We start from the raw sequence: 72,089 nt of genomic DNA on the forward strand, positions 1-72,089 counted from the left end.
CCGAAACGGTAACCTTTGCCTTATGCCTTGGCATGTGCTTGCCCCCTTTGCACCGAAGGGGAAACAAGGACACTCGCAGGCCGGCGCCCGCCTGGCGCCTTCCTGGTCTCGATCGTCATGGCTTGCGTCACGGGTTCCTCGCGAGGTACCCTGCCTTGATCTCTCCGCCTCCTCACGAGCCTGTCTGATGAGGCTGCTCCTGAGGAAGGTTCTTGTCGTCCGCCCACGAGGCTTGGCCCCTCGCGAGGGTCTTGAGCTTGAGCTGATGAAGCTGGGCTGCACTGGGCCCCCACTTGAGCCACGCTGCAGGCCGCAGGCAGGCAAGTCTGGGGACCCCCGTTCCCAGAACGCCGACAGTAGCCCCCGGGACCAAGGCGCGCCCGGACTTCGCTTAGCAGAGAAGCGAAGGGGCAAGTGCGAAGCGCCACGGGCCCCAATAGCCTGCGGCCTTTGGCTCCACATGGTGATTGATTGGACATGGGCGTCTCTGCTTCCCCATGACGCCTCATTACACGCCCGGCTAGGCGGACCCGCGGTTGCACACAGCCATTCCCCTTTCGCCGCCCGTGTGCTTCCTGCCCTTCCTTCTTCCTCAGGCTCCAACCTCCGCCTCCAATCCAACTCGAACTCTCCCCCCTTCCCATTGCCATGGAGCCAACGAAGAAGGAAAGGGGGAAGAAGCACGCGCCTTCATCCTGCTTGCCTCCGGCGGTGGCCCGCGCCGTTGACCGGTCCATCATACTCAATCCAGAAGCCTTGAACAAGGTTCGCTCTGCCCTTGGCACCATCTTCAACGAATGCGGCAGGACCACGGTCTGGCCTGTGTCCCATGCCTCCTTTGATAGGGTCATCACGGAGGTCCAGTTCTTCATCGATGCCCTGTGGGCGGGTCTGGTTCCCCCCTTTTCCGCTTTCTTCAATGCGGTGCTCTCCCATTATCAGATCCACATGATGCACCTCGGGCCTGAGTCCATTACCCTCCTGGCTGTCTTTTGTTTGGGAGGCAATGGTGGGCCTTACTCCGTCCGTTGCCCTGCTGCGCCATTTCTTCTCTTTGCGCCTGAGCGACCCCACTCAATGCTCGGGGTGTGTGATCTTCCTCGTTGTGCCGGAGACGGATGCTTCAGGGATCAATTTCGGCCTTCCTCCTCCTGAGGCCAGGTTCAGAGAGCGGTGGCTGTACGTGGATGTCGGAGTACGCAGCCCCCTGCTCTCGAACCCAACCTTGCCCGCTGTTCCCAACTCAGGCTGGGATCATGAGACGCTCGTGAGCCCCCGGCTCGCCTTCGTTTGGCGCCGCTTCTAGAGTTTGAGGTCACTCGATGTGACGGCGCCCAAGGTGGTGAAGGAGTTCCTCCAACGCCACATTGCTCCTCTCCAGCGCCATTCCCGTTGGATTTGGAACTTTGCGGGGCACAAATACCGCATGCGTCTCCAGGAGGAGGATCTGGCGCCTGAAGTGCTAAAGATGGTACGCAGGGTCCTGACTGGCGATCCTTCCCCAGGCAGCCTTCAGCAAGATGCTGCCCTCTTGTATCTTTTCTCGGGCAGGGCCGATTTTGTGAGGCAGATGCCCAGCTTTGACGAGTGGGGGTTGCGCCCGGCTAGCCTCACGGGGCCCCGCGAGAACCCAGTCACCATGGTTGCTCTTCAGGTCGCTCAAAGCGGCTCTGTCTCAGGCAATGTAGCGGGGAGACGAGAACCGCCGGGAGCTGAAGGGGATGTTGTTGAGATGCTGACGCCGCACGGAACCCCGAAGGCGGCATTTCCCGAAGCCTGTCCTGGAGCAGTGGCAGGTGAGGAGTTGCGGCCTACGGCTCCCGAGGTTGGGGCTCCCGAGGCCCCGGCCGCTCCTCATGAGGCGGCGCCTGGCGGCGTCCCCCAGGCCGGTCCCCTTTGCGCTAATCACCTTGACGCCTCTTCCGTGCCACAGACCGACCCCTGCGCCGAACACTTAGGCTGGTTCCACGTAGACTTTGAGGCCCTCCGCAAGAGGAAGGAGGCCTTGGGCAGTGACGATCGCCCTTGCCGCATGTTGAAGCGTAGGAAGTACTTTTCCATGGACGAGTAAGTCCTCTCCTCTCTCTTCTCCTTTACCTTTCTATTCTTGCAGCTGACCGCGGCCTTTTAGGGCCCTTCCTGCCAAATTCGCGGAGATGGCCAAGGAGTCATTCCCCCAAGCTTTGTCCTCTCTGCTGACCCTAGGCGCGCCGAGCTCGAGCGGCGCCCCTGCCACTCGGCCGGTCGGAGGAGTGGTCCGTCCCGCTTGGCACCTCGAGCCTGCGCGCCTGTTGTCCTCCCTTCACGAGCTCTCCCGGGGCGCAGCTTGCTTGCCCTGTGCTCCTTCCCTGATCGTGGATGGTGACTGGCTGAAGTCAGTCTTGAGCTCCTCTTATAGGGACGGACCGACGCTAGGCCGATCTCCTAGCGAGGTCCGTCAGGCGATTGCTGGGGCACCAGCCCCGCGCCGGGAGGGAGCATGCCGCCTCAGGGCCCTCCGCATACGCCAGGAGTAGAGGGTGACGCGGAAGACGTGCTCAAGTGCGCTCGGGAGCGTTGCGCCCTTTTTCAAGAGTTCCTCTAGGGGGCGGCGGATGCGGTGAGCCGGATCGGGGCGGAGCTTGCTGGCGAGGATGCGAGCCGTGAGGCCGAGGGCCTGTGCCTCGCTGAGGAGAGGCGCAAGCTGAAGGTAGCCATCGCCCTTGTGCGTCACCAGCGTGACCTCGATAATGTGAAGGCTGAAGCATCGCTGGCGACCTCGCGAGAGGCCTGCTCCCAGGTCATCGAGGAGGCCCAGGAAGAAGAACGACAGCGCAAATATGTGGAGGAGCGCGCATGGGAGCTCCAAGCCTGGAGCAACTCTTTGGAGCAGCCAGTGGAACTGCGCCAGGCGTCCCTGGTGTCGCTGAAGGGGGCTTCCGTCGACCAGGCGGATCTCCAGAAGCGCGAGGAAGCGCTGACGCTGGAGGCCGCCGAGCGCAACCTCGACCTTGAGTGGTTGGAGATGAGGGAGCGCCTGGTGACCCAGGCGGAGGATGACGTCGCCGCGCGCGAAGCCCGAGTCCAAGAAGAGGTCGACCACCACGTGGTGGATGCTCACTCGGATCTTGAGCGCGGGTACGAGGTGAGGCTGGAACTGATCAGGGCCGAAGCTGAGGGTAGGACCACGGCCCTCGGGGCCAAGCTGGCTGAAGTGATGCGGAGTGTGGACTCCTCCACAGCCGCCCTTGGCACAGCACAGGCGGAGCTGGCCTCTTCCCGCGCCGAGCTGCTTCTTCTCCAACAGAGGGTTGATGGTGCCGAGGCCATCGCACGGTTGAATGAGGAGGAGATCCGTCAGCAGTGGATTCTGGAGCACGAGCATGCCCCCATGCTCCGAACGCTCAGGGAAAGGGCTAACACATCCTTGATCAACATTTGCGAGGCTGCCGCCAAGGAGCCGCATGAGACCAACTATGCCGACAAGCTCTAGTTTTTCACCGACGTGGTGACGCTTCTGGAGAACCACTCTGAGAGGTCTCGTTGGCTTGTGAGGAGAGGAGCCGAGCCTTGATCAGGCGTGCCTTCTCCCGTATCTTCAGCTAACTGCAGGACAGGGACCCCCACTTTGATTTCGATGCCGCCATCGCACCTGTGCCCATAGCCATCCGGGGCGACCTGACGCAATGGGTGGAGGACAACGTGGACGCCCTCGTCAGGGCCTTCGCTTATGATGATGATGGTGTGATCATGGCCGCCGATGAAGGCGGCATTGTGGATGAGCCTGGCACTGACGGAGGTGTTGGCAGTGGTGGTGATGATGTTAGTGACGCCAGCGATGCCTCTGGAGGCGCCCCAGAAGACGCGGTGAGTGATATGTCCGACTAATTGCATGTCGCCGCTGTTTACCCTGCATGAAGAAGGCTCGGGCTCGTCCCTGAAGATTGTAAGAGCATTTTGGGAGGGGAAGCCCCTCATGTAAAGGTTTGCGATCAGTACCCTGGTAAGTATAACGCTGTGTGTGAGCTTAGCTACTGGCCCGGTGATGGGTCAGCTGACTTGTTTTACCTTTTGACCCCGACGAGTCCCGAGCGGGCCTGCAGGGGGCCGCAGTGCCCTGAGTGTCTTCTGGATGAACCTTTTGATCCTGCGATGAGAGCCTCCGGAGAGGGTGCGGCGACAGCGGTCTGGATTGTAGACGTGCTTGGCCTGGCCCGGCTCGTGAGGGGCTCACGAGGGGAGGCAGCTGACGCTAACTTTGGGCGCAAAGCCGAAACCAGAACACGAGAGATTGCTCAAACGAGACTAAACACCCCTTCCCCAAACACACACAAGTCTCAAGCTCAAATCCGACTTAAATTTAAATTGAAGAACCTTATCAACAGAGGAAAAGGCAAAAAGCAAAACGTCGCGTTCGACACCTTGTCTAGTCTTCGACGTCTTCTCACCAGCGCGGAGCTAAGTGCTGCCACTAGGCATGGGCGGGAGCCCCCGAGGCCCGAGGGCGGCTCTCCGGAGACTCCGGGGCCTGTACAGCCCCACTCATTATTACGTGAGAGTGTCACAGGGCGGCGAGCTTCACAGGCACTGGGCCTTCTTCACAGGTACCGGCCTTGCTTCATATCGTCAGAGGAAGGCCCTGCCTTGCGCCACACTCTACTGCCATTGACGGCGGCCGAAGACCAAGGACGACGCCAATGGGGTAGAGCAGTCGCCAGCGGTTCCCCCGATGACCACGGGTCCTCTGCCAGGGGCAGGCCCTGAGGCACCTCCCCGGCAGAGGGCCTACCTCCTGAGAACGCCTTGCGCCGAGCGCTACGGGGACGAACCCGGATCTCGGCCCCTCTCCTGCAGCCCCCGGTGCCCTCCTCCCGAGGGGTAAGAGGCTGCAGCATTGGGGCATCCATCTACTGCGGTGACCTGTACCTCCTGCGACCCATGGTTAGCATAAGCTTGCTCCCGAGGAATTAGTGGTACCAATTAATTGCTGCCACCAGTGCGGTTGTCGAGGTTCTCTTGGGGTTCCTGAAAGAGCTCAGCTTCTGGCGCCTCCTCGCCCCAGCCTGGCCCGAGGGATGAGCCATGATCTTCTTCCGGCGCGCACTCTTGATCCACCATGCGGGGCACATAAGCTTCTGGGGCCACCGCCCCGTGAGTCTCGCCGTAGTTCCCCATATGCCAAGCAGTCCGGCCTGGAGCATTGTCTTGGGGGTGGTCGCGTGGAGGTCCGCCGAGGCCGAAGGTCGTGGCGTGCACTCCTTCACCGGCCGGGGACGGGGCGGGCACGACTTGTCGCCCGGTGCTGCCGGCCGGGTTGGCGTAGAGTAGGCCCTGGAGCCCGCTTGGAGTTGCATGGGCGCGTATGGGGCTGCCATATGGCCCGCTCTAGATCTGGGGCGGCAGCTGGACGCAGAAAGGAGGTGCTCCCGAGGCGGCGGCATCCAGGAGCTCGGCCACTCGCTCTAACAACACGTCGCGGCTGCCCTCCAGCAGCCGGCACCATAGCAGCTCTCGGGCCACCGTAAGCGCGGCCCTGGAGTTCGCCTGCTCCCGTCGGGTGTGCGGCGTTGTGGCCGCGGCGTGGCTTGAGGCTCTTTCTGCTGACCGCACCTACCGCGATGTGAGGACAGGCGGCATTTGGCCGCGTCGCCCACGCCCCGCAGCGCCCTGTGGAGCGCGAGCTGCCTGAGGCGCAAGGTTGAGGTCGCCCTGGGCCGGCGGCACGGCGTGGGCGGGGCACGCCGCCCAGTGGTCGGCGTTGGCAGTCGGGTCGCTTGACATCTAAACGGCGAGGCAACAGAACGCGAGGCGGCGGAAGAAGGATTCAGGCGCACCCCTACCTGGTGCGCCAAATGTTGGATTTCGGGTTACGGCAGACCCTTGAGGTTCGAACACTGGGGTGTGCACGAAGATCTTTCCCCCACTAGCTCACATTTCGAAGCTTGCAAGGAATCTAAGCTAGAAGGAAGAACACACAACGGACACGCGGTTTATACTGGTTCAGGCCACCATTGCGGTGTAATACCCTACTCCAGTGTGTGGTGTGGTGGATTGCCTCAGGGGCTGATGATGAACAATACAAAGGGGAACAACCTCGCGAGGGGCTGTTCTTGAGCTGGTGCGATGAACTGCTTGGGTGAGTTGATGTCTACTACACAACCTTCTTCTTGTAGACGTTGTTGGGCCTGCACGTGCATAGGTTTGTAGGACAGTAGCAAATTTCCCTCAAGTGGATGACCTAAGGTTTATCAATCCGTAGGAGGCGTAGGATGAAGATGGTCTCTCTCAAGCAACCCTACAACCAAATAACAAAGAGTCTCTTGTGTCCCCAACACACCCAATACAATGGTAAATTGTATAGGTGCACTAGTTCGGCGAAGAGATAGTGATACAAGTGCAATATGGATGGTAGATAAAGGTTTTTGTAATCTGAAAATAATAAAAACAACAAGGTAACTAAAGATAAAAGTGAACGTAAATAGTATTGCAATGATAGGAAACAAGGCCTAGGGTTCATACTTTCACTAGTGCAAGTTCTCTCAACAATAATAACATAGATAGATAATACAACAAGCCCTCAACATGCAACAAAGAGTCACTCCAAAGCCACTAATAGCGGAGAACAAACATAGAGATTATGGTAGGGTACAAAACCACCTCAAACTTATTCTTTCGGATCAATCTATAAAAGAGTTCATACTAGAATAACACCTTAAGATACAAATCAACCAAAACCCTAATGTCACCTAGATACTCCATTGTCACCTCAAGTTACTCTTTGAAGCACTATATGTGGAATAGAATGGTGGTTGTGGAGAAGACAAAAAAAGAGGGAAGATAGTCTCACATCAACTAGGCGTATCAACGGGCTATGGAGATGCCCATCGATAGATATCAATGTGAGTGAGTAGGGATTGCCATGCAACGGATGCACTAGAGCTATAAGTATATGAAAGCTCAACAAAAGAAACTAAGTGGGTGTGCATCCAACTCGCTTGCTCACGAAGACCTAGGGCATTTGAGGAAGCCCATCATTGGAATATACAAGCCAAGTTCTATAATGTAAAATTCCCACTAGTATATGAAAGTGACAACATAGGAGACTCTCTATCATGAAGGTCATGGTGCTACTTTGAAGCACAAGTGTGGTAAAAGGATAGTAGCATTGCCCCTTCTCTCTTTTTCTCTCATTTTTTTATTTTATTTTTTTGTTTGGGCCTTTTCTCTTTTTCTTTTTTTATGGCCTCTTTATTTTCTCTTTTTTTATTTTTCGTCCGGAGTCTCATCCCGACTTGTGGCGGAATCATAGTCTCCATCATCCTTTCCTCACTGGGACAATGCTCTAATAATGATGATCATCACACTTTTATTTACTTACAACTCAAGAATTACAACTCGATACTTAGAACAAAATATGACTCTATATGAATGCCTCCGGCGGTGTACCAGCATGTGCAATGATTCATGAGTGACATGTATGAAAGAATTATGAACGGTGGCTTTGCCACAAATACGATGTCAACTACATGATCATGCTAAGCAATATGACAATGATAAAGCGTGTCATAATAAATCGAACGGTGGTAAGTTGCATGGCAATATATCTCGGAATGGCTATGGAAATGCCATAATAGGTAGGTATGGTGGCTGTTTTGAGGAAGGTATATGGTGGGTGTATGATACCAGCGAAAGGTGTGTGGTATTAGAGAGGCTAGCAATGGTGGAAGGAAGAAGGGTGAGTATAATCCATGGACTCAACATTAGTCATAAAGAACTCATATACTTATTGCGAAAATCTACAAGTTATCAAAGCAAAGTATTATGCGCATGCTCCTAGGGGGATAGATTGGTAGGAAAAGACCATCGCTCGTCCCCGACCGCCACTCATAAGGAAGACAATCAATAAATAAATCATGCTCCGAGTTCATCACATAACGGTTCACCATACGTGCATGCTACGGGAATCACAAACTTCAACACAATTATTCTTTAAATTCACAACTAATCAACTAGCATGACTCTAATATCACCATCTCCATATCTCAAAATGATTATCAAGCATCAAACTTCTCATAGTATTCAACACACTCATAAGAAAGTTTCACATATCTTGAATACCAAGTATATTAACATTAAGCAAATCACCATGCTATTAACGAATCTCAAAATAATCTAAGTGAAGTATGAGAGTTCATCTATTTCTTAAAAAGAAAACTACCAGCATGCTCTAAAAGATATAAGTGATGCACTAGAGCAAATGACAAACTACCCCGAAAGATATAAGTGAAGATCAATGAGTAGTCGAATAATTATGCAACTATGTGAAGACTCTCCCATTTAATAATTTCAGATCTTGATACTTTATCCAAACAGCAAGCAAAGCTAAAGAAAACTACATTGCAAGGATAGCACAACTCATGTGAAGAAGCAAAAACTTAGGCTCAAACGATACTAACCGATAGTTGTTGAAGAAGAAGGGTGGGATGCCTACCGGGGCATCCCCAAGCTTAGATGCTTGAGACTTTTTGAAATATTATCTTGGGTTGCCTTGGGCATCCCCAAGCTTGAACTTTTGTGTCTCCTTAATTCCTCTCATATCATGGTTTCTCTTCTTTTTATCAAAAGCTTCATTCACAACAAACTCAACAAGAACTCGTGAGATAGGTTAGTATAAACCAATGCAAAACCTTATCATTTTCTACTGTAACAAATCACTAAAATTATTATTCAACATTGCATACTAAATTCCTCTGCATATTTAATACTCCTATCTTCAAATAGAATAATTAAACAAGCAAACATATGCAAACAACGCAAACATAACAACAATCTGCCAAAACAGTACAATCTGTAAAGAGTGCAAGAGTATCAATACTTCCCTAACTCCAAAAATTATGAACTAAAATTCCCACTGTAATAAATTTATCATATCTCATTATGCAAAAACTTTCAACATTATATCATTCTCTGACTTTTCTAGGGAATTTTTGCAACAGCGGTAAACTTTCTGTTTTCAAACAGCAACATGTATACTAGCAAAATAAGCATGGCAAAGGCTATCCTTGACTTTTTTATTGAAACTAAAGATGCAAAACATTAATCTAATTAACAGCAAGCAAATACTAACAAAATAAAATCACACTCCAATCAAAACACATATCATGTGGTGAATAAAAAATATAGCTCCAAGTAAAGTTACCGATGAACGGAGACGAAAGAGGGGATGCCTTCCGGGGCATCCCCAAGCTTAGGCTCTTGGTTGTCCTTGAATATTGCCTTTGGGTGCCTTGGGCATCCCCAAGCTTAGGATCTTTCCACTCCTTATTCCATAGTCCATCAAATATTTACCCAAACTTGAAAACTCCACAACACAAAACTTAATAGAAAACCTGTAAGCTCCATTAGTATAAGAAAATAAAACCACCACTTAGGTACTGTAATGAACTCATTCTAAATTCCTATTGGTGTAATATATAATGTATTCTAACTTATCTATGGTCCGTACCCTCTGATACTACTCATAGATTCATCAAAATAAGCAAACAACACATAGAAAACAGAATCTGTCAAAAACAGAATAGTCTGTAGTAATCTGTATCAAACGTATACTTCTGGAACTCCAAAAAGCCTACCAAATTAGTAAGTCATAAGAAATTCGTGTACCAATCCAGAGCAAAAAGAATCAGATCCGAAGCACGTTTCTGTGAATTAACAAAACTAAATTACTGGATGCAAAAGTTTCTGATTTTCAGCAGGATCAACACAACTATCACCGTAAGCTATCCTAAAGGTCTTACTTGGCACTTTATTGAAACAAAACCTATAAAACATGATTACTACAGTAGCATAATCATGTGAACACACAAAAACAGTAAGGATAAATGTTGGGTTGTCTCCCAACAAGCGCTTTTCTTTAATGCCTTTCTAGCTAGGCATGATGATGACAATGATGCTCACATCAAAGATAAGAATTGAAACATAAAGGGAGCATCATGAAGCATATGACTAGCACATTTAAGTCTAACCCACTTCCTATGCATAGGGATTTTTGTGAGCAAACAACTTATGGGAACAATAATCAACAAGCATAGGAAGGTAACACAAGCGTAGCTTCAAGAATTTAAGCACATAGAGAGGAATCTTGATATTATTGCAATTCCTACAAGCATATGTTCCTCCCTCATAATAGTTTTCAGTAGAATCGTGAATGAATTCAACAATATAACCAGCACCTAAAGCATTCTTTTCATGACCTACAAGCATATTAAATTTACTACTCTCCACATAAGCAAAATTCTTCTCATCAATAGTAGTGGGAGCAAACTCAACAAAATAACTATCATGTGATTGAAAATTAAGATCAAGATGACAAGTTTCATGGTTATAATTATTCTTTAAAGCATACGTGTCATCACAATAATCATCATAGATAGGAGGCATGCTTTCATCATAGTAAATTTTCTCATCAAAGCTTGGGGGACAAAAAATATCATCTTCATCAGACATAGCTTCCCCAAGCTTGTGGCTTTGCATATCATTAGCATAATGGATATCCAAGGAATTCATACTAACAACATTGCAATCATGCTCATCATTCACATATTTCATGCCAAGCATTCTATGTAATTCTTCTTCTAGTACTTGAGCACAATTTTCCTTCCCATCATTTTCACGAAAGACATTAAAAAGATGAAGCATATGAGGCATCCTTAATTCCATTTTTTGTAGTTTTCTTTTATAAACTAAACTAGTGCTAAAACAAGAAACAAAAAGATTCGATTGCAAGATCTAAAGATATACCTTCAAGCACTCACCTCCCCGGCAATGGCGCCAGAAAAGAGCTTGATGTCTACTACACAACCTTCTTCTTGTAGACGTTGTTGGGCCTGCAAGTGCATAGGTTTGTAGGACAGTAGCAAATTTCCCTCAAGTGGATGACCTAAGGTTTATCAATCCGTAGGAGGCGTAGGATGAAGATGGTCTCTCTCAAGCAACCCTGCAACCAAATAACAAAGAGTCTCTTGTGTCCCCAACACACCCAATACAATGGTAAATTGTATAGGTGCACTAGTTCGGCGAAGAGATAGTGATACAAGTGCAATATGGATGGTAGATAAAGGTTTTTGTAATCTGAAAATAATAAAAACAGCAAGGTAACTAAAGATAAAAGTGAGCGTAAACAGTATTGCAATGATATGAAACAAGGCCTAGGGTTCATACTTTCACTAGTGCAAGTTCTCTCAACAATAATAACATAGATAGATAACATAACAAGCCCTTAACATGCAACAAAGAGTCACTCCAAAGCCACTAATAGCGGAGAACAAACGCAGAGATTATGGTAGGGTACGAAACCACCTCAAAGTTATTCTTTTGGATCAATCTATAAAAGAGTTCGTACTAGAATAACACCTTAAGATACAAATCAACCAAAACCCTAATGTCACCTAGGTACTCCATTGTCACCTCAAGTATCCGTGGGCATGATTATAGGATATGCATCACACAATCTCAGATTCATCCAACAAACATAAAAGTACTTCAAAGAGTGCCCCAAAGTTTCTATCGGAGAGTCAAGAATGTGTTCCAACCCCTATGCATAGGTTCCCAATGTCATGAAACCCGCAAGTTGATCACCAAAACATACATCATGTGGCACATGATATCCCATTGTTACCACAGATAATCACGGCAAGACATACATCAAGTGTTCTCATAAAAGACTCAATCCGATAAGATAACTTCAAAGGGGAAACTCAATTCATCACAAGAGAGTAGAGGGGGAGAAACATCATAAGATCCAACTACAATAGCAAAGCTCGAGATACATCAAGATCGTGCCACAGAGGGAACACAAGAGAGAACACGAGAGAGAGAGAGAGATCAAACACATAGCTACTGGTACATACCCTCAGCCCCGAGGGTGAACTACTCCCTCCTCATCGTGGATAGCGCCGGGATGATGAAGATGGCCACCGGTGATGGGATCCCCCTCTGGCAGGGCGCCGGAACGGGCTCCTGAGAGGTTTTTGGTGGCTATAGAGGCTTGCGGCGGCGGAACTCCCGATCTATCTTCTTTTCGGGAAGTTTTAGGGTACGTAGGTATATATGGGTGAAAGAAGTACGTCAGTGGACCGAAGGGGGGGCACGAGGCAGGGGGCGTGCCCCCCACCCTCGTGAGCACCCCCCTTCTTTCCTGACGTGCACTCCAAGTCCAACGGGTGGCTTTCCTTCCAAAAATAACTTCTCTAGTTGATTTCGTTCCGTTTTGACTCCGTCTGATATTCCTTTTCCTCGAAACACTGAAATAGGCATAAAACATCAAATCTGGGCTGGGCCTCTGGTTAATAGGTTAGTCCCAAAAATAATATAAAAGTGGATAATAAAGCCCAATATTGCCCAAAACAGTAGATAAAGTAGCATGGAGCAATAAAAAATTATAGATACGTTGGAGACGTATCATGTGTTCAACCGCTTCTCTCTCTCTCTTTCTCTCTCTTTCTCTCTGATTGATTCGTCCCCTCTGCCCTGCAGTGGCTAGCTCTATTTATAGAGGGAGGCCCTGGGCCTCTTCCCAAATAATGAGTGGGAAGGGCGCCAACAATTGGACATTTTGAAGGGCAACATCTAGTACACTTATCCTGGCTAAAGATGGTCTTCGGCTGCCAAAGGCTCTGACGATGACACCGTCTTGGGCTCCATGATGACGTCCATCCTGCCGTTCTGCTGGTCTTGGTCTTGTCGCACCGAAACGGCAACCTTTGCCTGATGCCTTGGCCTATGCTTGCCCCCTTTGCACCGAAGGGGAAACAAGGACACTGCACAAGCCGACGCCCGCCTGGCGCCTGCCTGGTCTCGATCGTCATGGCTTGCGTCACGGGTTCCTCGCGAGGTACCCTGCCTTGATCTCTCCGCCTCCTCGTGAGCCTGCGTGATGAGGCTGTTCCTGAGGAAGCTTCTTGTCGTCCGCCCCATGAGGCTTGGCCCCTCGCGAGGGTCTTGAGCTTGAGCTGATGAAGCTGGGCTGCACTGGGCCCCCACTTGAGCCATGTCGCAGGCCGCAAGCAGGCAAGTCTAGGGACCCCCATTCCGAGAACGCCGATCGTACTTGCCTAAGTTAGAAACACTCCGAGTGGAGAGCAATCCTCCCACTCGGGGGCTTAGCTGCGACCCCGTACTCGCCTTAGTTAAAAACACTCCGAGTGGAGAGCAATCTTCCCACTCGAGGCCTTAGCTGTGACCCCGTACTCGCCTTAGTTAAAAACACTCCGAGTGGAGAGCAATCCTCCCACTCGGGGGCTTAGCTGCGACCCCATACTCATCTAAGTTAAAAACACTCTGAGTGGAGAGCAATCCTCCCACTCAGGGGCTTAGCTGCGACCCCGTACTCGCCTAAGTTAAAAACACTCCGAGTGGAGAGCAATCCTCCCACTCGGGGGCTTAGCTGCGACCACGTACTCACCTAAGTTAAAAACACTCCGAGTGGAGAGCAATCCTCTCACTCAGGGGCTTAGTTGTGACCCCGTACTCGCCTAAGTTAAAAACACTCAGAATGGAGAGCAATCCTCCCACTCGGGGGCTTAGCTGCGACCCTGCACTCGCCTAAGTTAAAAACGCTCCAAGTGGAGAGCAATCCTCCCACTCGGGGGCTTAGCTGCGACACCATACTCGCCTAAGTTAAAAACACTCCAAATGGAGAGTGTCGGATTTTCGGTTCCGGCAGACCCTTGAGGTTCGAACACTGGGGTGCGCATGAAGATCTCTCCCCTACCAGCTCACTTCTCTAAGTCTTGCAAAGATCAAAGCAAGATAGATGAACACACAAGGGACACGAGATTTATACTGGTTCAGGCCACCATTGTGGTGTAATACCCTACTCCAGTGTGTGGTATGGTGGATTGCCTCAGGGGCTTATGATGAACAGTACAAAGGGAGAACAGCCTCGCCAGGGGTTGTTCTTGAGATGGTGCGATGAACTGCTTGGGTGAGTTCAGTCGCTTCTCTCTCTCTCTCTGGTTGATCTCTCTATGATCTAGATGCCTCTACCCTGTGGACGACTAGTCCTATTTATAGGCGGAGGCCCTAGGCCTCTCCCCGAATAATGAGCGGGAAGGGCCCCAACAATTGGCCATTTTGAAGGGGAACATCTGGTACACTTATCCTGACTAAAGTTGGTCTTCGGCTGCCAAAGGCCCTGACGGTGACGCCGCCCTGGGCTCCACGATGACCTCCATCCTGCTGTTCTACTGGTCTTGGTCTTGTTGCACCGAAACAGTAACCTTTGCCTGATGCCTTGGCCTGTGCTTGCCCCCTTTGCACCAAAAGGGAAACAAGGACACTATGCAAGCCGGCGCCCGCCTGGCGCCTGCCTGGTCCTTGATCGTCATGGCTTGTTTCATGGGCCCCTCGGGAGGTGCCCTGCCTTGATCTCTCCGCCTCCTCTCTAGCCTACCTGAGGAGGCTGCTCCTAAGGAAGCTCCCTGTCGTCTGCCCCGAGAGGCTTGGCCCCTCGCGAGGGTCTTGAGCTTGAGCTGATGAAGCTGGGCTGCATTGGCCCCCCACTTGAACCACGCTGCAGGCCGCAGGCAGGCAAGTCTGGGGAGCCCCGTTCCTAGAACGCCGACAGTAGCCCCCGGGCCCAAGGTGCACCCGAACTTGGCTTAGCAGAGAAGCGAAGGGGCAAGTGCGAAGCGCCACGGGCCCCAATAGCCTGCGGCCTTGGGTGCCACGTGGCGGTTGATTGGACGTGGGCGTCTCCGCTTCCCCACGATGCCTCGGCAACCGCACGACTTGACAAGAAGGGGTGCCCGGTCCAGACTGACCTGCTTTGTTCTTGCCTTCCTTGCTCCAGATCCCCTTTCTCGCCCTTCTCCTTCCTGCTTCCGAAATCCTCCAGATCTGCCTCAATTCTTCCCACCCGGCGAGCTATGGCGCCCCGCAAGACTCCGACTGAGGCTTGGTACTCCCCGGCTTTGGATCCCCCAAATGTGTCGGAGAGGAATCTTGCCCTCGTGCGCCAGAGGATGGTGGCGCAGGGCAACGCGGGAGCGACTACGTTCAAGGCCGGCTCCAGCCAGCCTGAAGGCAAGGGGAGCACCTTTTACCCGCTCTTCGTGAGCGCCATCGTTGCCGGTCTGGTGCCTCCTTTTTCCGAGTTCTTCCTTGCTGTTATTCGCCTATACAACTTGCAAGCTCTGCACCTCCACCCCAACTCTGTTCTCCTTCTGGTGATCTTTGCCTACTATTGCGAGGCTCACGTTGGGATAAAGCCCTCGGTGGCCTTGCTGCGCCATTACTTTTATCTCCAGGTTTCTCGTAGCCCCATCTCTGCATGCGCGAGTTTTGTCGCATACTCCGGCTCCAACGCCATCTCGAAGCCCGGGAAGAGGATTGAAGGCTTCCGGAGCAGGTGGGTCATGGTGGACACCGGGCGCATCCACCCCCGACTTGTGCTACCCACGGGGCAGCCCAAGGCCGTTGATGCGTGGTCTTGCATGGAGCTCATCGACCCCCGTGTGAGGGCAGTGCTGGAGAGGCTAGACGTGGACCTGAGGCCAGGCAACCTGGGGGCGGCGAAGCTGATCGGGGCCTCACTCCTGAGGGAGTTTCTGCAGCATCGGGTGGCTCCACTCCGGGAGCACTCGCTCCCGTTGTGGAGGCTCGGGGAAGCAGATGCTGCCATTCACTTGAGCTCTGCAGCCCTGGCCGATGAAGATCTGGTCGCGGCCCTCCACTCCTTGGTCGGGGGAGATGTGGTGAGGCCGGACGGTGCTCCTGTCCCCCTATTTCTTCGTGACGACTGGGAGTAGGCGGTGGACGCCATGCCCACCTTCAACTGTGAGGGGCTGGTGCCCGCAGTGGCTCCCGGGGATCTGACGGCGTTGCCGATGGTGAATGTGTCCTCCAGCGACTCCAGTGAGAGTGAGGAGGGAGAAGAGGAGGAGGAGGCGGAGGAGGAGGAAGAGGAGTTCGACTCCGAGGCGACTGGCGAGAAGTCAGAGGAGTCCTTCCCCCGGTGCAGGTCTCGCACCCTCCACTCCATGTCGGACGACGACGAGGCCAGCAGCGGGTGAGGAGGAGTGGATTCTCCCCCGTTCCCGAGGAAAGACAGATCGGGGCTGGTGGCCCCAGGATCCGCTCTGGCTCCGGGGCGGTCTGTGGCCAGCTCCGGCCTTCTCGATGCGTCCTCTGCTTCCATGCCTCCCAAGGATGACCCCAGCTGCAGGCTCTTGGGCTTCAAGTTTGCCCGGAGGCTGCTTGAACCCGCGAGCGATGACCCATAAGTACTCGATCCTAGCTCTGCTTTGTTTCTGCCGCCAAGACTTGACGTCTGCACTCCTTGACCAGGTCGGCACCTGGGGCGAAGAGGTTGAGGGGGGCTTCTACGGCCCCGCTTGAGGCGAGTTCGCCTGCCGAGGTAGCGCCTTCGTCCGCGGGGAAGGGAGGCACCGAGGCTCGTGCTTCCCCTGCCCGGTCGTCCTCACGAGCCCCGCAGGGGCACTCTGGTGAGGAGTCAGCCCCCGTGGCCCCACTGAGGTTGGAGGGGCCTAGGCTTGGTGTTGCTGCTGAGATGCCCAAGGCTCAGGAGGATCCTTCCTCCCAAGCCATGATCATGCTGCCGTCCACTCCACCTGCTCCACCAGCTCCCGTCTCTTCTGATCCCTCTGCTGTCTTGGACCAGGCCGCCAACAAACTGAGCCGGCTTCGGGAGGATCTCCAGAGCGCGGACCCCCGCCTGGTGGTCGGGCGCCTAGAGTTAGCCTCCGGCTGGGCCCGCTCCACTCCCTCTGTCCGAGCAGCGCTGAGTCAGGCTGCGTCCGCCTCCGACGAGGAGAAGCAAGCCGCCCGCCAGGCTAAGGCTGCTTGCGATGCTGCCCAAGGCGAAGTTGCGGATGCCCAGGGCCGCTGCAAGGCGTTGGAGGCCGAGCTGCAAGACCTATGCGAGGAGCTCGCGAAGGAGGTCTGCATCCGCCAGGAGAAGGAGGAGGGAATGAAGGCTCGGGAGGCTGTCGTCAAAGACCGGGACGCCGAGCTTGTTGACCGTCATGGCCGGTTGGAGACGCTGGAGCAGGCGCTGCAGGTGGAGAGGGCCGAGCTAGACCGCAAGGCAAAGGTCCTGGCCGAGGACCAGGTGGCCTTCGCCGAGCTGGAGGAGAAGGCTCGTGTCGCGCTGAAGATGCTCTATGAGAGCGGCTTAGAGGACCCGTTGGCTGGCGAAGAGGACGTCCCTGCCGAGCTACTTCCCTTCCTGGTCCGTGCGCTTGAAGATGCCGCGGACGACCTTGGTCCCACGGCCGAGGCCGAAGCACGTGCCCTGTCGTCTGCAGCGCTGACGCGCGTCCTCAGCCACATCTACCTTCGCGACCCCAACGTCGACCTCGACAGCCTGATGGAACCCATGAGCGGCGACCTTGCCGCCATCTTCGCCAGCAAAACCTCGGCTCGGCCCTTCACAGCCTCAGTAGCTCCGAGCCTAGACGCGACGCCACCGGTTCCACGGCTTCAGGAGGCCGAGCTGCCCAGGGTGGCTCCACCGTAGGCGGCAGCGCCACTTGAAAGTGATCCCCTTGCGTCCTTTGTCTTGTTTTAATTCCTGCAACATGCACCATGCCTCGTGGAGGCGTTTAAACTTGCGTTTGGTGTTGTGAAAACACTTTATGGCTTGTAATATTTGCTTTTGAATTCCTTAGGATTTGCATTTTCCCTCCTACTTGCCTGTGTTCTACATCGACAGGGCCCGGCCCCGCGCATACCTTAGCCGTCGTTAGCCCCGACCGGAAACCAGGACAGGACTAAGGAGTGAGGGGCTACGTAGCAAGTTAGGCTCCTGAGTCGCGATGCTCAGGAGTCCCCCTTGACGCTCAAACAACAAGTTGGGAAGGGCCGTAGGAGTGGATTTGTCGTTCTACGTTGGCAGGGCCCGGCCCCGCGCGTACCTCAGCCGCCGTTAGCCCCGACCGGAAACCAGGACGGGACTAAGGAGTGAGGGGCTACGTGACCAGTTAGGCTCCTGAGTTGCGATGCTTAGGAGTCCCCCTTGACGTGCAAACGAGTCTTCGTACCTTGGCTCCACTCGGGGGGAGGTGCACGACAACTAGGTCCGAGGGACCTGGCTGGGTGGCGTACGTTTGGGTGTAGCCCGGGCGCAGTCCCCGTGTCCAGCCCCCTCGTGCGGCACTCCCGAGGGGAGGCATTGCGATGGTACCAAACACTAAGCTCTGGGCTCCCTAAGGTTGATACGGCCATGGGCCGCCCTCAGTTGTTTATCACCAGCGCGGAGCATAGCGCTTCCGTATGTGTATGGGCATAGCCGCTCCTCGGAAGTGTCGTCAACCAGCACGGAGCATGGTGCTTCTAGTGGTACATGGGAGGGGGCTCCCCTCCGGGAGGATCCCCCGGTGCGTGTACAGCCCCGCCCTGACACGTGGCTGGCACGGTAGGGCTAGGAGAGGTGTATCTGGGCACCCGTGAGCCAGTGCGGGACTCACGAGGCCCTACCTCAAGGCGGGTTGCGCCTGGCTCTGGGCCTTTATCAATGGTGTGTTCCTGCAGGGTGGTTACAATGCGAATGCTCTATGTCCTCAGGTCCCGGCCCTCGAGCGAGCTCAGATGCCGCTGGTATGACAGGTCGCGATGCCGTGGGTCAAGGCCAGGGGGTGAGGGCTGGAGAGCCAGTAAGAGCCCGTGAGTCATGATGCTCAGGTGCCCCCCTTTTAGCGCGCAAGCGCTTTGCATGCAAGCGGAAAGGTCCGCGATAAGCAGCAGATGATAATCATGAGGACCAGGTTAGGCTCGAAGGAGAGAATTCATATAGGTAGATGCGGAGAAGTACGCCACTGGGTCTGGCCCGAGCAGCCTGGGGATAATGCAGCCCGACGGGTGCCCTCAACAAAGCAGATGAAAAACATAAGCAAAACGGATACATGCCACAGGGATGGACCCATGCGACCTGGGAATGATGCGGCCCTGCGGGCGCTCCCAGCTGAAGATAAAAACTTGAAAAGATGTCACCTGATACCATTCCAGAGCGAGTGTCGGAGTAGTTGTCGACGCGCGGTGAAGGAGCCAACTCTCACAAGCCCTCGGAGCCCTGAGCCTTGGGAGGCTCTATGGGTCCGGGCGGCTCCTTGAGGTCCATCTCCATCTCCTCCAGGGATGCATGGTGCCTGGCCACCTGAGCTTCCAGGATGCTCCTCATCAAGCGCTGGTGGGCAGCAGCCGCGTTCGGCAGGTGAAAGCACAAGTGCTCCCTAGGTGGTTTTGGTAATTAATGACAACATATCTCTTGTTGGACTAACACTTTTATCTAGTATGTTTCAGATAAGTTCAACATTGGAGTGGCATGGACTAAAAGGTGTGGCAACTCCTTCAAGATGCTAAGGACAAAGGATTGGCTCAAGCTTCAAGCTCAAGACTCTTCATTTTACATTTTAGTGATCCAAGATCACATTGAGTCTATAGGAAAAGCCAATACTATCAAGGAGGGATGAGGTGTTGCTTAATGAGTTTCTTGCTCCATAGTGCTTAGTGATATGCTCCAAAACCCTCAACTACTTTCCCACTTCCGCACATATGTCCTATACCTAAAGTCAAACTCGGCCCCACCAATTATTTCTATCCAGCGCCAACGAGTTCAGATGACATAGCCACTACCACAAACCCTAGGCAAATCGGTCTCACCGATAGGGATCTCGGTCTCACCGAGATGGGATTGTAATCTCTTTGTGTACGTCCATTATCAAAGTCGGTCTCACCGAGTTTGAAAATCAGTACTACCGAGATTACAATGCAAACTTCCTGGTTGACTCATTACCAAAATCGGTCCCACCGAGTTTGTGTAATCGGTCCAACCAAGTTTGCCTGACCAACTCTCTGGAAAGCTAATTACCAAAGTCGGTCTCACCGAGTTTGTGTAATCGGTCTTACTGAGATTACGTTATGCCCTAACCCTAACCATATCGGTCCTACCGAGTTGCATATCGGTCCCACCGAAAATCCTAATGGTCACTAGGTTTATCAAATCGGTCTTACCGAGTCTGTTGAATCGGTCCCACCGAGTTTGGTAAATTGTGTGTAACGGTTAGATTTTGTGTGGAGGCTATATTTACCCCTCCAACTCCTCTTCATTCGTGGAGAGAGCCATCAGAGCGAACCTACACTTTCAGCATCCTATTTCTGAGAGAGAACTACCTACTCATGTGTTGAGGCCAAGATATTCCATTCCTACCATATGAATCTTGATCTCTAGCCTTACCCAAGTTGCTTTCCACCCAAATCTTCTTTCCACCAGATCCAAATCCCATGAGAGAGAGTTGAGTGTTGGGGAGACTATCATTTGAAGCACAAGAACGAGGAGTTCATCATCAACGCACCATTTGTTACTTCTTGGAGAGTGGTGTCTCCTAGATTGGCTAGGTGTCACTTGGGAGCCTCTGACAAGATTGTGGAGTTGAACCAAGGAGTTTGTAAGGGCAAGGAGATCGCCTACTTCGTGAAGATCTACCGCTAGTGAGGCAAGTCCTTTGTGGCCGACGGCCATGGTGGGATAGACAAGGTTGCTTCTTCGTGGACCCTTCATGAGTGGAGCCCTTCATGGACTCGCGCAACTGTTACCCTTCGTGGGTTGAAGTCTCCATCAACGTGGATGTGCGATAGCACCACCTATCAGAACCACGACAAAAACATCCGTGTCTCGAATTGCGTTTGAATCCTCCAAAACCCTTCCCCTTACATTCTTGCAAGTTGCATGCTTTACTTTTCGCTGCTCATAAACTCTTTGCATGCTTGCTTGTTATGTATTGTGAATGTTAAACTTGTGCCTAAACTCCACTTAAACTTAAAGATCTTAAAAATTGCAACTTTGGTACTTAGTGTCTAATCACGCCCCCCTCTAGACACCTCTTCTCAAGGTCCTGCAAGTGGTATCAGAGCTTTGGTCTCCATTGCCTTGGTTTAATCACCATTGGAGGAAGATGGATGAGTCTACTTTGGGGAGTCTTAGACATAGAGTGCCTATTCTTGATGGAGAGTATTTTCATGAGTGAAAAAATGAGATGCTTGTAATTTTCAATCAATATCATTTGAACAAGTACATTGCTAGTCCTTGTGCACCTCATATTGATCCTATGCATCCTACTCTTGATGAGTCAATTGACATGATTAGGAATCTTAGAACTGTTAATCTTATCACTAGAGGCTTGCCTAGAAACTTAATTATAAACTTGCCTACTCTTGAGTGTGCCTACACTATATGGAAATTTCTTGAGGAACGCTTTCCAAATTATTCCTTAAAAAATCTAGATAAATTCTCCATAAGTCTATTGTCTTGAGTAAGATGAATACTAGTGATCCTATGTTTGGTGATCGTCTATTTGAGATTACAAACCTTATGCATGCCAAAGGAGATGTTGGAATTATTAGTGATATTATTTCCGAAGCTATAAATATTCATAAGCAAGATCATTGTCAAACTCACTCTAACGAATCACCCTCTCTAGGATTTGATCCACCACATGACGATGTTGAACATGGATACTATGATGAGGATGATGATTGTGACTTCGATCTTGATGATGCAATGAGACACCTTGGTCTTATGGCAAATCTTCGGGGATATATGTCAGGAGGAAAGGAATGGGTTCTTGATAGTGGATGTACCGATCACATGACCGGAGATAAAGACATGTTCCGTGAGCTTGCAGAAAATGATGGTCCTCGGAAGTATGTCACTTTCGGTGACAACTCAAAGGGTAAGGTGGTTGGCCTCGGTAAGGTGGCCATATCACATGATAGCTCCATACAAAATGTTATGCTTGTGGAATCTCTTGGTTAGAACTTACTTTCAGTATCTAGACTTGCTGATTTCGGTTTCAATGTCCTATTTACTGAAGTAGACTGCCAAGTATTTCGTCAAGATAATCATAAAATGGTCTTTACCGGTATACGTAGAGGTGATCTATACATTGTTGAGTTCACTAAAAAGGCTCAACCTAAAACTTGCGTCATTGCTAAATCCTCAAAATCTTGGTTATGGCATAGACGATTAGGTCATGTTGGTATGCGAAACCTTGACAAGCTTATTAAAGGAAATCATATCCTTGGTGTTAACGATGTCATATTTGATAAGGATAGACTTTGCAGCGCTTGTCAAGCAGGTAAACAGGTTGGAGGAAGGCATCCCATGAAGAACATTATGACCACAAGGAGGCCACTCGAGCTACTACACATGGATCTTTTTGGTCCGAATGCCTACAAGAGTCTCGATGGAAATTCTTTTGGTCTAGTTATAGTTGATGATTTTTCAAGATTTACGTGGGTGTTCTTTCTCGATGATAAATCGCAGGTCCAAAAGATCTTCAGAAACTTCGCTAGGAAGGCCCAAAATCAATTTGAAGTGAAGATCAAGAAGGTTCGCAGCGACAACGGAATGGAGTTCAAGAACACAAATGTGGACGCCTTTCTTGACGAAGAAGGTATTTCACACGAGTTCTCAGCTACGTACACACCTCAACAAAATAGAGTTGTTGAGAGGAAGAACCGGATGCTCATCGAAATGGCGAGAACGATGCTTGATGAGTACAAGATGCCAAAGCACTTTTGGGCAGAAGCGGTTGAGACAGCTTGTCATGCAACAAATCGCTTATATCTTCACAAGCTACTCGGCAAGATGGCATACGAGCTCCTCACCGGTAACAAACCCCAAGTTGGATACTTTCGAGTATTCGGCTCAAAGTGCTACATTCTTGATAAGCATCGTCGTTCTAAATTTGCTCCTAAGTCTCATGAAGGTTTCCTACTAGGTTATGGCTCAAACTCTCACACTTACCGTGTCTACAACAATTTCACCCGAAAGGTTGAAGAGACGGTAGATGTGAAGTTTGATGAATCTAACGGCTCGCAAGTAGAGCAATTGCCAATTGATGTAGGAGACAAAGATCCTTCGGAAGCAATCCAAGACTTGTCTACTGGCAAGGTCCGTCCAACGGAGGTGAAGGAGAGTACCTCGTCCGTCCAAGTGGAAGCTTCAACTCCACGACAAGGTGAACCAAGAGTTGATACGGAAGCATCCACAAGTGGGACACACCAAGATGAAGAAAACGACGAAGTGCATCAAGATGAACGTCAACAACCTCCTTCTCCACCATGAAAAGAGAAAGACAACGCCGACAATGAAGAAGGCCAAGAAGAAGAACAAGATGAAGAAGAAGTTCAACCAAGATCCAAGCAAAAGCTTTCACGAGTTCGAGCAAGAATTGCTAAAGATCATCCCGTCGAGCAAATCCACAATGATATTCAAACCGGGAGAATCACTCGCTCTAAAACTTGTTTAGCTAACTTTTGTGAAAACTATTCTTTCATCTCTAGCATTGAACCTATGAAGGTCGAAGAAGCATTGGAAGATCCGGATTGGATAAATGCTATGCATGAAGAGCTACACAACTTTGAGAGGAACCAAGTTTGGACATTGGTTGAGAAGCCCGACAACAACCACAACATCATCGGTACCAAATGGGTGTTTTGCAACAAGCAAGATGAAGATGGACAAGTAGTTCACAACAAAGCACGTCTTGTCGCCCAAGGCTACACACAAGTCGAAGGTATGGACTATGGTAAGACTTATGCTCCCGTTGCTAGACTTGAGTCCATTCGCATCTTACTTGCCTATGCTAATCACCATGATATCACCTTGTACCAAATGGACATTAAAAGTGCTTTTCTAAATGGTGAAATTGAGGAGGAAGTTTATGTTAAGCAACATCCCGGCTTTGTCAATCCTAAGAAACCCAATCATGTTTATAAACTTCACAAAGCTCTTTATGGTCTTAAACAAGCTCCTAGAGCATGGTATAAATGCTTGACCAAGTTCCTTATTGAAAAAGGCTTTGAAATTGGGAAAATTGATTCAACACTTTTTACTAAAAGGGTTAATGGAGAACTCTTTGTGTGCCAAATTTATGTTGATGATATTATATTTGGTTCAACTAACCCTAATTTTAGTGAAAAGTTTGGGAAGCTAATTTCGGAGAAGTTTGAGATGTCTATGATGAGTGAACTCAAATTCTTTCTTGGGTTGCAAATCAAGCAAACTAAGAAAGGTACTTTTGTCTCTCAAACAAAGTACACCAAGGACTTATTCAAGAAGTTCAATATGCAAGAATGCAAAGGTATGACTACACCCATGCCTACTAGTGGACATCTTGACTTAACCAAAGATGGTGAACCGGTTGATCAAAAGGTTTATCGCTCTATGATTGGTTCATTGTTATATCTATGTGTTTCATGTCCCGATATTATGCTAAGTGTGTGCATGTGTGCACGATATCAAGCTGCTCCTAAAGAATGTCATCTTAAGGCCGTGAAAAGGATATTGAGATACTTAATCCATACACCAAATTTTGGCATTTGCTATCCTAAGAGGGCCTCTTTCGATCTTGTTGGCTACTCCGACTCGGACTATGTCGGTGACAAGGTTGATAGAAAGTCCACTTCAGGTACTTGTCAATTTCTTGGTAGATCTCTTGTGTCTTGGTCATCCTAGAAACAAAACTCGATATCCTTATCCACCGCCGAAGCGGAATACATTGCTGCTGGTTCATGTTGTGCTCAATTACTTTGGATGACCCAAACTCTTAAAGATTATGGGATATATGTGAAACATGCTCCATTGCTTTGTGATAATGAAAGTGCTATCAAAATTGGTCATAATCCCGTGCAACATTCTTGAACTAAGCATATTGAAGTTCGTCATCATTTCATTCGAGATCATGTTGCTAAGGGTGACATTGATATTAAGCATGTTCGCACCGTAAAGCAATTAGCGGATATATTCACTAAACCTCTTGATGAGAAAGTGTTTTGCAGGTTAAGAGGAGAATTGAACATCATTGATGCTTCAAACTTGGAGTAGAAACTCCATTGGATACATGTAAGACATGAGCTTATGACTAATCCTTGATATTTCTCTTATGATGAAGATCTTATGTCTTGGATATATTTGTATCTTGCATGTTATCTAACCCATGTAGGTACTTGGATGAATCAAATTCCACGAGGTTGTAACCTACTCATATCTTGAGCAATCTCTACATCACCAAGTCTCTACACAAAGGTGGTTGAAGACAAGGAAGCACGAAATCATTCAAACATATCCTTTGACAAATCCTATGTTGAGTTTCATTTTTGGCATTGCTAGATACACAAGTGCTATTCCTTGCAAGAACTAACCCATGTAGGTAGATGGACTCAAATTCCAAGTGGTGCTCCAAATTCTTGATGAGCTACATCAACCTTTGAGTAACTCACACAAGTTCAACTACATGGTCAACACCACCAACCAAGGTATGTCATTCCATCTTAGAGAAGCTTTACTCCGAGTCATGAGCTAAAGCAACTCGACAAGATGTGAATACATCAAGATGCTTAAACGAAAAATGGTAACCCCATTTTGAGCTTAAACGGTGAGTATGACCTATGACCAAGTGATCACACTTGACTCCTAAGTCAATATACTCTAACATAGGTGATTTTGTTGCCGACCATCTCTAGATGAAGTTCTCTTGTGTCCTTCTCTGTGTTTTTGCATCTGTCTCATGCATATTTGTTTCGCCTTTCAAAAAAAACTTCATCTAGATTTCTTTCTGTTTGCTCTGCATTTTCTGCATCCAATTCATTGCATATCTTTCAGTAAATTCCTTGCAAATCTTTGTGAGATCTTATTGGTCTAGTGAGCTGAGATGACAAGTGTTTTATCTGCGATGAACTCGGTTTCACCGATTTGTTGTTTTCGGTCCAACCGAATCCTTTCGGTACAACCGAAGCATACCACTCGGTGCCACCGATTTCACAACAGGAAAAACAGTTTGCCACTTATTCTATGTTTCTTCTGATCCAGCTCCACTCAATGAATCTTGTCCTCTACAAGCATCACATTTATATGAATGCTTTGTGCTGTGACTCAAGGATCAAACCCTTCTTGGAAATTGATGTCAAAGGGGGAGAGAGAGATCACATCAAAGCTTATCATTTAGAGAGATCACATCAGAGAGAGAGAGTATCACCTCCTCAGGGGGAGAAAGAGATCTCCAGGGGGAGAGAATACTCAAGTAGAAAGTATTTCTCAAGGATCCCAGATGCTTGGTGTTCAAGAGGAGAGATGCCACATGTCTTCTTGAGGGGAAAGACATGTTCATATGTACTTATTTGCATTAGCTCATGCTTGTTCATTTATATCTTTCAGCTCTGATTTTCTGTTCCCTCTCTTCTCCCAGTATCCCATGCTAGATTCAGGGGGAGCAAGACATCTAAGGGAAAGAAATCATTTAAATTCATTGCATATGTTTATTCTTGGGGACATGTCTAATCCAATGTGGTACTTAGTACTCACTCTCTACATGTCATCCCAGTCTTGGTATTCTTGTGGTTTCTTCTGTTTGCTCTGGCTAGTAGATGTACCTATGTTATCTAACCTTGTTTATGCAGGTTCATTCCATCCTAAGCCAACTCAAGACTACAAGGTAAGTATATGCATCACAATCATGTGTATGAGGAATTCTTGCTGATGTACATACTGTTTGCAAGAAGGACTCATGGGCATGAAGGTATTTTCTTTAATATTCTTTGCTCTGATGCATATGGCCAAGATACATGTAACACATTGCCTACTCTATCATGGTTATGCTCTCACATGCTTCTATATTCCATATTCACATGATTGCATACATGTAGGGGGAGCCTATGCTTGTTACATGTCCTTCCAAAGCATTACTTTCTATTCATTATATCTTTATCTAAAGCTTTGATGTATGTTGTCATCAATTACCAAAAAGGGGGAGATTGAAAGCACAAGTGCTCCCTAGGTGGTTTTGGTAATTAATGACAACATATCTCTTGTTGGACTAACACTTTTATCTAGTATGTTTCAGATAAGTTCAACATTGGAGTGGCATGGACTAAAAGGTGTGGCAACTCCTTCAAGATGCTAAGGACAAAGGATTGGCTCAAGCTTCAAGCTCAAGACTCTTCATTTTACTTTTTAGTGATCCAAGATCACATTGTGTCTATAGGAAAAGCCAATACTATCAAGGAGGGATGAGGTGTTGCTTAATGAGTTTCTTGCTCCACAGTGCTTAGTGATATGCTCCAAAACCCTCAACTACTTTCCCACTTCCACACATATGTCCTAAACCTAAAGTCAAACTCCGCCCCACCGATTCTTTCTATCCGGCGCCACTGAGTTCAGATGACATAGCCAGTGCCATAAACCCTAGACAAATCGGTCTCACCGATAGGGATCTCGATCTCACCGAGATGGGATTGTAATCTCTCTGTGTATGTCCATTATCAAAATTGGTCTCACCGAGTTTGAGCAATCGTACTACCGAGATTACAATGCAAACTTCCTGGTTGACTCATTACCAAAATCGGTCCTACCGAGTTTGTGAAATCGTCCTACCGAGTTTATGTAATTGGTCCAACCGAGTTTGCCTGACCAACTCTCTGGTTAGCTAATTACCAAAATCGGTCCCACCGAGTTTGTGTAATCGGTCTTACCGAGATTATGTTATGCCCTAACCCTAACCATATCGGTCCTATCGAGTTGCATATCGGTCCCACCGGAAATCCTAACGGTCACTAGGTTTACTAAATCGGTCCGACCGAGTTTGTTGATTCGGTCCCACCGAGTTTGGTGAATTGTGTGTAATGATTAGATTTTGTGTGGAGGCTATATATATACCCCTCCACCTCCTCTTCATTCATGGAGAGAGCCATTAGAACGAACCTACACTTCCTGCATCCTATTTCTGAGAGAGAACTACCTACTCATGTGTTGAGGCCAAGATATTCCATTCCTACCATATGAATCTTGATCTCTAGCCTTCCCCAAGTTGCTTTCCACTCAAATCTTCTTTCCACCAGATCCAAATCCCATGAGAGAGAGTTGAGTGTTGGGGAGACTATCATTTGAAGCACAAGAGCAAGGAGTTCATCATCAACGCACCATTTGTTACTTCTTGGAGAGTGGTGTCTCCTAGATTGGCTAGGTGTCACCTGGGAGCCTCCGACAATATTGTGGAGTTGAACCAAGGAGTTTATAAGGGCAAGGAGATCGCCTACTTCGTGAAGATCTAGCGCTAGTGAGGCAAGTCCTTCGTGGGCGACGGCCATGGTGGGATAGACAAGGTTGCTTCTTCGTGGACCCTTCGTGGGTGGAGCCCTCCGTGGACTCGCGCAACCGTTACCCTTCATGGGTTGAAGTCTCTACCAACATGGATGTACGATAGCACCACCTATCGGAACCATGCCAAAAACATCCGTGTCTCCAATTGCATTTGAATCCTCCAAAACCCTTCCCTTTACATTCTTGCAAGTTGCATGCTTTACTTTCCGCTGCTCATATACTCTTTGCATGCTTGCTTGTTATGTATTGTGAATGAGAAACTTGTGCCTAAACTCCACTTAAACTTAAAGAACTTAAAAACTGCAACTTTCGCACCTAGTGTCTAATCACCCCCCCCCCTCTAGACACCTCTTCTCAAGGTCCTACAGCTCCCGAGACGCGGCTCGATTGAGCCCTGGTACATCGATGCAGACACGCAGTCCAGCATTCTAGCCGGGATGTAGGGCTACGGCGGATAGGCGGCGACTGCCACACATGACTCTTGACTCCTGTAGTTCCTGAATGTTCCTCGCGATGAACTCCTGATGGTTTGGCCCTCCTTGCTTCATGCCTTCCTGGGGGGAACGTGCCTTGAAGCACGCCTCCAAGTGGTGCCCAAGCGCCTCCCTCGTGACCTTGTCAAAGTCAGCGGCTCTCCAAGACAGAGCCCCCGAGCCCTGCCCGAGGAGGGCGTCGGGCGCGCCTTCCTATGTGATAGAGGGTGGCGCCCCTTGGACGGGCGCGGATCTTGACGCAACACCTCTGGAGGGGCCTGCCTCGTGAGTGTTTGGGCCAGGTGAAGCCTTCTTCTTCTTAGGAACTGCCTCAGGGAGCCTCCCGCTCCTGTGATCTAGGTCTTCGATCGCCGCGGCCTGCAAGGCACGCTCAAGAGAACACACCGTGATGATTCCACCGCTTCCTGGCATCTTGAGGACATTGTATCCATGGCGAGTCACTGCCATGAACTTGGCCAAAGCTGGGTACCCGAGGATGGCATTGTATGGTAAGCGGATGTGAGCGACGTCGAAGTCAATGAGCTCGGTGCGGTGATTGTTGCGCTGTCCAAAGGTGATGGGGAGACAAACTTGTCCTATCGGAACAGTTGAACCATCAGTGACTCCAGAGAAAGGCTTGGTTGGCTGAAGCTGATCGTATGGCACTTGGAGATTGTTGAATGTCTTGACGGACAGGGCGTTGAGCCCAGCCCCACCGTCGATGAGGGTCCTGGTGACTTGCACATTGCTGATGACTGGGGAACAAAGCATCAGGAGGACTCCGACCGTTGCCGCACACTTGAGCTAATCCGCTGAACTGAACATGATAGCGCACGCGGACCACCTAAGGGGGCGTGTGGCCTCAAGCTTGGGGAGGACTGCATTCACCTCGCGAGCAAACTGCTTGAAGATGCGCTGAGAGGCTGGGGCCTGAGCGCGGCCCAGGATGCAGGCGATTGCGCGCGGCTCCTGGAAGCCCCCAGCCCCCTCGTCCTGGTGATGGTCTTCATTCCTCCTTGGCGGTGGTGGCAGAGGAGGGAGGCCTGCATTGCCTTGAGGACGGTCCTCATGAGGCTTATCCCTCCAACCTCCCTCGCGAGGCTGGTCCTGCGAGCGGTCCTCGCGAGGCCGGTCACGCCACCCTTGGCGAGGGCCACGGTCTTTCCATCATCCTCCACCTCTTCCTCCTCCTCGGTCATAGCCCCGGTCATTGCGGTCGGGGCGCCGGCCGATACGTCCATCTCGCACGGCCCTGAGATCCTGACATTCATTGGTGTTGTGTGTGTGGAGGTCGTGGTACATGCAGTACCGGCTGCCCTTAGATGACTCAGGCTGATCCCTGCCTCGCTTGGTGTCTGGCTCTGCTGCGAGCAGTGCAGCCCCCTTGTGCTTCACGTCCTTGGCCTTGGGCTTCTTCTCTTCTAGGTCGGCAGCCGGGAGCTCGAGGAGGGAGAGGCGCCCTTCCTTAGCCCTGGCGCACTTGGTCGCCAGGTTGAACAGCTCCAGCGATGTGCACAGGTCTTCATGGATTGCTAGCTCCTCCTTCATCTTGATGTCACGCACGCCGTCGGAGAAGGCTGAAATGATGGCCTCCTCAGTCACCTTGGGAATCTTGAGACGGGCGTTGTTGAAGCGCTGGATGTACTTCTACAGGGTCTCTCCCGGCTGTTGCTTGATGCGGCGCGGGTCGCTCATGGCCGGGGGCCGGTCACAAGTTCCTTGGAAGTTTGCGATGAAGCGGTTGCGCATCTCGTGCGAGGAGGAGATCATTCCTGGGGCCAGGTTCAGGAGCCAGGTGCGGGCACCGTCCTTGAGTGCCATGGGAAACCAATTCGCCATGACCTTCTCGTCCCCGTTGGCGGCCTCGATGCCCAACTCGTAGAGCTGGAGGAACTCCGTGGGGTCCGCAGTGCCGTCATAGCACGGAGGCAGGTCTGGCTTGAACTTGCCGGGCCATGCGACGCTATGCAGCTCGGAAGTGAAAGTGCGGTAGCCTGCAGTGGCCACCGGAGCTCTCTGCTGAGGTGGGGCTTGCTCCTGGGGATTCCCGCGCGCCGCTGCCTGGAGCAACGCTGGGTCTTGTCGTGGCGGTGCAGGGATGCGGTCATGGCGCACCGGTGCTGGGAGCATGCGAGCACCTTCTTGGGGGCGAGGGATCTCTTGGCAGCTCCTTTCTTGTCGCGCAGGCGCCGGACACGGCGGGTCTTGACCTGGGGCCACATGCCTTGGAGCCAAGGCGCCTTCTTGGGGAGGACGTGGAGGAGGCACCTCCTGCTCCTCGCCTCCTGCGTAGGATGGAGGGTGAGGCAGCGAGAGGGATGGCATGGGAGAACCCCCTGCGGCGCTGACGAGCTCGGTGATGCGGGCGAGCAAGTCCTTGTAGAGGTCGTCGACGGGGCAGTAGTGCAGGAGCTCACGCGCCAGGAGCAGCGTGGCATGCGTGTCCGTGGGGCGCAACGGGTGTGGGACGACGAACCCGCTGGAGTCAGCGACGTGGTGGCAGTGCGGCCATCGCGCCGCACCGAAGGATGCAGGGACGAGGCCTGCTGCTCGTTCCCCGCCGGGCCGATGGCGGCGCTGGCGGCAGGCGACGGAGAACGACGAGGGCGTCTGCCGACGGGCGCCGTCTGGGTGACGCGGGTGGCGAGAGCAGCCCGACACTCGGCGCGGGCTCGGCGAGCGTCAGCCATGGTCACGACAGAAGATCAGACACGACCAGCGGAAGAAAGATTCCGGTGCACCCCTACCTGGCGCGCCAACTGTCGTATTTCGGGTTCCGGCAAACCCTTGAGGTTCGAACACTGGGGTGCGCACGAAGTTCTCTCCCCTACCAGCTCACGTCTCTAAGTCTCGCAAACATCTATGCAAGAAAGATGAACACACAAGGGACACAAGATTTATACTGGTTCAGGCCACCATTGTGGTGTAATACCCTACTCCAGTGTGTGGTATGGTGGATTGCCTCAGGGGCTGATGATGAACAGCACAAAGGGAGAACAGCCTCGCGAGGGGCTGTTCTTGAGCTGGTGCGATGAACTGCTTGGTTGAGTTCAGTCGCTTCTCTCTCTCTCTCCCTCTCTCTCTGGTTGATCTCTCTATGATCTAGATGCCTCTACCCCATGGGCGGCTAGTCCTATTTATAGGCGGAGGCCCTGGGCCTCTCCCCAAATAATGAGCGGGAAGGGCGCCAATAATTGGCCATTTTGAAGGGGAACATCTGGTACACTTATCCTGACTAAAGTTGGTCTTCGGCTGCCAAAGGCCCTGACAGTGACGCCGTCCTGGGCTCCATGATGACCTCCATCCTGCCATTCTGCTGGTCATGGTCTTATTGCACTGAAACGGTAACCTTTGCCTGATGCCTTGGCATGTGCTTGCCCCCTTTGCACCGAAAGGGAAACAAGGACACTGTGCAGGTCGGCGCCCGCTGGCCCCCGACTAGTCCTCGACCGTCATGGCTTGCGTCACGGGCCCCTCAGGAGGTGCCTTGCCTTGATCACTCCGCCTCCTCGCGAGCCTGTCTGAGGAGGCTGCTCCTGAGGAAGCTCCCTGTCGTCCGCCCCGCGAGGCTTGGCCCCTCGCGAGGGTCTTGAGCTTAAGCTGATGAAGCTGGGCTGCATTGGGCCCCCACTTGAGCCACGCCGCAGGCTGCAGGCAGGCAAGTTTGGGGACCCTGTTCCCAGAACACCGACAGAGAGCAATCCTCCCACTCAGGGGGCTTAGCTGCGACCCCGTACTCGACTAAGTTAAAAACACTTCGAGTGGAGAGCAATCCTCCCACTCGGGGCTTAGCTACGACCCCATACTCGCCTAAGTTAAAGACACTCTGAGTGGAGAGCAATCCTCTCACTCGGGGGCTTAGCTGCGACCCTGTACTCGCCTAAGTTAAAAACACTCTGAATGGAGAGCAACTTCCCACTCGGGGGCTTAGTTGCGACCCCATACTCGCCTAAGTTAAAAACATTCCAAGTGGAGAGCAATCCTCCCACTCGAGGGCTTAGTCGCGACCCCGTACTCGCCTAAGTTAGAAACAATCCGAGTGGAGAGCGATCCTCCCACTCGGGCGCTTAGCTGCGACCCCGTACTCGCCTAAGTTAAAAACACTCTAAATGGAGAGCCATCCTCCCACTCGGGGGCTTAGCTGCGACCCCGTACTCGCCTAAGTTAAAAACATTCCGAGTGGAGAGCAATCCTCCCACTCAAGGGCTTAGCTGCAACCGCGTACTGACCTAAGTTAAAAACACTCCGAGTGGAGAGCGATCCTCCCACTCGGGGGCTTAGCTGCGTCCCCATACTCGCCTAAGTCACAAAGATCCTTCGAGCTATGTCACAAGTACAACATACGCTCCATCTCAATCCGCAAGGACAACGAGGTGTCGACTGAACGCAACGTCAGAGCTGCGTCCCAAGTACAACGTACGCTCCATCTCGATCCGCAAGGACGATGAGGTGTCGATTGAACACAATGTTAGAGCTGCATCACAAGTACAACATACTCTCTATCTCGATCCACAAGGACGACGAGGTGTCGACTGAATGCAATGTTAGAGCTGCGTCACAAGTACAATGTACGCTCCATCTCGAGCCGCAAGGACGACGAGGTGTCGACTGAACACAATGTCAGAGTTGCGTCACAAGTACAATGTACGCTCCATCCCGATCCGCAAGGACGATGAGGTGTCGACTGAACACATCGTCAAAGCCATTCGACAAAAGATGAAAAGGTCAAATTTTACTCAGAATCGAAAAAACATTCAAAAGCGATAAAGGCAAAGCCATCATATTCAAAGAAAACCAAGTTCAGATAAATCCCGCAAAAGTTCAGAACCGCAACGAGCAGAAGTACTCAGACATCAGGCCTGACAGATTTTAACGATTACAAAACCACTAGGCATTCCGAGGCAAATAAAGGTGGAGCATAACGTTTGTTCACTCGGCCCGAGGAGGACTTGCTGGCTCGATGAAGCTGTCAAGGTCGATGTTGCCTGCGATATGAGTGGCGGCGTCAAGGAAGGTGTCCATGAAGGACTGGAAGCTGAGCTTCTTAGTGTTGGCAACCTTGAGAGCCGCCAGCTTGTCTTCTCTGACATACTTGAAGTGGACTCGGACCAATGACAGAGCAACATCGGTGCCACAGCAAGCAGATGACTTCGTCCACTCCCACACTCGACCAGGGATTTCATTTAGTCAAGTCATTAGAGACTCGAGATCTTTTGAGAGTTTCGCTTGAGGCCAGAGTTCAGCATCAATCCGTGACATTACAACCTTCAGACGAGCGAGATAATCCACGACACTGTCCAGACGAGACTCCAATAGAAGCACGCTCATCGTGACATCATCTTTAATAGGAGAGTTTATGGGGTCAAGACCTGATTCGAGCCGCCCAGTCTCTGCTTCGAAGTCTTGACAAAGTTCTGCACAGTCAGAAAAACGGTGAGTCGACAGTTTAATAAGATGTGTCAGTCGACATTGACAAATCAGTCGGACAAAAGCAAATACCTTCAAGCTTGAAGACCAGCTTCTCAGCAAGCCGTCCTAGATAAGCCTCCAGTTCACCCTTGTAGCGACCCGACCCGAATGGATCAAGTCTCTGTGCTTAAGTGTCATCCCTGGATCGGTATGCTGACACACACAGTACTCGAGGATTTATAACAGAGACAAATCACATGTATAAAGTAACGTAAATACCATTACCTCAATCCAAATAGCGGAAGTAACAAGGTTGTGGATTTCCATCAACACCAACGGCAAAGTTGAGTGTAGAAATCGTAACCCTAACGTATCACTTACTCGTCGTAAGATCCTGCAACATGAGACGTTGCGGCCACAAAGGGTCAGTACATTAAATGTACTGACAAATTCACACCATAGAGCAATGATGAATAAAGGCTATCACTACATGCATATTTGGCTGGTGGAAGCTCTATGGTTATAATGTTTTTTGCGAAAAGCCAATTTTTCCCTACTGCAAAGGAATAAATTTTATTTAACTATCATGGTGGTTGTTAAACATTGAGAATGGTTGACAGCATTCTCAATCCCAGTTAAGTAACATAATAGTTAAAACCCAACAAGATTAATTAAAGTAACATGATGAAATTCACAGGAAAATCCAAGTACTAGATACTCAAGTTGTCCATAACCGGGGACACGACTAACCATGATTAGTTTATACACTCTGTAGAGGTTTGCGCACTTTTCCCCACAAGACACGATCTCCTCCGTTGGGATTCTCGCACTACATGATGTTTGAGAAATGGATGATCAAGACATAGTCTTTCAGAAGTGCTAGCACCTTCTGATCGGGTAGCTTGTGGCACCTTACGATCGGGTAGCTTGTGGCACCTTACGATCGGGTATCTTGTGGCACCTTACGATCGGGTACCACTGTAAGAGTTTGCACAACGTAATCAACTATGCTAGAGCCCATAGTAGCTTGTGGCTGCACACGGAAGTTTCTACCATGAATAATCTTATGATCCCTTTGAGGCTGGGTGGCGGTCCAAAAAAATAGGCAATTGCTGGAATACCCAGGTGCCTAGAAAACAGGCAATCGCTAGAATACCCAGGTGCCTCAATCCACCCAGATATGTGTTAAAGTTGCCACCTTAAATAAACCATTAAATAACTATCTCACATCTGTCATGGATACACTCACCCAATCCACGTCTACTAGCATAGCATGGCATTATAAGAAAACGTAGAAGTAACTCCTAAGGGTTTGATAATAAACAGGGCAATAGGTTCCTACCTCAGCAACTACTTCCCAATTCCCACATGTTATCAATCCTAACCATGCAATGTTTGAGGGTTGAAACTAATGCATAAAAACTGGGTATGAAAGGGATATGATCAAAGTGTGAACTTGCCTTGTACTATTGATGAAGATGATTCGCACTCATAACTCCTGATAGTTCTACTCGTCACACTCCGATCAATCTATCATAAGCAAGCAATTTCATACATAAGCACTTACTCAAAGAATCGGAAAAGACGAAGAAAACAAATCGGAAAGCATCAAAACCAAGCAAATAACTCTTGCAACATAAAACAATTTCTAACAGTACCAAAATTATGTGAATTTGGCCTTATCATAAATTTTAGGTTAAGATCTTCGATTTGCAAAAAGAATCAACTCAAACGGAGTTATAGAACTCGAGTTACGATCAAACGAAGTTCAAAGACTAAACTGCTTGAAACTTAAATTTTAAACTTTCAAAGACATGTTTAAGTTGTTTTATTGGAAAGAGGAGATCATAACGAAGAAGTGGGCATTGGTTTCGTTGGATTTGGACTAACGAGTAAAAAGTTGTAGACGTTTGAAAACTAGGGGCTAATCTTTAAATAAATACTCACGGATGGGTCCCTGGCCGAAAATAACAGGAAAAAAAGACTAAGAAGTGAACGTTCGTTACCGAATGCTAATTGACGAAACTGTTCACTACTAAACCTAACCTAATGGACGTTCGCTAAAAAAACAAAACAAAAGAAAAAAAATGATAGAAAGATCTGGATCGTTGGATCTAGATCCAACGGCGTGGGGAGGGCGGCGGTTACCGCGGCGGTTGACTGCGCCGGCTGGGAGGAAGGCGATGACGGCGGCTTCGGCCTCGGACGGGGACGGTGGCTTCGGCCTCGGACAGGGACGGCGTCTCCGGGGCTCGTCGGCTCCGGCGGAGTAGATGGGGAGACGCGGCTCGTCGAGGTGAAGGTGATGGCAGCGTCGGTGGAGGTCGAGGGCGACGGAGCGGTGCGGGGCGGCGGCGGTGGATCTCGCTGGTGGCGGGAAATGGCACGGCGGCGGCTCGGTTTCGAGCGGCGAGAGGCGGGAGAGAGAGGGGTGTCCGGGCGGCGGCTTTATAGGAGGAGGGGAGGAGGTGACGTGGAGGAGGGGACAGAGGCGGACACAGAGTCCGGTCGGACTCCGGCGGTGGTGCTCCCGTGCGGGAGACGAACTCCTGCGGGAGCTCGAGGATGGCGGTGGCGAGGCCTGGGCCGCGGCCTGGCTCGGTCGCTGGGCCGGCCCAGTCGGCGACGGGATTTAAAAAAAAAACATTTTCCAGACAAAATAAAATAAACAAATACTTATAAAATAAAAATACAACCTAGGCATATAATATATCAAAATTTTCATAAAAGGATTTCCTACAACCTGAACATTTTACTAACATTAAATAAAATCTACACAAATTAAAATAATTCAAATAGTGCTCCCGCTCTACTAAAATCCAAAAAAAATCATTTTAAAAATACCAAAATTAATTCAAATTTATTTTTCTCCATTTTTCTGATGTAGGGAATCATGTTACCCTAATTTATGTATATTTTATTTTTGGAGAAAAATAATGTGAATAAAATCCAAATAACTCCAAATTGAAAATAATTTCAAAAGGACTTTAAATTTGATCCTTTTAAACTCCCAACTCGAATTTCATATATTTTGAAGAAGTCATTTTATCTTCTCTCATGAAAATCATTGATTTGCTTGAAGTTTCTGAATTTGAAATATTTCCAAGTGAAATTCAAATATTTTGAAAAACCCTTTTCATTTATTAAAATGGAAGAAGTCATGTCATCTTCTCTCTAGGGTTTTGTATTTGAAAAGAATTTGAATTCACGGAGGTCACGAATGCAAAAGAATGAAAGTTTGGGAAAGTCCTTTTATTCCCTCTCATTTAACTTCCAAAAAGTTTCGAATTTCACTAAATCAATCAAACAAATAATCAATCTATCTATTTATTATAACATTCCAAAATTTAGAATTTTGGGATGTTACAAACCTACCACACTTAAAATGAATCTTGTCCTCGAGATTCGGAGAGGCTAGCAAGAAATAGGTTAGGGTCGAGGTCTTCTCAAAATCCATCGATCATCTCCGGAGGTCTGGGGTGTACCACCCTTAGAAACATGGTTACGATTCCATCAAAACTTATATACCGCATCCTTTTTGTTGACAGGGTCGGTCTTGTCAGATTCTCGGGAAAATTCCTTCTCTGGGCTCTTCCGGTGGTGGCATAACATTTTCCTCATTTCCTTTGTCCTTTCATCTTGATAAGGTTATTCCATGACTGGGTCTTCTTAGCTGACGGGTCTGGCGCCAATACTAAACAACTATCAATATCTCATGGTGGTCAACAATTTATGGTTTCTCCTGCAGGAAATGAGTCTGGGATTCATTCTCACCGTATGACCTACGATTGGTAACAACTACCTGTACAAGGAAAAAAATACTATACCATTCTAAGGTTTAAGCAAGGTTTAATATCGTCGTTTCTCTACTATAGCTAAGTCACTCAGATTTACCATCCCATATAGCAAGGCGAATAATAAGAGTAAGTCGGTATGGTGATCAATCCATCCCGCACCCAAATCATTATCTTGTATATAGTTTAGAGAATCTCGCACGCTAACACTCGGTCATCCTCACAAGCATTGCAGAATTTTCTCTTGTCGCCGAACCAAGTTCGGATGAATCCATTGATTCTGCAAGCCAAACAAACATCTATCGTTTCTTCACAACTCTCAGGTTTTGCGTTACTCCTATAAGATCGTCTGTTGATAAAGGCATATCCTCTTCCAGGGTTTTTCCTTCAGCAAGAATGTGCTTGATCTTGGAAGGTCCTGGGGTCTGTTCGTTATGGCCCATCTCATCACTTGTAAACCTTGAACTCATCATCGGGCAACTAATCATTATTCCAACATCCAATTTACTAGCATTCTTAAATCCATCCAATTGTATTGTCTCCCTTCCTTCTATTTGTACCAAACTAAAACGTGATTACTCCGACTCGTTCTGGAGTTACAATTGCTCCATATTACCAACATTATATCTCCTTTATAACCAATAGTACTTCATCCCTTCATACTCTTGGGGTATCCAACATATTGAGATAAAACTCATACTTGTTTAGTCCAAAATCCACTCCGTGGAATATCATTATCCTTTCCAGGGTCAAATCTCCTCACAGGGTACTACCACCCTTAAAATGCTCCAATCTTCCATAGACCATATTTCTCATATCCTCGAAAATGGTCAAAATCTTTCTTCATAGGGTAACAACTCATAAAATCCAAATCAGTACCAATGATGCAAACTTTATTGATTCTCAAAATACTACAATCTCCGGCATTTCCATTATATGCCTCAACTCAACATCTCAATATAAAAGAATTTTTCCCACTATTACTTTTGTTGCTAACTCAACTACTTAGCACAAGTCTCCTTCTTCTTGGGACAATCCCTGGCAAAGTGCCCTACTTCATTACAACAAAAACATATCACTTCTGACAAGTCTTGAAGTTTCCTCATGATTACATAGTCTCCTTGGATCATCGGCTTCCTTTTTCGACATTTATTGGTGCATTTCTTCTTTCGACATTTATAGGCGTAATGACCTAAATCCTTGCACCTGTAACAGGTGACATGACTCAAATCCTTCTCTGTAGAAATTGGGTTGTTCCTGGAATCCAATCTATTTCTCTTCCTGGTCCTTTCCGTGCCAATCAGGGCTTCTATTTCCTGTGGGTCATAATCTACTTCCTCTGTCGTCAATTCTACAAGATTCTTATTCAGACAATTCTGGGAGATGTGTCCTTCTTCTCCACGTGAATAGCAAGACTTGGTGCAGGATTTAATTGGGTCTTCTTCGGGTGTGTCCTCCACCTCTTCCTTCATCACAGGTTCTTCTAAAATTTCCATGAGGGCTCATTTCATTGCTCCTTTCTTCTGCTGGATGGTTCTTTGTACCATGGGGTAAATGTGACACTAGGCAGGGTAGTGGGTAGTTCCTTCACACCAGAAACAAGTAATCTGCCTAGTTGGGCATTCTTCAGCTGGGTGACTTCCTTCACAATTAGGGCATTCATCCTTGTGCTCCTTATGGTTGTGTCCTATTTCTCCACAAAGCTTGCATGCACGGAGTTTCTTCATATGACTTCCATAAGGCTTCATCTCTTGGGACACAAGCCGAGACTTTAGCGGAGTCAACTTAATTTCTTCCCAAGTGGTCACTCTTTTCCATCCATTGATGGTTTGTTACATCCTCCACCAAGTAGCAGCACCTCTTTCAAAAGCATTGAAGAGCCTGCTAGGCCATATCCTTTCCGGCTATAGGGTTATTCTTCATGTGGTCCTCCATGTTCTGCATCCATCGGTCTGTCTCCAATTGACTCATCGGTCCAGATAATATGAGCTCATCTCCATTCATCCTCTATTGGGTCCAGGGGTTTTGGGGTGAGATAAGAGAGATAGAGGGGGATACACACAAAACAAATAATGGTTTTGAAAGGGCATTTTTATTTTGTGGCTGTCATAAAAACATCAAACAAATGACAGCTCACAATCGTCGCATCTAACATAAGTATATAACAGGGGTTTGGTCTTCTAAAGGTCAATAAATCCTCAAAATCGCCAAACTCTTCAAGTCTTGTTCCTGTCTCCAATGGCTTCTTCCGATCATGCTTGCCCTTCTCAAGTTCTTGTGCAATATCATCTCTATTAACGCAGAGTCTCTCGTGACGTCCTTTAATATTCTGGAGTTGCATTCCAAACTTCCTGTTTCAACATCATTGACATGATCCATGGTCCTACTTTCCTTCAGTTATTGACAAATCTTCGGTATCTCGATGTCTTGCTCCTCCAGCTTGGTTACTTTCAGCTTCAGGTTCCTGAATTCTTCACGAATTTCCTCCTTGTAAAATATAGCTTCCTGCATGTCCATCTTAAAATTCTTGATGTAATACTACAGATCCCGGTGATACACCAGCTAAGGTTAAAACTGCATCCTTTGCTGACAGATGCTCCTTCAACCTTCTACCATCCAATCCTTCCGAAGAATGCACGCTTAACTCAGCATGGTGACAATAGCATAGGCGTACGATAACATCATGAATATCCATGTTTCTGCTCTTGTCATTTCCATGAGCTATCATTCCATAGTTGATATCTCCTGCCTTAGGGTTTTCTTGACAAAACTTTGAGTTCTAATGCTCCATGTTCCGGTCTTTCTCCGATACTCCATGATCTCGGGTATTGATAGCTTCCATAGTCTGTCAAGTTCCATAAGTGTAGCCTTCCTTGGTCATACCAAATCTGGAAATTCTTCATATTCTCCTAGTCTTCGAAGTCTTTATCCGTCGTAGTTTCCATCATTATAATGCTCGTAAAATCCTCTTCATTCTGAAGTGGTCTTAGTTGTCCGATATTTGGTCCTTCTTGGAGTGGTCTCTTCAGTCGAATCTTCGAGGGGTCAAAAGGGGAAAGGGGTATGGTCTCACTAAAAGGGAATATTTGAATAAGCTCAGAAGAGAAGAGAGGTAAAAGATTCTTTTGAAAAGAAACTTGTAGAGAAAAATCTTTCCTATGGGCTTGCCAGTTTCTAGGGTCACGTCCTACAGTCAACATGTGCTCTGATACCATCTTGTAGCGACCTGACCCGAATGGATCAAGTCTCTGTGCTTAAGTGTCATCCCTGGATCGGTATGCTGACACACACAGTATTCGAGGATTTATAACAGAGGTAAATCACATGAATAAAGTAACGTAAATACCATTACCTCAATCCAAATAGCGGAAGTAACAAGGTTGTGGATTTCCATCAACACCAACGGCAAAGTTGAGTGTAGAAATCGTAACCCTAATGTATCACTTACTCGTCGTAAGATCTTGCAACATGAGACGTTGCAGCCACAAAGGGTAAGTACATTGAATGTACTGGCAAATTCACACCATAGAGCAATGATGAATAAATGCTATCACTACATGCATATTTGGCTGTTGGAAGCTCTATGGTTATAATTTTTTTGCGAAAAGCCAATTTTTCCCTACTGCAAAGGAATAAATTTTATTTAACTATCATGGTGGTTGTTAAACATTGAGAATGGTTGACACCATTCTCAATCCCAATTAAGTAACATCATCATTAAAACCGAACAAGATTAATTAAAGTAACATGATGAGATTCATAGGAAAATCCAAGTACTAGATACTCAAGTTGTCCATAACCGGGGACACGGCTAACCATGATTAGTTTATACACTCTGCATAGGTTTGCGCACTTTTCCCCACAAGACTCAATCTCCTCTGTTGGGATTCTCGCACTACATGATGTTTGAGAAACGGATGATCGAGACATAGTCTTTCAGAAGCACTAGCACCTTACGATCAGGTAGACAGTACGAACCTACATCCCCTACATCTGCTAGTCCACCACTGTAAGAGTTTGCACAACTTAATCAACTATGCTAGAGCCCATAGTAGTTTGTGGCTGCACACGGAAGTTTCTAGCAAGAATAATCTTATGATCCCTTTGAGCTTGGGTGGCGGTCCAAAAAAACAGGCAATCGCTGGAATACCCAGGTGCCTAAAGAAAACAGGCAATCGCTGGAATACCCAGGTGCCTCAATCCACCCAGATGTGTGTTAAAGTTGCCACCTTAAATAAACCATTAAATAACTATCTCACATCTGTCATGGATACACTCACCCAATCCACGTCTACTAGCATAGAATGGCATTATAAGAAAACATAGAATTAACTCCCAAGGGTTTGATAATAAACAGGGCAATAGGTTCCTACCTCAACAACTACTTCCCAATTCCCACATGTTATCAATCCTAACCATGCAATGTTTGAGGGTTGAAACTAATGCATAAAAACTGGGTATGAAAGGGATATGATCAAAGTGTGAACTTGCCTTGTATTGTTGATGAAGATGATTCGCACTCATAACTCCTGATAGTTCTACTCGTCACACTTCGATCAATCTATCGTAAGCAAGCAATTTCATACATAAGCACTTACTCAAAGAATCGGAAAAGACGAAGAAAACAAATCGGAAAGCATCAAAACCAAGCAAATAACTCTTGCAACATAAAACAATTTCTAACAGTACCAAAATTATGTGAATTTGGCCTTATCAGAAAATTTAGGTCAAGATCTTCGATTTGCAAAAAGAATCAACTCAAACGGAGTTATAGAACTCGAGTTACGATCAAACAAAGTTCAAATACTAAACTGTTTGAAGCTTAAATTTTAAACGTTCAAAAACATTTTTAAGTTGTTTCTTTGGAAAGAGAGATCATAATGAATAAGTGGGTGTTGGTTTCGTTGGATTTGGACTAACGAGTAAAAAGTTGTAGACGTTTGGAAACCAGGGGCTAATCTGTAAATAAATACTCACGGATGGGTCCCTAGCCGAAATAATAGAAAAAAAGACTAAGAAGTGAACGTTCGTTACCGAACTCTAACTGACGAAACTGTTCACTGCTAAACCTAACCTAATGAACGTTCGCTAAAAAAACAAAACGAAAGAAAAATAATGAAAGAAAGATCTGGTTCGTTGGATCCAGATCCAACGGCGAGGGGAGGGCGGCGGTTACCGTGGCGGTTGACTGCGCCGGCGGGGAGGAAGACGATGGCAATGACTTCGGCCTCAGACGGTGGCTTCGGCCTCGGACGGGGATGGCGGCTCCGGCGGAGTAGATGGGGAGATGCGGCTCGTCAAGGTGAAGGTGATGGCAGCGTCGGCGGAGGTCGAGGGCGACGGAGTGGAGCGGGGCAGCGGCGGTGGATCTCGCCGGCAGCGGGAAACGGCACGGCGGCAGCTCGGCTTCGACCGGCGAGAGGCGGGAGAGAGAGAGGGGTGTCCGGGCGGTGGCTTTATAGGAGGAGGGGAGGAGGTGACGTGGAGGAGGGGACAGAGGCGGACGCGGAGTCCGGCCGGACTCCGGCGGCGGCGCTCCCGTGCGGGAGACGAACTCCTGCGGGAGCTCAGGGACGGTGGTGGCGAGGCCTGGGCCGCGGCTTGGCTCAGGCACTGGGCCGGCCCAGTCGGCGACGGGATTTTTTTAAAAAAAACATTTTCCGGACAAAATAAAATAAACAAATACTTATAAAATAAAAATACAACCTAGGCATATAATATATCAAAAATTTCAGAAAAGGATTTCCTACAACCTGAACATGTTACTAACATTAAATAAAATCTACACAAATTCAGATAATTCAAAAAGTGCTCCTCCTCTACTAAAATCCAAAAAAAATCATTTTGAAAATACCAAAATTAATTCAAATTTATTTCTCTCCATTTTTCTGATGTAGGGAATCATGTTACCCTAATTTTTGTATATTTTATTTTTGGAGAAAAATAATTTGAATAAAATCCAAATGACTCCAAATTGAAAATAATTTCAAAAGGACTTTAAATTTGATCCTTTTAACTCCCAACTCGTATTTCATATATTTTGAAGAAGTCATTTTATCTTCTCTCATGAAAATAATTGAGTTGCTTGAAGTTTCTGAATTTGAAATATTTCCAAGTGAAATTCAAATATTTTCAAAAACCCTTTTCATTTATTAAAATGGAAGAAGTCATGTCATCTTCTCTCTAGGGTTTTGTATTTGAAAAGAATTTGAATTCACGGAGGTCACGAATGCAAAAAAATGAAAGTTTGGGAAAGTCCTTTTATTCCCTCTCATTTAACTTCCAAAAAGTTTCGAATTTCACTCAATCAATCAAACAAACAATCAATCTATCTATTTATTATAACATTCCAAAATTTAGAATTTTGGGATGTTACAACCCTTCTTGACCTTGAGACTTCCAACCTCGTCAGTCAAGTTTTCCTTGTCCTTCTTCAGCCTCGCAACCTCCTGGTTGGCTTCAGTAACGGCAGTCTTCAACTTGGAGTTCTCCTCTTCCAACTTGTTGAATGAGGCCAGCTTCTTATCGGCAAGGGCCATTTTCTCTCGCGCCTCCTTCTATGCTACGGCAAGGTCTTGATCCTTCTTCTCCAGAGCCTGTTTCCTTTTCTATAAAGAAATAACATTCTTTAGACGATCTTGGAGTTGACGGTTTTCACTACGCACATCTGTTCGAGTGGAGTCACTCGGTTCAAGAGACTAAAAGAAAAAAAGAGTCATAAGGAGGACAGTCAACGAATTATTACCTCCTATGGTAGCTGCTTCTTCCTGGTCCTTCTGGAGATTTCTCTTGGCTAGCTCCAGGTCGAAGTTGAGGCTGATCTGCTTCTTCTCTAGTTCAGCAAATTGGGCTCCAAGTTCTCAAGATTTCTGCGGTCAGCAAATAAGATAGGTCAGTCGATAGAGACAAAGGTCAATCATAGCGAAAATTTCTCTAAGACTACCACCTAATCAAACATTCAATAGTAGTCTCGGGGACTACACCCAGTGGGTGCACTTGGCGTGACCCCACTGGTCCGGTTTTCCACTCTGCATGGTCTGCCCAGCATGAGTATGCAAAAAAAAATTCAGACCCGAGCCGACTACCAGCAGTCGACCGTGGTCTTAGCGACTGCACCCAGTGGTTGCACTCAGCGTGCCTCCACTGGTCTGGATTCCACTCGGATCAAGATATTCAACTGAGTGAAAGAAAAAGGAAGTAACATTCGACAAAGACCCCCGCCGCTTCAAACACCCGATGGCGGTCTCAGGGACTACACCCAGTGGGTGCACTCTGCATGCCCCCTCTGGTCTAGAAAAATACTCGACTCAACCTGGTCGACTCAAGTGGAAGAAATATTCAACACTAAGTCAAAACACCCAGTGGGTGATTTGATGCGAAATGCAGACCCATGATAGATGCACATAAAGGTACCAAAACGCTTATCCAGGGACACCTTATGGACAACAAAGCGACAATCACAACTACCACTAATGGAGAGATCAATCTGAAATCCAGCTAACCTTGATATTAACATGCAGAGCAGAACTAGTGTTGTAGGAAGCCTGACTAGCCTCGTGCACCACCTTCATCTGCTCCATCATAAGGTTCGCTTGGAGTAGAGCCTCTCTGGCGGCACCTGCCGGGTCATCTAGAGTGCGATGCACAACAAAGAGCGATGATGGCGGTACGATCGGAGCAATCACATGATCAGAAGCGTGGAGTTGTGCGGGTGCGGCAGAGACTTGTGCAGCCGACGCCAAGGGACGGTTAGTCAACAGTGGATTGGCAAAAGAAACATTGGCCCGAGCCGGATCTCCGGATCGCTGGACCACCATCTCTGGTGCTGATGTCGACTGAGATCCCTGACCTGCGGCCGTCCTCCTGCTTGAAGCTCTGCCCCTCCTTCCCGTGTCTTTCAAAGGTGCTTCTTCCTCCTCATCTAGAAGCTCAATGACGTCCCATGGAGCCGCAACAAAATGCAATCATAAGGGCACAATCGACAGATAATCTAGTCAACAAAACAAGTTCAAGATTGCAAGAACATACCAGCTTTGGAAGTAGCCGCGTCATCAGTCTCCTCATCACCCAGAGCCCTGTCAATATCCATCAGGGTCCCAGAAGTTCCAGCACTGAAAAGTTCATGATCCACTCGGTCAGGGTAGGAGTACTAGTCAATAAGAGAACACAGAAAGGCAGAACAGTCAAGCAAAAGCAAAAGGAACGTCCATCTTGATCTTGGGCAAGGTCTTCCGAGACTTTGAAGGGGCAACCTTGGGCTGCTTGGCTACCTTCTCTGGCGGCTTATGCACTTATGTGCTTGGAGCCACAGCCTTGTTACGCATGCACGCTGGATCATGGAACTATTTGGATCGACGCTCTGTGCGAGGTGGTGAGTCAACTTCCTCCTCTTCATCGTCCGACTCGTCACTCTCTTCATCATCGTAGTCAACTCGGGATTGCCACTCACCACTTTCTTTGGTGCTATCCGCTCCCTCCTGGACTTGCTCCTGGGCTTGTTCCCCATTTGGCATCGAATACATCTTAGTGTAAACCTGCAAGGCAAGAGGTTAATTAAACATCACTCGGATTCAGAAACAGTTGCAAGACAGATTGAAGTACACTCGGTTGCAAGGATCGGAACTTGTCCGGCTGGTTGTCAGCGTCAAATGGATCGACTCTCCTAGCCCCCTGGGGTTATCCTTGTTCCCGGTTGTAAGTGCATCTAGTGCCACCCCTAGTTGGTTTTGGAGTATTGACGACAAAGTTGGTTGAGGGACTAATGCGTTTGTGAGAATTGCAGGATAACGCAGGTAGTGTCCCTCATTGATTCGGTTTACCTACCGGAGAGGACCCCTAAAAATGTATGAATACATTGAAGACAATGGTGGTATGAGAAGATATTCATATTGAAGACTATGACATGAGAAGACATTGCATGAAGACTATGGAGCGCGAAGACTGTGTGGTTTCGTTGTTTCCTTTTCTTCTTTGTTGAGTCATAGGAACCACCGTACTGTTAAGTGGGGTCCAAGTGAACTAAGTCAGAGTGACTGAAGTGATGCTCAACCCAAATCCTATGTCTTCGAGCAAAGACAATGAGAGCAAATCTTATCCAGAGCTGGATGAGTGAGCTTTGCTTGTAGCCCAAGTAAAGTTACCGCGTGTGTTTGAAATCTGACCGTTGGAACACGTGTCAGTTCCTTAGTGACCCGGGGTCATTTCGGACAAATCAGGTCGGGTTGCCTTGTGGCTATAAATAGCCCACCCCCTACACCATAAATTGGTGGCTGCTCAGAGTTAGTTTATGACTTTTGTCGTTTTGAGAGCAACCCACCTCGAAGCATTTGAGAGAGAGAAATCCTTGCGAGGACAAAGCCCAAACACCCAGAGCCAAAGAGTGTTAGGCATCACTAAAGTCTTTCTGTCTGTGTGACCTGAAGACTTATTACACTTGAGGACTGTGTATCCTCCAGCCGGTTAGGCATCACGTTCTGAGCATCCAAGAGTCATTGTGGATTGCCGGGTGAACGAAGTCTGTGAAGGTTTGGAAGTCTACCTTGAAGACTTACCAGAGTGATTGGGCGAGGACTGGGTGTCCTTAGCTCATGGGGAATAAGGTGAAGACACGGACTTCTGAGTTAAATCTCAGCCTCCCTAACCAGACGTACAGTTGTCACAGCAACTGGAACTGGTCCAACAAATCCCGTGTCTTCAACAAGCGACTGGTTCTATCTCTTCCCTCCTTTACTTTGAGTTTGTCTTCGTGAAGTCATTGCTTATCTATCTTATCTGATTGACTTCATTGCTTGACTACTATTGTTGATTGGCTTCATACTATCTTCCATCCTGATCCTACTACCTAGCTGCTATTAGTCTTCGTACATTAACGCTATTGCATACTTGACTATGGCTTGCTTGTTGTAGTTTATCTTCCGCTGCATATCAATTAGGTCATTTCTATTGTTTGTCTTTGAAACATCCACGTTTTGAAGACTTAGATAAAATCGCCTATTCACCCCCCCTCTAGTCGAGAAGTAGCACTTTCAATTGGTATTAGAGCAAGGTACTCCCTTGTTCTGTGTGATTCGGTTTAACCACCTGGAGTTTAGCTATGTCGATGCAAGGATAATCAAAGTCTCTGTTGCTTGCCCCGTGTTCGATGGAACAGAATATCCCTACTGGAAGAATAAGATGCGCATGCATCTTTAAGCCCTTGATGTCGACCTCTGGTATGTCGTCAAGAATGGCGTTCCCAAAACTGGTGAAGGTGTCACCCCTACTGATGTCAAGAAGTTCATTCAACTGGACTCGACTGCAAAGAACATTATCTATGGTCATCTGACCAAAGGACAGTATGGCCGTGTGAGTGCTCTGGAAACGTCAAAGCTAGTCTGGGACTGGCTGTCCAAGGTCAATGAAGGCGTCTCTACACAGAGAGACCAGAGGATCAGTGTTCTTCGCAATCTCTTCAACCGCTTCAAGAGAAACGACAATGAAAATTTCCAGCTCACGTTTGATCGCCTCACCGACATCACAAATGAGCTTCGGGCTCTTGGCGCCACTGAGATCACCAAGCATGAAATTGTAAAGACACTGCTGAGATCACTTGACACCTCCTTTGACACCCTTGCCCTCATGATACAAGAACGTCCTGACTTCAAGACACTCGATCCGTCTGATATACTTGAGAGGCTCAATACACATGAGTTCCAGCTTTCTGAGAAAAGAGATATCTATGGCCCCAACTATGGCCGAACTCGTGCTTTGAAGGCAAAAGTTGTTTCCTCATCTGAAGAAGAAGAATCTGTCTGCGGTTCTGATGATCCTGAAGACATTGGAAGGGAGCTTTCTATGCTTGTGAAGAAGTTCAAGAAATTCACCAAGAAGAAGGGCTTCAGAAAGTCTTCACGATCCAGTTCAAGAAATGATGAAGCTTCCACTCAAGACAACAAGAAGAGAACATGTCACAAGTGTAAGAAGCCTGGGCACTACATCTCTGAGTGTCCTTAGTGGGACAACGAGAAGAAGAAGAAGAAGAAGAGCAAGGAATATGACTCTGATGACAAGAAGAAGAAGAAATCATCAAAGTCTTCTTCCAAGTCCACATCAAAATACTCATCTCATAAGAAGAGCTCATCTGGCAAGGCTCGTGCTTTTGTTGGCAAGGAAATGGATTCAGAGGAGGAGTCTGCTTCTGAGGAGGCAGAGGTGGAATCTGAAGCTGAGTCCGACTCTGGCATTGCAAGTCTGGCTCTGGCCACAGCCTACGTCGCAAAGTCCATCTTCAACACTGAAGACAATGACTCCCACACCAACGCTGATGATGACAAGGACGATCCTGCTCCCACCTACTGCTTCATGGCACGCGGTGCCAAGGTAAAATCGCGCGATGCTTACTTTCAAACATCAAGTGAAGATGACTCTGATTGTGAATCTAAACCCAGCTACAAAACACTTGCTAAAATTGCTACTGAACAACAAAGGGCTATGGAACATACTCAAAAACTGTTAGACAAAAGCGATGACCTGTTGGACGCGGAAATGACACGTTCACAGTCCTTAGTTGAAGACATAAAAAATCTTCATGCTAAGTATCAAGAACTTGAAAGTCTTCATGAGACGCTCTCAACCACTTATGAAAAGCTCTCCTATGATTATCTTCAAAGGAAGCAAGAGCTTGAGAAACTGAAAGCGACTCATGAAGATCTTCAAAAAGAGAATGAGTCATTTCGCGCTCAACAGATCAGTCCCGCTCAGGATGAATTTGAACCACCATGTCTAAAATGCATTGAGCGTGATAACGCTACTCTGTTGCTGAATGTTCCACTACTGCTACTATTGCTCTGTCTTGAACTTCTGATGTGGTAACTAACCCCTCATCTGAGGATACCACTACTATTGCTGATGAAAATGCTAGGTTGAAGACATTGCTTGAAACAGGGATGTATAAAAGTCTGAAAGGGCATCAAACATTTTGTGATGTCCTCAAAAAGCAGATTCTGAACCGAAACCTTAGGAAAGAGGGTGTTGGGTTCGAGAGGAAAATGAATGTTGATGGTTCCTACTAGAAGCCTGAGCAGTATCCCAAAACCACATGGGTTGCTGCAAAGGAACCTTCAGTGGATCCATCCACTTTATCTGGATTTACCTGTGCTGATCCTATTATCATTGATGAATCCTTTGATGCAAACTATAAAATGTTCAAAAATCAGAATGGTGAAGTGTTTGCCAGGTATATTGGTACTAACTGCAGGAATGGACCGCCAATGAAGAAGATCTGGGTTCTCAAAAGTTGTCTTGAGAATCTTCCTGTGAATGTTGTCATGACACCACCAGGGAAGAAGACAAACCCCAGACCAAAGGCGTCACATGGTCCAATGGCTTCATACGGAAACAGGACTCACCCGAGTCACCCTAACACCAATGTTTTGTAGGGAAATCATACTCAAACTTATGAATATGAGTGTGTGTCTTCAAACCGCTATGTTCATAGTACTAAGAACTTTTCTGCTTATTCATATGAGTACCATTCATCTCCTGCAAGGCTATTTGCTAGGGCTCCAAAGCCGAAACTCTCATATGCTGCACTTAGACTCATTGCTTCTAAGCCACCCCTGAAAATGTGGGTGGTGAAGAAGAATTAACTCTCTTTTGCAGAATGTGGTCTCCAGCCAGCAATCAAAGGCGTCCGATATAATTGCTGGGGACCTAAAACACAAAGGGACGCATGATAAAATGACTTACTATGTATTCCACATATGAATCTCTTACCTGTCATATTGTGTGCTAACTTTGATCTAAGCTGTGATAATCCTAGTGTGCATCAAATGCTTATGCTTCACAACATACCTTGTGAAGCCTATCCTCCTAACTGCACTGTAGGGCATGTCACCAAAAGCTTCAGAATGGATTATTGACAGCGGATGCACTAATCATATGGCTGGTGATCGAAGTCTTCTCATGGACTCAACCTTACGTCCATCCGACAAGAGTCAAATCACATTTGCTGACACTGGTAAAGGCAAGGTATTGGGTCTAGGTAGAGTTGCAATCCCAAAGGATCAACACATGGATAAAGTGATGATTGTTGAATCCCTTGGATTCAACTTAATGTCTGTCTCAATGCTTTGTGACTTAAACATGATTGTGATATTTGGAAAATATCGTTGCCTTGTACTAATGGAATCTGACAAGTCTCTAGTCTTTGATGGGTATAGGAAAGGTGATCTATACATGGTAGATTTCTCAGCAGGTCCACAGCTTGCCGTATGTCTTCTTGCAAAAGCTTCAGAATGCTGGCTCTGGCATCGAAGGCTGGGGCATGCTGGCATGAGGAACTTGCACACTCTCGTCAAGAAGAAGCATGTCATAGGCATCGAAGGTGTCAAGTTCAAGAAAGATCATTTGTGTGGTGCTTGCGAAGCTGGGAAGATGACGAGGGCCAAGCACCCCTCGAAGACAATCATGACAACATCTCAACCCTTCGAGCTGCTACACATGGACTTATTTGGACCTACTCACTACTCCACCCTCACAACAACGGCGTGTCTCTATGGCTTCATCATTGTTGATGACTACTCAAGATACACATGGGTGCACATAATTCTCTACAAGACTGAAGTACAAGATGTCTTCAGACGATTCGCCAATCGAGCAATGAACAACTATGGCGTCAAGATCAAGCATATCAGAAGTGATAACGGCACTGAATTCAAGAATACCGGCCTTGATCTTTATCTGGATACAATGGGAATCACTCATGAATTTTCTGCTCCTTACACACCTCAGCAAAATGGCATTGTTGAGCGCAAGAATAGAACCCTCATTGAGATGGCTCGAACAATGCTTGACGAGTACAAGACACCAAGAAAGTTCTGGCCTGAAGCTATTGATACTACATGTCACATCATCAACCGTGTTTACATCCACAAGCTTCTGGGCAAAACATCCTATGAGCTCCTTACTAGCAAGAAGCCAAATGTCAGCTACTTCAGAGTCTTTGGTGCTAGGTGCTGGATCAAGGATCCCCATCACAAGTCAAAATTTGAACCCAAAGCTCACGAAGGCTTCATGCTTGGCTATGGAAATGATTCGCACTCCTACAGAGTCTTCAACCTCTTCCACTACCAAATCATTGAAACAATGGATGTGCGATTTGATGAAACCAATGGTTCACAACGAGAGCTCATGCCAAGCACTCTAGATGAAGCTCCTTCCAATGAATCTATCAAGCTGATGGGAAGTGGTGAAATCATGCCCTCTGAAGCACAGCCTGAAGAGGAACTTATCATTTCTGCACCAAACCAACCTGAAGACAATGCTCAGACCGAAGACAATCCTCCCAATGATGACAATGATCAGCATGAGCAAGGTCTTCGTCCAGTTCATCCTCGTGTTGCAAATGAAGTACAAATCGAGAAGATAATTGACAGCATCAATGCGCCTGGTCCGCTTACTCGCTCAAGAGCAACACAGTTAGCAAACTTCTGTGGGCACTTTTCATTTGTGTCAATATCAGAACCCAAGAAAGTTGCTGAAGCTTTTATGGAACCTGAATGGATTCAAGCCATGCAAGAAGAACTTCAACAGTTCAAGCTGAATAATGTTTGGGAACTTGTCAAGCGACCTGACCCTCGCAAGCATAACATTATTGGAACGAAATGGATATATCGAAACAAGCAAGATGAGCATGGTCAAGTCGTCAGAAACAAAGCACGTCTTGTGGCTCAAGGATATACTCAAGTTGAAGGAATTGACTTCGATGAAACATTTGCTCCTGTTGCTAGGCTTGAAGCTATTCGCATACTGCTAGCCTATGCTAATCATCACAACATCTTGCTATATCAAATGGATGTGAAGAGTGCATTTCTCAATGGCAAGATTGAAGAAGAAGTATATGTCGCTCAACCACCTGGCTTTGAAGATCCAAAACATCCTGATATGGTGTACAAGCTAAACAAAGCACTGTATGGCCTCAAACAAGCTCCTCGCGCATGGTATGATACGATCAAAGACTTCCTGAAGAGCAAAGGCTTCAAACCAGGGTCCCTCGATCCCACACTCTTCATGAAGACATATGATGGCGAACTGTTTGTGTGCCAAATATATGTGGATGACATTATCTTCGGCTGCACCAACCAGAAGTATAGTGATGAGTTTGGATACATGATGCAAGAGCAATATCAGATGTCCATGATGGGAGAACTGAAGTCCTTCCTTGGTCTCCAAATTCGTCAGCAAAGCAATGGCATCTTCATATCTCAAGAAAAGTACCTCAAAGATTGTCTGAAGAAGTTTGGAATGGAAGACTGCAAAGGTTATACGACGCCAATGCCAGCCAAACGCCACCTTGGTCCCGACGACAATGGTAAAGAGTTCGATCAAAAGGTATACCGCTCCATGATTGGTTCTTTACTTTATCTATGTGCATCTAGGCCAGATATTATGCTTAGTGTTTGCATGTGTGCTCGATTCCAAGCGGCACCAAAGGAATCGCATCACTTAGCTGTGAAGCGAATTCTTCGATATTTGGCTTACACCCCAACACTCGGATTATGGTATCCCAAGGGCTCAAATTTGATTTGGTTGGATTCTCGGATGCTGATTATGCTGGTGACAAGGTGGATCGCAAGTCTACATCAGGCACATGTCATTTTCTTGGTCGATCACTTGTCTGTTGGTCTTCAAAGAAGCAGAATTGTGTATCACTCTCAACTGCTGAATCTGAATACATTGCTGCTGGATCCTGTTGTGCTCAGCTTCTATGGATGAAGCAAACTCTCAAGGACTATGGCATCAACCTGAAACAAGTACCTCTCTTCTGCGACAACGAGAGTGCCATCAAGATAGCCAACAATCCAGTCCAACACTCGAAGACAAAGCACATTGAAATTCGTCATCACTTTCTCAGAGATCATGTCATGAAGAAAGATATCGATATCATTCACGTCAACACTGAAGAGCAACTTGCAGATATCTTCACAAAGCCCTTGGATGAGAAAAGGTTTTGCAAGTTACGGTGTGAGCTAAATATCTTGGAATCCTCTAATGTCCTGTGATCAGGCACACATCCTAACACTTATGCATGTTGATGACTTAGATGTGCAACACACAAAGTAATGTATATCTTCAATCAATGAAGATTTACACTCTGAGTGTGAATACATTAACATGGAATTTGACTTCGGAGCGCCACGATAATTGTGCGCCGTGTCTGGGTCTAATACTTCCTATACGGTGGGTAACGCCACCACCAAATTTCTCTGTTTGAAGTGTTTCACTCATGGCGTTACTTTGCAAAGACTTCGCATTTGGTTTGTCTTCAGTTTCAACTTATCTTCATGATTTTCTGCGCTATGATGATTTGATTGCATATATATATACTAGTGTTCTGTCCTCTACATCATTCACTTATAGCTATGTCTTCAAGTTGAATCTTTTGAACTAAGTGAATGTGATCGGACCCTAACCTCTCTATGCTTTCTATCTCAAACTCTATCTGTCCAAATCATATGCATTCTATTGAAACTGTCGAATGTCTTCTCTGTGTCCTAGTCAGCAGAAGACACAGAGACAAACATCAAGTCCTATTTAAATGATTCATCTTTATTGTTGATATCCGAAGAAGCCGGAACAACTCTCTGACATGCCTGGCGGGCGTGGGAACGTGGGACAACTCTGAGTATGTTGCATGCTTGCCACGTGTCCCACGGATGTGAACAGACAGGGGCACCTGCGTAATTGCGTTGTGCCGCACACCTACTTATAAATACGTGTCCCCTGCGGTCAAGAAAACCTTCTTCCACCTCTCCACCTCGTCAAAACCCTAGCGCCACCGCTAGCTCTCGACGACGCCGGCGACGAAGCGCTTAGCTGCCGCGACTTCTCCGACGCCGTCCTCACGCCGGCCGCGGACATCGTCCTCTCCGCCGTCGCCGTAGGTGTCCTCCGTCGCCAAGTTAGGGCACGGTGGGCTGAACTGCTCGGTCTCCTATTCATCCATCTAGCAGTTCTTCGTGCGGTAATTATAACTCTATTTTTACCACCTTTTTGATCTTCATAGATTCATCCTATTTACCGAAAGTGGTTTCTACCTACTCAATGTTAGATCTATTCTGTCTGCATCTCATAATGCCTAGTCTATTCACTTAGATTTCCTATCTAGTTTGATTCCTCACTTGTACTTATTCACGGATTGGTACAAATCTGGAACCAACTCACCTCATATAAGTGAATGTCTTCGCATCATGAGGTCAATGTCTTCAAACTGATTTATCTTCAAAATCTTCTGAGAATGCATATGACCTCTTCCCCTTCCCTCGCATCTCTAATGCTGTCACAGGTACATGTCCGTGGGAGAATCCCTTGGTTCTCATAGTCTGCATTCGTTTGCAGAATACTTACAGCATCATATCAATTCTCCTGAAGCCAGTTCCTGCTTGACCAGCAAGCGAAAGTCTCTGAAGCCTTTGAACATATTGAAGCCATTCAGTTTGAAGTTCATGGCTGCAGAAAAATCAGCAAGGAAGGGTGGCAGACAGCATCGTGGGGGAACATCAAAGGATCTGCCTGATGATCTTGCAGAAATATATAAAACAGATCCTGAAGAAGATTACAATCAGCGCAAGACTCGAATCCAATGGATTCGACGCTATTGGGCTGAACAGTGGTACAAGTACAAGTTTGTGACCCAGGAGTACGCAGAGAAAAATGCTATCAAGAGTCCTTGGGGTGATATTCTCTATCGAGGCCTTCCCCCCAAGAACAAAGCTGAAGCCATTGCGCAAGAATTCTATCCTTGCATGGTCCATGGACCACAGCCTGAAGAAGCCGACCCATCATCATTGCTCTGGTATCGTGACGACAATCTCTTCAAGCGCAACTTCCAGTTTGCTAAGGCTTCGGCAAAGGAAAACAAGAAGTCACGGGGATTAGACTTCAATCCTGGTCCCTCTGCTCCCCGTGATGATGGCACACGTGAAGCTGAAGAAAACAGAATTGGCCCCTTTGCAAACCTTGATGGCCTCATCTCCTACATCTTGGTACAAGGTGCCAAAGTGGATCATTCTGACAATGAGGCTGATTCTGATGAAGCCCCAGCTCCTCCTCCAAGGCCGCAGAAGCCAAAGAAAATTAAGGCTTCATCATCAGCTGCACCTCCAAAAGCTTCTCGTGTGAAGCCACTGGCCACTGCACCTCCTGAAGCCAGTGTGCAGTCTGAAGATCAATCCCGCATCTCCAAGAAGACGGAGAAGAAAAAGCAACTTGTCAGGCATACTGATCAAGCCTTGACTCCTGCCGCCATTCTGCGTGAAGAGCCCATTGATCTGTCCAGTGATGAAGATCTTGCTGATGATGCCCTTGAGCAACTGATAAAGAGCAAGGAAGAAGCAGAAATCTTCAACAACTTGCCTCTCTTTGACGTGGCCATCATCCATAACTTCATTGATGAGTGGTTCGACACCCCCAATCTAAGCTTTGAAGATTTGCAGCTTCCCATTGGCCTCAGCGTCTCTTTCAATGGCGCCATTGCTTCTGAGCTAGCTCTTGCTCAGCGCATCGTTGAGCTGAAGAACAAAATTGATTATGAGAAGGCTCAATTCAAGAAGCATGTGGCGAAGCTCAGTGTTCAAGACGTCAGAAACTTCAAGGTCATGCTGCATGAGCTTAAAGAAGCTTTTCTGAAGAAGCGCCAAGAAGCTCAAGGCTCTCGTGAGTGCATGAAGAGTTTGGCTGATAAGTGTGTGCTTGCCTACAATGAGGCTGAGAAGCGCAAGTCACTTGGCCATTCTGGCATTGACCCCAGGATGGCTGCAAAGAAAAAGAAGAAGCTTCCTGCTGACCAGCCTGCACCTTCAAGCCAAGAAGCCCCTCGCATTATCTTCCCAAGCAGCATGACTGGCTCGAAGCCAAAGGTCACCACAACCGCTTCAGAACAGAAGAAGACGAGGGCTGCCGAGGCTGAAGCCAGAAAGAGGAAGAACACTGAAGCCTCTGATGCCGCTCCCTCCAAGAAGAAGCGCAAGACCAAGAAGAGTCGGGCTGCTCCCACAGAGCCCCTTGTTGTTGAACCCATCTCAGTAGTTCGTCCTGCATCTGCATCCCAAGAACTTCGCATGACTGCTCATGAGCCTGCTTCCACAGAGGCTCCTGAAGCTGAAGATATACCAGCAGCTGAACCCACCGCTGCTGAAGACATTGGTTATGATCACAATGTTGAAGATGATGAAGTTCTTGCTTAGATCGAATATAATGTGGTATCATCGCCTGTTCATATGAACAGCGAAATCATCAGCATTGGTCGTCCTCTGACGCCAATTGCTCGGGATGCATCATGGGCTGATCACCCACAGCAACAAGACTCCCCAAGTACTCCCCAACAACAACAAACCACACCATCCGTACAAGTTGAAGAGGATGAGGACCTGCCCACTCCATCTCCAAAGGCGTCGCCCGTACTAGAAAGGCTTCGCAAAGGACCAAGGCCTCAAGTCCCTCTTCCGAGCGTTCCAGAAGCAGAAGTGCACCATCAACCTGTTGCACGTAAGTGTTCTCTGAAGCCACTCCAAATGTGAATGTCTCTGTGTCTGAAACCCAAGCTGTTAAAGATAATCCGGCTGCATCAGCCGATGAAGAACGTCAAGAAGAACGTGTCCAAACTCCCCCCATGCCTGAAGAAATAGTTCATGAAGTGAACGTGTCTGTGCCTGACCCTCCAGCTCCTCAAGTGGAGGTTGAAAATCCTGAAGCTGCCACAACCAACGCAAGTGAAGCTCATGACGTTGTCATGACTGATGCTAATGTGGAGCTTGAACCAACCAGTGTGCCTGAAGCTAATGAGGCCACTGCACCTGAAGCTAATGAGGCCACTGCACCTGAAGCTAATGAGGCAAGTGCTCCTGAAGCACCCGTTGTGCAGCCTGAAGCCTCAGCTGCTGCCACTGCTCTTGTTCCGCCACCAAGGCCCTATACAATCGAGCAAGCATACAACCATGGTGAGCTAATCACAGTAAGATGGCCCGTTCTGGTCCCTCCGCCTATTGTCTCTAGTCCTCAATTTGACTATCACATTGAGCATAGGCCTCAGGTCCAGAAGCCCAAGCGAAGACTGCCAAGGTTTCCTGATACTGCCACATCTGTCGGGTCTTTCAATGCAAATGGCTTCAAGAGCCACAACACATTCTTTGACAGCTCAAAGAACCCCTACATGAAGCCAAGAATATCATCAGATCGGTTCTAGAGTCATCAGCAGCGAAGCTATTACTCCCTCATATGCGCCTCGACACTGAAGCCATTGCTGGACTACCGTGCTTAGAAGAAGCACTTGAATGCTTTCGTGATGCTGGTCTGCTCAACTTTGTGACAGACAAAGAACATTGGAATGAAGAGCTATTGCTTCAATTCTATGCTACTCTACACATTCGCGGTTATAACAGAGATACGAAGACATGGGTTCTCAAGTGGATGACAGGAAATGTTCATCATGAAGCCAAAGCTCTTGACATCATTGAGCTTACAGGCCTATCCACTCCCGGAGAGCTCTATGAACCTGGTTGTCAAAACCACCGCAATGCATTGGAGAGCATCTTCCATAAGCCTGAACCCAATATGAGCCAGATGTTGAGCATGATGAAGCCTTTGCCACGTGATGCTGAATATCCAAAGGAGTTCTTTGTTGATGACCTTGAGTATCTGCCGCGCACCATATATCATATCATTAGGCGGACTCTATGGCCTATCAAAGGACATTCATCAGCTGCAAAACTCGAAGGAGCCATGAAGACATTGGTCTTTTACATCCTCAATGGCATCAGCTTCAATGCACAAGATTTCTTCATCAGGCAACTTGCTGCTTCTGGATCTGATCTGTTTGGTTTGAAGTTTTATACTCCATGGGTCATGCGCCTCATCAAGCGACACTCATCTATCAACTATCAACCATCTGCTCGCAATCATGTGATCTTCCTACCAGAGGTTGATATGTCAGTTGAAGCCATATATTCTGACCCTGCCAAGAAGCCTCTTTGTCTTCAGAATGCCGAGCACCAAAGCTTCACTCAACCCATTGAAGGTGTTCAAGCAGCAACACGAATCTATCCATTGGCTGGAAATACTCGTCTGCCTCATCGAGCACCTACTGAAGCCACTGAAAGCACCATTGCCCAAAGGCCTCGGAAGCGTTCTCGCGTTCTCAATGACCGAGAACTTCTTGTGGCCCTACATCAGAAGCAAGATAAGCATCATTTTTGGCTGAAGCGTCAGATGCAAAGCCTCTTGGTGGATGTCAATCGCATTCGTAACCTTGCCACCAAGAATGCCTTTGTTGCTCATGAAACTTGCCGGCGATCATGGAAGAGCTTGACCCTGCTTAGTGCTGAAGCAGATCTTCAAGACGATGGCTTCACTGAAAGATTCAAGTTTGACTCCACTCCTCCATGGAATGCTGTCCTACGAAGAACTCCATCTCTTGAAGACTCTGATTATTCTTCCTCCGCTGCAACTGTCAATGCCAATGTCATCGATGATGAAGATGATGCAACTTCACCGCCCCCTACTTCTGCTCGCATCGACACTGCACCAAGTTCATCTGCACCGCCAAACGACAACGACAACCCTGCTGCTTCAACTACTCCTCATGATGACGAGTAGATGCTCTTGTCTTCAAACCTTTTTGGTCATTACTGACAAAAGGGGGAGAAGCATATGAGTTGATAGTCTTCAAGCGGGTTCATATGGGCGGTTGCATTATATTTTGCCTCGTGCTTACAACTCTTGCTTTTTAAAACATTTGGTTCTTTGAGTTGTAACACCTAAACTTGATGGTCATCTGCTACGTATTTGCTTTACTGTGATGCGATGATAAATTCCGCATGTGCGATGATAACTTCCGCACTTAGATCATCCTGCAGACGTCCATTTTTCATTATGCATGTCATCCTATTTGCTATATCATTTCATGCATGATGAATTATCTTCATAAGTTGAAGTGGATCTCCACAAGTACAACCTGCCATGTGCATTTGCATTCCAAAAGCAAAATTACTTATATGCACATCTTCAGGGGGAGCCCTTGCTACTTATGAAGACAATTCCTATCCTTTACAATTTCACATACTTTATCCCCGTTGAAAACTTCAACCAGTTTGTCATCAATCACCAAAAAGGGGGAGATTGTAAGTGCATCTAGTGCCACCCCTAGTTGGTTTTGGAGTATTGACGACAAAGTTGGTTGAGGGACTAATGCGTTTGTGAGAATTGCAGGATAACGCAGGTAGTGTCCCTCATTGATTCGGTTTACCTACCGGAGATGACCCCTAAAAATGTATGAAGACATTGAAGACAATGGTGGTATGAGAAGATATTCATATTGAAGACTATGACATGAGAAGACATTGCGTGAAGACTATGGAGCGCGAAGACTGTGTGGTTTCGTTGTTTCCTTTTCTTCTTTGTTGAGTCATAGGAACCACCGTACTGTTAAGTGGGGTCCAAGTGAACTAAGTCAGAGTGACTGAAGTGATGCTCAACCCAAATCCTATGTCTTCGAGCGAAGACAATGAGAGCAAATCTTATCCAGAGCTGGATGAGTCAGCTTTGCTTGTAGCCCAAGTAAAGTTGCCGCGTGTGTTTGAAATCTGACCGTTGGAACACGTGTCAGTTCCTTAGTGACCCAGGGTCATTTCGGACAAATCAGGTCGGGTTGCCTTGTGGCTATAAATAGCCCACCCCCTACACCATAAATTGGTGGCTGCTCAGAGTTAGTTTACGGCTTTTGTCGTTTTGAGAGCAACCCACCTCGAAGCATTTGAGAGAGAGAAATCCTTGCGAGGACAAAGCCCAAACACCCAGAGCCAAAGAGTGTTAGGCATCACTGAAGTCTTTCTGTCTGTGTGACCTGAAGACTTATTACACTTGAGGACTGTGTATCCTCCAGCCGGTTAGGCGTCGCGTTCTGAGCATCCAAGAGTCATTGTGGATTGCCGGGTGAACGAAGTCTGTGAAGGTTTGGAAGTCTACCTTGAAGACTTACCAGAGTGATTGGGCGAGGACTGGGTGTCCTTAGCTCAAGGGGAATAAGGTGAAGACACGGTCTTCTGAGTTAAATCTCAGCCTCCCTAACCAGACGTACAGTTGTCACAGCAACTGGAACTGGTCCAACAAATCATGTGTCTTCAACAAGCGACTGGTTCTATCTCTTCCCTCCTTTACTTTGAGTTTGTCTTCGTGAAGTCATTGCCTATCTGTCTTATCTGATTGACTTCATTGCTTGACTACTATTGTTGATTGGCTTCATACTATCTTCCATCCTTATCCTACTACCTAGATGCTATTAGTCTTCGTACGTTAACGCTATTGCATACTTGACTATGGCTTTCTTGTTGTAGTTTATCTTCCGCTGCATATCAATTAGATCATTTCTATTGTTTGTCTTCGAAACTTCCATGTTTTGAAGACTTAGATAAAAATCGCCTATTCACCCCCCTCTAGTCGATAACTAGCACTTTCACCGGTAATGCTCTTCAACCACAGGGCCACCATCTCATCCGGAACCTCCTCTGGGTGAACCCGAGAGGTGTCATTGGCACCCGAGTACATCCACATCGAGTGGTCACGAGCTTGGAGCAGCTGGATGCGTCGACTGAGAAACACCTCCAGCAAATCCATGCTAGTTACACCCTGACGGACCAACTGGACTACCCTCTCGACCAACATGTCCGTCTCTACTTTCTCCGCTGTGGTCAAGGTCAGTGAAGAAGGTTGCTGGGCTCGACCTAGGTAAAAAGGAGGAAGACCGGTCGACTGACCGGGTGTGGCAATATCCTGGCAGTAGAACCAGGTCGACTGCCAGCCCCTGACCGACTCGGGAAGTGTCATGGTAGGAAAAGTGATCATCCTCCTCATCTGGATCCCTAGACCCCCCGCACATCTAGATCACATGCGTCCACTCGTCACTCAGATTCGCCTTCTTCACGGTCTGGGAGTGGATTGTGAAAATGTGTTTGAAGAGACCCCAGTGCGGTCAACAACCCAAGAAGTTTTCACAGATAGACACGAATGCAACGAGATACGTGATGGTATTGGGAGAGAAGTGGTGAATTTGAGCACCGAAAAAGTTCAGAAAACCCCAGAAGAAAGGATGCGGAGGGAGGGAGAAGCCACAGTCGACATGGGTAGCAAGAAGGATACACTCACCCGACCGCGGCTGAGGTTCTTTCTCACCCTCTGGCAGCCTCGCAGCCCCAGCAACGATCAAACCAGTGGCAACCAGATCTTCCAGATCCTCTGTCGGAGAGTAGATTGGATCTAGTCTCCCTGAATCCAACACGGCGGCAGCGCAGACCTCGACGATGACCCCCGATTCATCTTCTTGCCCTTCGCCATCGCCACCGCCTTTTTTGCATGCTCCAACACTACCGTCTTGTCCTTCACCATGGTGGCGGCTACACAATGGCAAAGCTGCGTCGTCGAGGGAAAATGAAGATGCGGTGGAGAGGCAGAGGAGGAAGAAGGGGAATGGGAGTGCATAGTATAGATGCCTCGGCCTCGACGCCTTTTAAGGGCCTACTTCCGAGTGGCTGACGCGTGGGCCCGAGCAATCCTGTCAAATCCCACAACAGTCGCGCACCGGATACGTGGCAAAAAAGGTGGCGCAGAAATCGAGGCGCCCCTGTCTATCCGTCCCGTTTACTATGGTGAGCTCCGCCGTGCGCGCTTCCCTAAATTTTTGAATCCCATGAGATCCGGGATCCGCAGTAACCAATCACGCCAAAGATTTCGCATCGTAACAACACTCTAAGAGTGCCAGCATAAGTTCACTCAAGAACCTCTGAATCGATCATGGCGACTGAAATGAAGCCGAAGTTTCAGCATGGACCTCAAATCCAGCGTGAATACTTGTGAAGCACAAGAGTCAAGGCAGGTTCAACTTCAACCTTCTTTCCACTCAGACCTCAATCCATTCGGGGGCTAATGACGATGCCATAGACCTAGGGTAGGGTCATAGGCCTGACCTATACGCCCCACCCAAGGTCACTACCCTAGAAGCAAAGATATTCAAAGCACAGCAGGAAGTATCAACTGAAGCCACCGAGTGCAATCCACTCGACCAGTCACCTCACTCGGATACCCCCACTTTCACTCGACCCGGATGGAGTCATTCAACCATACAGGAATCCACTCGGAGTACAGAAGACCTAGAGTCACTCAGGATGGCAACAGTCAGGCGTTCACTCTAGACACCATCACGGAGGGGTTCACCACTTCCATTGGTGCCTCTCCGATGATGTGTGAGTAGTTCTTTGTAGACCTACAGGTCCGTAGTTAGTATCTTGATGGTTTCATGTCTCTCTCTCTCTCTCTCTCTCTCTCTCTCTTGAGTATCAATACAATGGTCTCTTGGAGATCCATATGATGTAAGTCTTTTTGTGGTGTGTTTGTTGGGACCCGATGAACTTTGAGTTTATGATTAGATCTATGTTTTTATCCATGAAATTTATTTGATTCTTCTTTGATCTCTTATATGCATGATTGATCATAGCCTCGTATTTCTTCTTCGATATTTGGGTTTTGTTTGGCCAACTTGATCTATTTATCTTGCAATGGGAAGAGGTCCTGTGTGATGGGTTCGATCTTACGGTGCTTGATCCCAGTGACAGAAAGGGAAACGACACGTATGTATCATTTCTATTAAGGATAACAAGATGGGGTCTATATCTACATAAATAGATCTTGTCTACATCATGTCATCGTTCTTATTGCATTACTCCGTTTCTCCATGAACATAATACACAAGATGCATGTTGGATAGCGGTTGATGTGTGGAGTAATAGTAGTAGATGCAGGCAGGAGTCGGTCTACTATTCTTGGATGTGATGCCTATATGATGATTATTGCCTAGATATCTTCATGATTATTCAAAGTTCTATCAATTATCTAACAGTAATTATTTTCCCACCGCTTGCTATTTTTCTCGAGTGAAGCCACTAGTGAAACCTACGGCCCCCGGGTCTCTTTTCATCATATTTGCCTTTGTGATCTATGTTCCTTTGCATTTATTTTTAGATCTATTAAACCAAAAATAAAAAATACCTTGCTGTGATTTATTTGTTCTGCGATCTATTTATCCTATCTACCACTTTTACCTCACGTTATTTGCCTATCTTGAGCCGTCGTACCCGAAAGGGATTGACAACCCCTTTAACACGTCGGGTTGCGAGTATTTGTTATTCGTGTGCAGGTGTTGTTTATGTGGTGTGAGGAGGTTCTCCTACTGGTTCGATAACCTTGAAATACCTACCATCACCATAGTGCATCATCCCTTCCTCTTTGGGGAAATACTAACATAGTTCTAGCAGACATCAAGATCTGTGAAATCAATTCACAACCTCCACTTCCTGTTTGCCTTCTGGACCACCATTGGGTTTTCTAGCCAAGTGGGATGTAGCACTCCTCTGATCAAACCACCTGCCTCAAACTTCTTGATCTCTTCTTTAATAAAATGTTGCCTCTCCAAGGCCTGCTTCTGGACTTTCTGCTTAACAGGTCTAGCGTGTGGGCAGACAACAAGGTGGTGCTTGATTACCTCCCTGGGAACACCAGGGATATCAGATGGTTGCCATGAAAACACATTGATATTCACCCGCAGTAAGGCAACGAGCGCGCTTTCCTATTTGTCATCGAGGGTGGCGCTGATAGTGAAAGTACCATCATCACCAGCCAGCCCTGTCGGGACCTTTTTCACTTGTGGAGCAGCAACCTTGGATATATTGATGTTGGAATACTCCGGCATGTCTTCAATGGGTGTCGTGCACTTGGTGGGGGCACGCTTCCCGGACTCTTTGCCGGAGGTCCTATAGTCCTTCTTCTTTCCTTTGCTTTCCTTAGCGGGAACTGCTGCCGTCGTTGCCTCTGCCGCAGCCGCTTCCCGGCACATCTTGTCTACACAAATGATGGCATCTTTCTCATCTGACGGGATGGTGAGGACTCCTAGTGGCCTAGGCATCTTCAGGGTGTTGTAGGCATAGTGGGATGCATGCCACCATGAATTTAGCCAAGGCCGGGCGTCCAAGGATTCCATTGTACGGTAGGGGGAGGTCAACTACGTCAAACATAATCTTCTCAGTCCTGTAGTTTGGTTCTCCCCCAAATGTTACTGGCAACGTAATCTTTCCCTTAGGATGACTCCTACCGGGATTGACTCCTTGAAACGTGTCGGTAACTTCTAGCTCTTCCTCTGCTATCTGAAGCTTGTTGATAACTGCTGGGGAAATCAGATTCAATCCGGCCCCACCGGCCACCAGCATCTTCATGACCTTGAGGTTGCGAATTGTTGGAGAAACCAACAAAGTCAGGCATCCTACCGCAGTGGTACGGCTAGGATAATCCTCTTCGTCAAAGATGATGGGTGTACGGGACCATTTGAGCGGCTTCCGTGCCTCTGACACTGGTTCCACGACATTGACTTCTCGTGCCCACCGCTTGAGTTGGCGATGGGACGTGTGCAAAGATTCACCCCCGTCAACGCACAGGGCGTCCGTGGACTTCTGAAACTCTTGCTCACTGATCTCCTCTTCATACCCTTTATCACTCCCATCATCATCACAGGGGTCCTGGTGACTTGCACATTGCTGATGACTGGGGAACAAAGCATCAGGAGGACTCCGACCATTGCCGCACACTTGAGCTAATCCGCTGAACTGAACATGATAGCGCACGCGGACCACCTAAGGGGGCGTGTGGCCTCAAGCTTGGGGAGGACTGCATTCACCTCGCGAGCAAACTGCTTGAAGATGCGCTGAGAGGCTGGGGCCTGAGCGCGGCCCAGGATGCAGGCGATTGCGCGCGGCTCCTGGAAGCCCCCAGCCCCCTCGTCCGGGTGATGGTCTTCATTCCTCCTTGGCGGTGGTGGCAGAGGAGGGAGGCCTGCATTGCCTTGAGGACGGTCCTCATGAGGCTTATCCCTCCAACCTCCCTCGCGAGGCTGGTCCTGCGAGCGGTCCTCGCGAGGCCAGTCACGCCACCCTTGGCGAGGGCCACGGTCTTTCCATCGTCCTCCACCTCTTCCTCCTCCTCGGTCATAGCCCCGGTCATTGCGGTCGGGGCGTCGGCCGATACGTCCATCTCGCACGGCCCTGAGATCCTGACATTCATTGGTGTTGTGTGTGTGGAGGTCGTGGTACATGCAGTACCGGCTGCCCTTAGATGACTCAGGCTGATCCCTGCCTCGCTTGGTGTCTGGCTCTGCTGCGAGCAGTGCAGCCCCCTTGTGCTTCACGTCCTTGGCCTTGGGCTTCTTCTCTTCTAGGTCGGCAGCCGGGAGCTCGAGGAGGGAGAGGCGCCCTTCCTTAGCCCTGGCGCACTTGGTCGCCAGGTTGAACAGCTCCAGCGATGTGCGCAGGTCTTCATGGATTGCTAGCTCCTCCTTCATCTTGATGTCACGCACGCCGTCGGAGAAGGCTGAAATGATGGCCTCCTCAGTCACCTTGGGAATCATGAGACGGGCGTTGTTGAAGCGCTGGATGTACTTCTACAGGGTCTCTCCCGGCTGTTGCTTGATGCGGCGCGGGTCGCTCATGGCCGGGGGCCGGTCACAAGTTCCTTGGAAGTTTGCGATGAAGCGGTTGCGCATCTCGTGCGAGGAGGAGATCATTCCTGGGGCCAGGTTCAGGAGCCAGGTGCGGGCACCGTCCTTGAGTGCCATGGGAAACCAATTCGCCATGACCTTCTCGTCCCCGTTGGCGGCCTCGATGCCCAACTCGTAGAGCTGGAGGAACTCCGTGGGGTCCGCAGTGCCGTCATAGCACGGAGGCAGGTCTGGCTTGAACTTGCCGGGCCATGCGACGCTATGCAGCTCGGAAGTGAAAGCGCGGCAGCCTGCAGTGGCCACCGGAGCTCTCTGCTGAGGTGGGGCTTGCTCCTGGGGATTCCCGCGCGCCGCTGCCTGGAGCAACGCTGGGTCTTGACGTGGCGGTGCAGGGATGCGGTCATGGCGCACCGGTGCTGGGAGCATGCGAGCACCTTCTTGGGGGCGAGGGATCTCTTGGCAGCTCCTTTCTTGTCGCGCAGGCGCCGGACATGGTGGGTCTTGACCTGGGGCCACATGCCTTGGAGCCAAGGCGCCTTCTTGGGGAGGACGTGGAGGAGGCACCTCCTGCTCCTCGCCTCCTGCGTAGGATGGAGGGTGAGGCAGCGAGAGGGATGGCATGGGAGAACCCCCTGCGGCGCTGACGAGCTCGGTGATGCGGGCGAGCAAGTCCTCGTAGAGGTCGTCGACGGGGCAGTAGTGCAGGAGCTCACGCGCCAGGAGCAGCGTGGCATGCGTGTCCGTGGGGCGCAACGGGTGTGGGACGACGAACCAGCTGGAGTCAGCGACGTGGTGGCAGTGCGGCCATCGCGCCGCACCGAAGGATGCAGGGACGAGGCCTGCTGCTCGTTCCCCGCCGGGCCGATGGCGGCAGGCGACGGAGAACGACGAGGGCGTCTGCCGACGGGCGCCGTCTGGGTGACGCGGGTGGCGAGAGCAGCCCGACGCTCGGCGTGGGCTCGGCGAGCGTCAGCCATGGTCACGACAGAAGATCAGACACGACCAGCGGAAGAAAGATTCCGGTGCACCCCTACCTGGCGCGCCAACTGTCGTATTTCGGGTTCCGGCAAACCCTTGAGGTTCGAACACTGGGGTGCGCACGAAGTTCTCTCCCCTACCAGCTCACGTCTCTAAGTCTCGCAAACATCTAAGCAAGAAAGATGAACACACAAGGGACACAAGATTTATACTGGTTCAGGCCACCATTGTGGTGTAATACCCTACTCCAGTGTGTGGTATGGTGGATTGCCTCAGGGGCTGATGATGAACAGCACAAAGGGAGAACAGCCTCGCGAGGGGCTGTTCTTGAGCTGGTGCGATGAACTGCTTGGTTGAGTTCAGTCGCTTCTCTCTCTCTCTCTCCCTCTCTCTCTGGTTGATCTCTCTATGATCTAGATGCCTCTACCCCATGGGCGGCTAGTCCTATTTATAGGCGGAGGCCCTGGGCCTCTCCCCAAATAATGAGCGGGAAGGGCGCCAATAATTGGCCATTTTGAAGGGGAACATCTGGTACACTTATCCTGACTAAAGTTGGTCTTCGGCTGCCAAAGGCCCTGACAGTGACGCCGTCCTGGGCTCCACGATGACCTCCATCCTGCCATTCTGCTGGTCATGGTCTTATTGCACTGAAACGGTAACCTTTGCCTGATGCCTTGGCATGTGCTTGCCCCGTTTGCACCGAAAGGGAAACAAGGACACTGCGCAGGTCGGCGCCCGCCTGGCCCCCGACTAGTCCTCGACCGTCATGGCTTGCGTCACGGGCCCCTCGGGAGGTGCCTTGCCTTGATCACTCCGCCTCCTCGCGAGCCTGTCTGAGGAGGCTGCTCCTGAGGAAGCTCCCTGTCGTCCGCCCCGCGAGGCTTGGCCCCTCGCGAGGGTCTTGAGCTTAAGCTGATGAAGCTGGGCTGCATTGGGCCCCCACTTGATCCACGCCGCAGGCTGCAGGCAGGCAAGTTTGGGGACCCTGTTCCCAGAACACCGACAGAGAGCAATCCTCCCACTCAGGGGGCTTAGCTGCGACCCCGTACTCGACTAAGTTAAAAACACTTCGAGTGGAGAGCAATCCTCCCACTCGGGGCTTAGCTACAACCCCATACTCGCCTAAGTTAAAGACACTCTGAGTGGAGAGCAATCCTCTCACTCGGGGGCTTAGCTGCGACCCTGTACTCGCCTAAGTTAAAAACACTCTGAATGGAGAGCAACTTCCCACTCGGGGGCTTAGTTGCGACCCCATACTCGCCTAAGTTAAAAACATTCCAAGTGGAGAGCAATCCTCCCACTCGAGGGCTTAGTCGCGACCCCGTACTCGCCTAAGTTAGAAACAATCCGAGTGGAGAGCGATCCTCCCACTCGGGCGCTTAGCTGCGACCCCGTACTCGCCTAAGTTAAAAACACTCTAAATGGAGAGCCATCCTCCCACTCGGGGGCTTAGCTGCGACCCCGTACTCGCCTAAGTTAAAAACATTCCGAGTGGAGAGCAATCCTCCCACTCAAGGGCTTAGCTGCAACCGCGTACTGACCTAAGTTAAAAACACTCCGAGTGGAGAGCGATCCTCCCACTCGGGGGCTTAGCTGCATCCCCATACTCGCCTAAGTCACAAAGATCCTTTGAGCTATGTCACAAGTACAACATACGCTCCATCTCAATCCGCAAGGACAACGAGGTGTCGACTGAACGCAACGTCAGAGCTGCGTCCCAAGTACAACGTACGCTCCATCTCGATCCGCAAGGATGATGAGGTGTCGATTGAACACAATGTCAGAGCTGCATCACAAGTACAACATACTCTCTATCTCGATCCACAAGGACGACGAGGTGTCGACTGAATGCAACGTCAGAGCTGCGTCACAAGTACAATGTACGCTCCATCTCGAGCCGCAAGGACGACGAGGTGTCGACTGAACACAATGTCAGAGTTGCGTCACAAGTACAACGTACGCACCATCCCGATCCGCAAGGACGATGAGGTGTCGACTGAACACATCGTCAAAGCCATTCGACAAAAGATGAAAAGGTCAAATTTTACTCAGAATCGAAAAAACATTCAAAAGCGATAAAGGCAAAGCCATCATATTCAAAGAAAACCAAGTTCAGATAAATCCCGCAAAAGTTCAGAACCGCAACGAGCAGAAGTACTCAGACATCAGGCCTGACAGATTTTAACGATTACAAAACCACTCGGCATTCCGAGGCAAATAAAGGTGGAGCATAATGTTTGTTCACTCGGCCGGAGGAGGACTTGCTGGCTCGATGAAGCTGTCAAGGTCGATGTTGTCTGCGATATGAGTGGCGGCGTCAAGGAAGGTGTCCATGAAGGACTGGAAGTTGAGCTTCTTAGTGTTGGCAACCTTGAGAGCCGCCAGCTTGTCTTCTCTGACATACTTGAAGTGGACTCGGACCAATGACAGAGCAACATCGGTGCCACAGCAAGCAGATGACTTCGTCCACTCCCACACTCGACCAGGGATTTCATTTAGTCGAGTCATTAGAGACTCGAGATCTTTTGAGAGTTTCGCTTGAGGCCAGAGTTCAGCATCGATCCGCGACATTACAACCTTCAGACGAGCGAGATAATCCACGACACTGTCCAGACGAGACTCCAATAGAAGCACGCTCATCGCGACATCATCTTTAATAGGAGAGTTTATGGGGTCAAGACCTGTTTCGAGCCGCCCAGTCTCTGCTTCGAAGTCTTGACAAAGTTCTGCACAGTCAGAAAAACGGTGAGTCGATAGTTTAATAAGATGTGTCAGTCGACATTGACAAATCAGTCGGACAAAAGCAAATACCTTCAAGCTTGAAGACCAGCTTCTCAGCAAGCCGTCCTAGATAAGCCTCCAGTTCACCCTTGTAGCGACCCGACCCGAATGGATCAAGTCTCTGTGCTTAAGTGTCATCCCTGGATCGGTATGCTGACACACACAGTACTCGAGGATTTATAACAGAGACAAATCACATGTATAAAGTAACGTAAATACCATTACCTCAATCCAAATAATGGAAGTAACAAGGTTGTGGATTTCCATCAACACCAACGGCAAAGTTGAGTGTAGAAATCGTAACCCTAACGTATCACTTACTCGTCGTAAGATCCTGCAACATGAGACGTTGCAGCCACAAAGGGTCAGTACATTAAATGTACTGACAAATTCACACCATAGAGCAATGATGAATAAAGGCTATCACTACATGCATATTTGGCTGGTGGAAGCTCTATGGTTATAATGTTTTTTGCGAAAAGCCAATTTTTCCCTACTGCAAAGGAATAAATTTTATTTAACTATCATGGTGGTTGTTAAACATTGAGAATGGTTGACAGCATTCTCAATCCCAGTTAAGTAACATAATAATTAAAACCCAACAAGATTAATTAAAGTAACATGATGAAATTCACAGGAAAATCCAAGTACTAGATACTCAAGTTGTCCATAACGGGGGACACGACTAACCATGATTAGTTTATACACTCTGCAGAGGTTTGCGCACTTTTCCCCACAAGACACGATCTCCTCCGTTGGGATTCTCGCACTACATGATGTTTGAGAAATGGATGATCAAGACATAGTCTTTCAGAAGTGCTAGCACCTTCTGATCGGGTAGCTTGTGGCACCTTACGATCGGGTAGCTTGTGGCACCTTACGATCGGGTATCTTGTGGCACCTTACGATCGGGTACCACTTTAAGAGTTCGCACAACGTAATCAACTATGCTAGAGCCCATAGTAGCTTGTGGCTGCACACGGAAGTTTCTACCATGAATAATCTTATGATCCCTTTGAGGCTGGGTGGCGGTCCAAAAAATAGGCAATTGCTGGAATACCCAGGTGCCTAGAAAACAGGCAATCGCTAGAATACCCAGGTGCCTCAATCCACCCAGATATGTGTTAAATTTGCCACCTTAAATAAACCATTAAATAACTATCTCACATCTGTCATGGATACACTCACCCAATCCACGTCTACTAGCATAGCATGGCATTATAAGAAAACGTAGAAGTAACTCCTAAGGGTTTGATAATAAACAGGGCAATAGGTTCCTACCTCAGCAACTACTTCCCAATTCCCACATGTTATCAATCCTAACCATGCAATGTTTGAGGGTTGAAACTAATGCATAAAAACTGGGTATGAAAGGGATATGATCAAAGTGTGAACTTGCCTTGTACTATTGATGAAGATGATTCGCACTCATAACTCCTGATAGTTCTACTCGTCACACTCCGATCAATCTATCATAAGCAAGCAATTTCATACATAAGCACTTACTCAAAGAATCGGAAAAGACGAAGAAAACAAATCGGAAAGCATCAAAACCAAGCAAATAACTCTTGCAACATAAAACAATTTCTAACAGTACCAAAATTATGTGAATTTGGGCCATATCATAAATTTTAGGTTAAGATCTTCGATTTGCAAAAATAATCAACTCAAACGGAGTTATAGAACTCGAGTTACGATCAAACGAAGTTCAAAGACTAAACTGCTTGAAACTTAAATTTTAAACTTTCAAAGACATGTTAAGTTGTTTTATTGGAAAGAGGAGATCATAACAAGAAGTGGGCATTGGTTCCGTTGGATTTGGACTAACGAGTAAAAGTTGTAGACGTTTGAAAACTAGGGGCTAATCTGTAAATAAATACTCACGGATGGGTCCCTGGCCGAAAATAACAGGAAAAAAAGACTAAGAAGTGAAC

The sequence above is a fragment of the Triticum aestivum genome, chromosome 2B, assembly GCF_018294505.1.
Source record: "Triticum aestivum cultivar Chinese Spring chromosome 2B, IWGSC CS RefSeq v2.1, whole genome shotgun sequence".
NCBI classification, from domain to species: Eukaryota; Viridiplantae; Streptophyta; class Magnoliopsida; order Poales; family Poaceae; genus Triticum; species Triticum aestivum.